The sequence below is a fragment of the Prunus avium genome, chromosome 8 (genome assembly GCF_965620075.1).
Source record: "Prunus avium chromosome 8, drPruAviu1.hap1.1, whole genome shotgun sequence".
In the NCBI taxonomy this organism is placed as follows: Eukaryota; Viridiplantae; Streptophyta; class Magnoliopsida; order Rosales; family Rosaceae; genus Prunus; species Prunus avium.
Window position 1 is genome coordinate 762,302 of NC_142291.1, and position 60,240 is coordinate 822,541.

Consider the following 60,240-nt stretch of genomic DNA (forward strand, 5'->3'; position numbering starts at 1 on the left):
AAAAATTAACATTAATGACATATTAAAAATTAAATAAAAACAACTTATTATTACCCGACGTCGCGCATCCATCCTATAGGAGAAGGGCCTGGAACCTGAATGATGGAGAAGAGCCTTCTTCTCCCTATTGCCCTTATTTGCTTTAGCCATCTTCTGTTATACAAAAATTAAAACGTATTATTTGAAATTGAAATGAAATATTAAAAAATGAAATAATCATTAGTAAGAAACGTGTAATAATTTTGAACTTAATATAAAAAATACCACATAATCAGCCTCCTGAAAATGACCACAGAGCCACTGCCAACTATCCTCCCGCCCCTCAAGCTCCTTCGGGCAACCCTCCTGAAGAGCAACCTGCGGATCATCAAATGCCTGAAAGTGGTGGTGCAGGTCGCTCTTCCACTGCTTGTACCTATCAGCGAAGAGTCTGTTGATGTACCCCAACAACTCATCGTTGACATTCTCTAAATTGTAATTCATCTACAATAAAATAATTACATACATTAAATATTTAAAATATATAAAATTGGAAGGAAAAACAATTAAAATGTAAGATACATACCGACAGGTGTCCATGCATCTCGTTATGCACCGCATCAGGCATGGCCTTCCAAGACTTCCATTTCATCGGATAATAGGTCCGAACGACTGCACCAACATCGTGCGCCAATGAGCTATGTTGGTCTGCCGTTGGGGCAGCCCGATGACGATCGTCGTATCTGATGTTGATACGAGAGTTGTTCACCCGGGTGACCTTCGATGTAGCCAACTGGCGACACGGTCCCCGGGTGTTCTTCTTGGCTGCAAAGAAATATGAAATTAATGTTAGTTAACAAATTTGACTAAAATATTGGTACGAAACATATGTAGTTGAAGGAAATCTTTACCTGGTCCGCTCGAAGTGGCGTCGGTGGTGCTGGAAAGGCGATGACGCCGCCTGGCGCTCATTGGTTGCGCCACTGATGACTCTGATGACACCGGCGCATGAGGGGCACTGGGACCCACTGGCAAGTCGGGCAACTGTGGTGGGCCAGAGGGAGGTGACATCATAGTCGGGGGAGGCAAACTACGTGAAGGTTGCACCGGCTTATGACTTCTGCTGATTAGGTTTGACATCTTGCAATAAAAACAAGCACCAAAGTTTAAAAAAAATATGGTTACTGTAATACAACAATCTAATAACAAATATAACATTTATTTCATTTCATTTAAAATAGAGTCAACGTCTAATAACAAATATAACAAATATAACAAATAAAACAAATAAAATATAACAAAAATATAAAACATTCTTCATTAATTATAAAACATAAAAATTATTCCAATTTAGGGTCATTATATAAACTAAGCTAACAAACATACAAATAAATCAAATTTACCAATATAAACTAAGCATATTTTAACAATATTACAAATTTAATTAACGCATATATGTTGGCGTACGGTTTGCGATTTCCGAGTATCCGGGACTCCAATCCACAATCCGTTGAATCATATACGATCCTAGACATACAAGGTACATCATACATGAGTTTGAGTTTCATCCAATGGTCCGAACAAATCAAACCGTTAAATCGCATAATAGGCGAAATCCATTCGAGGCTGAAACGGTATCCAAATTGGAAACCGAACACACCTACACGCTCATGACAACTAGTGGATCGCATTGGGACACAATGTGATTTTGCTACAGTTCCATAGCGCTGCCACACGCGGCAGCAGCGCATGTATGTGAAAAAGCGATAACGATCGCCGGAAAAATCTCAAAATGAAGGGCCAATCTTCCTACCCTAGGTTCAGGACATCGAATAGAGGCAGTTTTCTTCTCGGACCTAGGCCAAAAAATGGCCGGAAGTGGCCGGAATTTCATCCCGAAATCCGGCCAAAATCTTAGTTACAAAATTAGACAACGTACGCTACAAATTTAACAAATCCTATCCAACCATCAGCTAGACAATAAAAAATAGGGGGAAATGCATACCTCACTCGTCAGATTTGGAGGCCGGAGGAGGGAGAACGAAGCCGGAGATATTCGCCCAAAACCGGATAAATTCCCGCCGGTTTCTCGAACCCAATCGTCGCGGCGGCGGCTTGGAAAGGTCTGAGTCCGTTGGCGGTGATCGCCCGGTCGTTAATGTGGAAAGTTGAGGTGGTGGCCGGAGGAGAGAGAGAGAGAGAGAGAGAGAGAGAGAGAGAGAGAGAGAAGAGACAGCGGCGGCAAGAATGAACCAGAAGGTCCGAAACTGTCGAATTATTATCAGACCTTTGCGCGATGAAATATACAGTATTCGTCGCGCAAACCAGTAAAGTGTCTAAACGGTGCGTTTTGGATTAAAATTTTCGCGCAAAACTGAAAATATTAACTTTGCGCTACGAAATAAATTCCCATCGTCGCGCAAAGTCGTTGCAGTAGCGGCAATTGTACCGCCAAAAATTTCACGACCTTACGCGACGGGGACAAAATGTTCCGTCGCGTAAACATCATACCGTAAACCCTAAACCCTAAACCCTAAACCCTGAACCCTGAACTCTGAACCCTGATCACATAAAACCCTAAACGACATCATCCCATTGCGCGACGAATAAAGTTATGTTCGTCGCATCTACAGGTTTTGCGCGACGACAGTTACCCGTCACGCAATTTCTTTTATAAAATTTGAAACAAATTGTTTTCATAGCATACACATTCTACGAAACTAGTTTCAACGATCCAACCGTCAAACGTATTTGCTTATACTTAGAGATCGTATACACCAAAAATGGGGAAAAAAAAACGTGTAGAGATCAAGTAACGGGACAAAAGTTTTCGACGGTTATAATGGAAAAATCACGATTTAACGGTCAATTTTACTCTGATTTCGATAATTTTTTACGGATACAATCCTTCACCCAACTTGAATTCAATGACAGTATTTGATCTTCATTTCAAATTATTTACACTAGTGGATATCACAAAATCTTATGTTCTACTTAACAAGTTTATATATAAACTTTTAATAGTTAGTGACTATACTGTGTGAATCATATACGCATTATAGAAAACCTTTTTCATCGATCCAACCGTCACACTTGTTTGTTTCTACTTAGAGATCGTATACGCCGAAAATCGACAAAAAAAAGGTATGTAGATTGCGTAACGGGACAAAAGTTTTCAACGGTTATAAAGGAAAAATCACGATTTAACGGTCAATTTTACTCCGATTTCGAAGATTTTTTACGGATACACTCCTTCACCCTATATGTATCCAATGACAGAGTTTGATCTTCATTTCAAATTATTTATACTAGTGAATACTGAGTTAAAATTCCTAAGTGTCATGTATAGAAATATTTTTTTAAAAATTAAAGTGGTTTACGCGACGAAGTGAAATATTTCGCCTGTAAATAGTTTGCACGACAATGAGTTTTCGTCGCGCAAACATTTTTGTGTCGAGTTATTCGTCATATCGTCGCGCAAAGATCAGTTTTAAATTTTTTCCTGACACTTGTGTTTTTTTGGGAAAATTAACCTTGCGAGACGAAACATATCGTCGCGCAAGGGTTACTATAACGACGCTGGTGTTATCCGTCGCGCAAAAGACACTGCGAAACTATTCCCGGACACTTGTAAATTTTTTTGGACAATTATTCTTGCGAGACGGAGACAATCGTCGCGCAAAGGTGTTTGGGCGACGCCATTAGATTTTTTCGTCGCGCACAATTTTGTTTTATTTTTAAAAATTAAATTGATATTTAGTGTAAATATTTGTTGATACTATATTTGTATTTACTATATATGCAAAAGATGATCACAACTTGTTTTAGGGGACGTGATAAAGCATATATTTATATGGTTTGGATATCATATATTTATATGATAAAGCATATAATTGTCATACTATATTTATATTTTTTCATACTATATTTGTATTTTGTTATACCTTTATTCATTCGTCTTTTTACAAAACTCTATGCAAATCGTTCTCCTCCAATCGCTAATCACATATAATATTCCTATATACAAAGAAATTAATGGTGTTAGTATGAATTTACAGTAAAATTTTTACACTAACGATAAAAAATGCATACCTAATGACCGTATCAGAGGCAGAAGTAGCTCAACTCATAAACGAAATGAAAATGACGAATTTTGTGTGCCGAAACCTCTTGAGAAAGATGCAGCAACAGCAGAGGCAAACTGCAATTTTTTCTGCAGTTTGCCTCTGCCATGGACGTGCTAAGCTTAGTATAGACGACGAGTTTGCGCGACGGATAACTCTGTCGTCGCGCAAGATTCTTCCGTTTTGCGTGACGAATAATTAGTTCAACATATGTCGCGCAAACCACGTCACCGTCGCGCAAAGGTTATTTCCCAGTCGCGCAAGGTACTGTCGACATCGATTTTTTGCGCGACGATGTAGTTCTATCCGTCGCACAATAATTCGTCGCACAAACAACGTGCGACGAAAACTTTGTCGCGCAATCTGCTGTCGCGCAATTTTTTGGCGCGAAATGCTATCGACAGTAGTCCGTTCTTCGCGCCTTTTTTTTCGCGACGAAAGTTTTTACTTGTCGCGCAAAATACCTTCGCGCGACGAGAAATACTGTCGCGCAAAGTTCACCGCCAAATAAATTTTTCCGCGCGTTTTCCCAGCTACTTTATGCGACGCTCTTTGTTTTGGTCGCGCAAACAGTAATTTGCGCGACGATTAATTTTGTCGTACAATTTTGCGCAACTATTTATTTTACCCGTCGCGCAAAACGTCTATGTGGGACGAATTATGCTCCGTCGCGCAAGGGCTAAAATGTAGTAGTGTTTATCTATCTCATCATCTTCATCCATAAGCATCGCTCTTATGGACTTGCTTTTGACTTTCCTCTTACCTGTACATATGAACAATGAATTAAAATTATAAAATTTAGTGTTAATGAATTAAACATGTATTGTAACTTTCACTCCATGATTTATTTTCCATACTTACTTGAGGTTTCACCATCTTTTCTCTTACAGTCAAATTGAAAAAAAATTGAAAAAAAATTATACGGAACTTCAAATTACAGTTTATTACAGTCAAATTATACAAATATGATGCATGTACGTAAAAAAAAATGACTTACTTGCATTCGAAAGATGAAGAGAATTCTTGAAATTGATGGAGTTATCTGGTAAGGGTCTAAATTAGGGTTTTACATGTACTATACAATATATATATATAGTCCATGTGTTAATATATTAATTTAGAGAAAGGAAGGGAAAAAAAAAAGGTAAGTAGAAAAGCTACAGCGGGTTGGAGTTAGAAAAAAAAAAAAAAGAAAGTTATTCTTGCAATAAGTTTATTACAATAAAGGTAAGGAAAAAAAACTGAAACAGCGTTTTTTTTTTCAACACCAAGTGAATCGACGTCGTTTCACTTTAAGATTTTTTTTAAACCACTGCAATCAAAACGACGTCGTTTCATTACAATAAACCTATAAAAAAAAGCTGGTCGTCTTCCTCGCAGACGATTTGCAGAGTCGAAAATTTCTTCCGATTCAGAAGTTTCCAGATATGGTGCGCCTTGCAATGCCTCGCTTCGCCTAGCCACGCCTTGCAGCGCCTTCTCACGCCTTCCCAGCGCTAAACGTGCAACTAGCGAAATAGCCGACCGCCTCGGGCGTTTTCCTCCCTCCTCGCTCCGAAGCGCGCTCCGACGCGCGTGAAGGCATGCCTTTGAAAACACTGGTCTAAACGTACACATTACGTTAAAATCAAGAGTAGCATATCATAGGGTACCTTTGCACTTCTTCAATCATTCCATACCATCAGCCAAAGCAAAAGGAGTTTAAAATTCTAGCCCCACTTTGAAGACTGTACACGCCAGCTTTAGTTTGTTAAATCAAAAGGAGTTTGTGAAAACAAACTGAAACCTTCGGTGGGTGTTCGTGTAATTTTTGAGACATGAGGGGTTTTGTGAAAACACCAAAACTTCTGGGGGTGTTAGTGTAAATATATAGTCGATCCTAATTCTTGTATAAGTTTCAATTTTGATTAATACATTTCAAAAGATTAAGCATTGATTTTAATCCGTCGCTAAATGTCCACGATCCATCTTCACACATTTGGGTGCTAGAGCTCGATGATTACCCGTTTGGGTAGAGTAATCTTCACGCATTTGAGAAGGGGTGTATAAAGGGTGTATTCTATCGAATACTAGATCGGATTTAGATATATACAACTCTTAAGAAATTGTGCTTCACACTAACGAGGACTAATTTCCTAACATCAGTCGCTACACAAATGGGAGTCCTTCAACTATAGGAAACAGAAGACAAGACTAAACAGAAGACAACACAAAAGAGCTCGGCTTGCGTGAAGCACCACACATGCAATTAATTTATCAAATTACACAAGAAATGTATGATCCACATCGTGGTTCTGTATCTTCAGGCTTTGGCCCTCTTTTTTTTTTTTTTTATGGTTTCATACAGAATTTATTTCTCAAAAAAGGAAACCAAAAAATGAAAATGAACGTATTAATTAATTCATGAAATGAAGAAAATAGAAATATTCATCCACGATAAAAAATAAACAAACAAACCTCCTCCTAACCTTCACGCTTAATTTTTTCTTAAAAATTGTTTAGTATCTCATCAATCTTGTTGCAAGGAAGTGCCAACTACAATTGACCAAAAAAAAAAAGAAGGTGCCAACTATATGAAGTTTCAACGGCTAAGAGTTGTTTAAACTTCGGATTTTAAACTCCTCTGGAAGATGTCTCTGGAGACCACTAAAGTTTTCAAGTCATCAACTGTGAGAGCAAAGGCTTCTACTTTTTCAGTACATTGGACAGTTTTGAACGAAACAGGTTGGTCATAAAAAATTTTGGTTTTCGCTGCCCAATCCAGAAGTTGTCCTCCAAAAAACATACCTTTCTCAAGAGTTTCGAATGAGGTTGAGGGACGTGCCTCTCCAGCAGCCCTAATTGGCAGGTACGTCTGCATAGAGCCTGCTACAATATAGAGCATCACGTTAAGTGGTTGTCCCGCTTCAACAACCTGGGCATTCTGCTTGAACATCTTTGGCTTGAGATAGTCGCAGATCATTCCCAATGCTTGATCATTCATATTTCGAAGCTCCTTTACCTGTATATATATAATCCTCGTATAAGTTTCAATTTTGATTACTTCCTTATAAAAGATTAAACATTGATCTCTATCGTCTGGCTTTATATCCATCTCAGCATGTGTGTTCCACCTGAGTGTTTTTATTGATTTTTTGTCCTTCCCATAAATCCGTCATCTTAAAATATTTCGTTTGCTATAATCAAATTATTATAAAAGTAGAAATAGAAATGTATGTGGCATCATTTGTAACTAAATCATGGAGATTCTGTGGCATCATTTGTAACTAAATCAAAACACGTGGACACCTTTGATAGATCTTCATGGCATTTGATTCAAAAATTGAATTTTACTAAGAATTGGGTTAGTATTAGAGTTTTTGAGTTGAAGCCCCATAACTCTTCCATTCCCTTTCAATCACTATTTCTCTATCCTCAACTCTTTCATTTTTTTGTGCCTATGGACAATTCTCACGACACCAACCCTTTCGCAGACCTTTACAAGTCCTCCTCTTCTGACGTTATCCATCAGCCTTCCTTTCCTCCTGCTGCATAGTATGTTTCCTCACTCGCTCCTCTCAAATTGACTTATCATTAGCTTCTTCAATGAGTCTACCAACCATGCCTTTCAAACCTCTCCCTCTCCAAATCCTAACCAAGCTCTCTCCTTTCTCACAAACAACCAAACCATGCCCATTTTTAACTTCTCACTTCTACAAACCCTCTCTCCCAATAGTCACTTCTTCCGGCCAAACACTTTTTCCATGGCATTTGATTCAGAAATTGAATTTTAGTTAGAAGTTATAATGTAAGTGAGTTATTAAATAGAGCTTTCAAGTGGCAAGGATCTATTTTTATATGACTCTAATAATTTCTATATAGAGATTCATGAACATGCATCCGACCAAAAAAAGAGAGAGAGAGAGAGAGAGAGAGAGAGAGAGAGAGAGAGAGAAAGGAACCTACTTTTTTCAGCGTCTCCATGCAGAAATGGCATCGCATAATGCTTCTCCCACATTCGTCAAGAACAGAGAAGATATAATTCAAATCCACTTCAGCATCTATGTTTTCTTTCAATTTGTTTTGACTAAAACCATGCATAATATCTAAAGCCACATCATCAGAAATGCCATTTATTTCCATCCACAAAAATATCGCCTCTAGTTTCTCACGTATCTTCGGGTCAGCAGCAATTTTGAGAATGCCAACTGTTTCAAATTAGTGCCAACTACATGATCAAACAAAGCAAAAAAAAAAAAAAAAAAAAAAAGAAGAAGTGTCAAATATTTCAAGTTTCAAAAGGTAAGGATTGTCTAAACTTCACCTTTTGACTTCATCGGGAAGATGTCTCCGGAGAGCACTAAATTTTTTAAGTCATCAACTGTGAGAGCAAAGGCTTCTACTTTTTGGTAACATCGGATAGTTTTGAATGAGACAGGTTGGTCATCGAACGTTTTGGTTTTCGCTGCCCAATCCAGAAATTGTTCTCCAACAAACATACCTTTCTCAAGAGTTTCGAATGAGGTTGAGGGACGTGCGTCTCCAGCTTCTCCAGCATCCCTTATTGGCAGGTACGCCTGCATAGAGCCTGATATAATAATGAGCATCGTGTTAAGTGGCTCTCCCCCTTCAACAACCTGGGCATTCTCCTCGAACATCTTTGGCTTGAGATAGTCGCAGATCGTTCCCAATGCTTGATCGTTCATATTTTGAAGCTCCTTTACCTATATATATATATTAGAAAATTAGATTCTAAACCTCCTATAAGTTTCAAGAAGGAAGCTTTGTCGGTCGTGGGGAGGAGAGAGGGTTGTCGCCGGCGGGTTGGGGTTTCTGACTAGATTGGGTGGGTGGAAGTTTTGGTGGTTGTTGGTTGTTTTGATTTTCTTCAATTATTAGTTTTTATTATTTTTAATTTTATTAGAATCTAACACTTTAGGGTTCAGTGAGGGGACACATGTCAAAAAGTTAGATAGGAGACAAGGAGGGGAGAGACAAAATGGGGACATAAAATCTGGAGTGCCTTCCATTTTTTTGCTTTGTTTTTCCTTCCTAGTAAATAGGTTTATAGATTAATATATTATATAGTTATGAATTCCACCACAAAATCAAGTTGCAATGGGAGAAGTAGCCCAACTCCACAAAATCAAGTTGCAATGGTCCGTTAACATTTCAATATGAGACAAATATTCTCAACAAGACCATGATAACTAAATAGTTGCTAGTTAAAATTCATTAATTGTGTACGCTTTTTAATATTTCCAGTTATGTTTCGGAGCAAAGAATGACATCACTAGTAAATATTAGTAAAGGTTTTGCGTCTTCTAAATGACATGGCTGATTTCTTAAAATAAGTATCTAACCAAACTACATTAAGAAAATTAGTGAGGTTACAATTGATAAAGTAATACATTCGCGAGACACCCAACAGCCCAAGGAAAAAGAGCAAACTATTCAAGACACCCAGCAGCTGTGCACTACACCTCATTTAAAGACTAAAGAGCCAGCTAACTCCATGCTAACGTTGAGAGGATATGGATGAATATAGCATATTCCATTTCTATATACTTATTCTAGAGACTTCTTGTATAGGACAAATATACACACATTATAAATGTACACAATATTTAAAGAAATAGATTGAGAAAATGAATATAACAAAAAATTTATATTCAAAATTCTAGCTGAGCAATCTTCTTCCTTTTTCTGAAAACGTATGTCCTTCTTTCTTGTCTCCATAAATGAATATATCCCTTCTAGTGTAATTTCCTACAACAATCTAATTTAGGTCCATAAGGTAACTTACAGGATTTAGTTGGTCAATAAGGTAAAAATTAATTTCCATGAGCTAGAGGAGGTTTGGAGGGAGTATTTGAACTAACAAGAATATTGTAGCCTATATTTTATTATGGAAGTAGAAATAGAAATGTGATCATCGAGGTATTATTATTGCATTGCTTAAAATCATGGATGGTTGTGGAAAAGGGGTAAGCAATTAGAGGGGAGATTAAGTGGCATCATTTGTGAATGAGTTATTTACAGTAACTACTCTTGAGACTGTTTGTGTTTTTACAAAACCCTCAAAGGTCCTAGAAATTACACAAACATCCCTCAAATTTCAAAATGATTGCACGTAACTTTATAAATCCAAAAAAACAAAACAAAACCTGGATGTAACAAGACTTCCGCAAATACTGAAATACCGTTCATGATATTAGAATACTTCGAATATCCCCTTAATTCTTGTCCATTTCATATAATAAAATTTAAAATTTAAAATTCAAAACCCTACTATCACACTTACACCAAGAAAAGAGAGAGAGGAAAGAGAACCTACTTTTTTCAGCGTTTCCCTGCAGAAATGGCGCCGCATAATGCTTTTCCCATATTCATCAAGAACATAGAAGATATAATTCACATCCACTTCAGCATCTATGTTTTCTTCCAATTTGTTTTGACTAATACCATGCATAATATCTAGCGCCGCATCATCAGAAATGCCATTTATTGCCATCCACAAAAATATCACCTCTAATTTCTCACTTATCTTCGGCTGAGCAGCAATTTTGAGAAGTCTAACTGTTTCAAATTAGTGCCAACTATATGATCAAAAAGATAAAGAAAGAAATATGAAAAAAGAAGAAGTGCCAACTATTTCAACGGCTAAGGACTCTCTAAACTTCACCTTTAAACTTCATCGGGAAGATGTCTCCGGAGAGCGCTAAAGTTTTCAAGTCATCAACTGTGAGAGCAAAGGCTTCTACTTTTTTGGTACATCGGATAGTTTTGAACGAAGCAGGTTGGTCATCAAAAGCTTTGGTTTTCATTGCCCAATACAAAAGTTGTTCCCCAACAAACATACCTTTCTCAAGAGTTTCAAATTAATGAAATACAGACTACCGTAGGGCAAAAAATAAAAAAAATAAAAACATACCTTTCTCAGGAGTATCGAATGAGGTTGATGGAGCTGCTTCTCCAGCATCCGTAATTGGCAGGTACGCCTGCATAGAGCCTGCTATAATATAGAGCATCGCGTTAAGTGGCTCTCCCACTTCAACAACCTTGGCATTCTCCTCGAACACCTTTGGCTTGAGATAGTCGCAGATCTTTCCCAATGCACGATCATTCATATGTTGAAGCTCCTTTACCTATATATGTATATCAGAAAATCAGATTCTAATCGTTGTCTAAGTTTCAATTTTGATTAATTCCTTATAAGAGATTCAAGATTGATCTTTATCCTTGGTCTATATATATCCATTATCCATCTCAGCATGACAGCATGCGTATGTTCCATTTGAGCGTGTTTTTATTGATTTTTTTTTCCTTCCCATAATACCATCGTCTTCTTATCAAATTGCTGACATCTTCACCAAGAGCTTACCTAAAGCCCAATTTCAACACTTGAGTTCCAAGTTTATCATTGTCTCACCACAACTCCGCTTGAGAGGTATGTTAAGAAACAAAACAATAACGGCTAGAAAAAGAAGAAGAAAAATACTTAAGGCACTCAACAAACTTGAACCTGAACCAGCAAGTAGCCAGCTCACACAGTACCTACGTGGAAGGGATATGGATGAGCCAAGGCTTATTCTTCCTTGTATTCTTTTGTTCTAATTCTATAGACTTCTTGTATAGGAAAATATATACGTTTTTCCTTTGCGTAAATGAATGACAGTGAGAGAGATATTATTCTTGTAATAAATCCTAGCAGCAAACAAACATCTGAATATAGAAAACAAGGGTCAGCAATTAAAAGAGAGATCCAATGGCATCATTTGTAGCGCTTTCAAAAGTTCAATTTTAGTTAAAGTTGTAATATTATATTTGGAGCTTTCAACTTGTAAGGATCTATTTTTATATGACTCTAAAGAGTCTCTATATGGAGATCTAGGAGCATACTTTTGATAATAATAAAAAGAGAGAAAAAGGAACCTACTTTTTTTAGCATTTTCATGAAGAAATGGCGGCGCATAATGTCTTTCCTATGTTGGCCAAGAACAGAGAAGATATAATTCACATCCACTTCAACATGAATGTTTTCTTTCAATTTATCTCGACTAATATGACGCATAGTAACTAGCGCCAGATCATCAGAAATGCCATTTAGTGTCATCCACAAAAATATTGCCTCCAATTTCTCTCGTATCTTCGGGTTTGCAGCAATTTTAAGAATGCCAACTGTTTCAAATTAGTGCCAACTACATTATAACAATAATATAAAATTAATAAAGAAATTTATAAAAAAAGAAGAAGCGCCAACTCTTTCAAGTTTCAACGGCTAAGGATTGTCTAAACTTCACCTTTTGACTTCATCGAGAAGATGTCTTCGGAGCGCACTAAAGTTTTCAAGTCATCAACGGTAAGAGCAAAGGCTTCTACTTTTTTGGAACATCGGACAGTTTTGAATGAAACAGGTTGGTCCTCGAAAGTTTTGGTTTTCGCTACCCAATCCAGAAGTTGTTCTCCAACAAACATACCTTTGTCAAGAGTTTCAAATGAGGTTGAGGGACACGCCTCTCCAGCAACCCTAATTGGCTGGTACGCCTGCATAGAGCCTGCTATAATAATGACCATCGCGTTAAGTGGCTGTCCCGCTTCAACCACCATCTCATTCTCCTTGAAGATCTTTGGCTTGAGATAGGCGCAGATCATTTCCAACGCTTCATTGTTCAAATTTTGAAGTTCCTTTACCTGTGTATATATACCAGAAAATTTAATCCTAATCCTCATACAAATTTCAATTTTGATTAATTCCTTATATAAGATTAAACATTGCTATAATCCAATTCAGTTATTAAGGCCTTTTCTTTCCCTGCATTTATGATAGTTTGTGAGAGAATTTCTATAGATGAAACCATACAAACTAACACCAACTATCTTTTGGTTTTAGTGGTATTTGTCCCTACTTGGTTGTAGGATTTCAAGTTTGATTTGTTGAGAGTGTTTGTCATGGGACCTAGGTAGCTTGGGTTCCTAATTAGTTAGGCTACTCCCCTATTAGAAATATGTCCTTAAAGTCAACTAATTATGTAATAGTTAGAGTTAAGGACATCTTTGATAAAAGACATATTATATTATCAATGGACAAGAAAGATTGTTTTATACATTAAATTATCATATATTATCTTTTAATATGTAGAACAATCATAGTCCAAGGAATACACAAGTGGATATGAGAGCTATGTAATGAGATTGCATACATGGAGACTTCTCATCATCCCTAAATTCTGAATATATTTCTGGTCATAGGAATATTGATTGGGCATCAATATTCTGCAAATACCAGTACACACAGTATTGTCTCTATATGTAGGGAATGTCAAGGTCTCAAGTCATTAAGTGTGAAGACACATCGATATGTGTGTAGGTGCGTGTAGAAGGACAAGTACACTGAACGCGATTCAACACATGAGTTACAGCATGGAAGTCTTTACTCACTGTCAAGCTGGAATTCATAAATTACAATGGTGCAAACTAATCCTTAGACTTAAGGCATCATAGATATTTTGTGGCTATGTTGTTAATCTTTGCTGGGATTATTTTGTTGTCAGCTAGATTATCCTTTAATTTTGCCCCTTACACCTAAGTACCAATTTCAATAATCTAATTACCTCAAAATCAAGAATGGGATCAACTAGGGGAGAGTAGTTGACCCAATTCTAATTCCTTGATTACCCTATCTAAGTTCTACGATTTATGACTTTCTTCATTCCTAATAAGCAAGCAAGACCTAAATAGAGATTCCTGAACATACTTCTAAAAATAATAAAATGAAATAAAAGACAAAAGAAAAAAAGGAACCTACTTTTTTCAGCATCTCCCAGCAAATACTGTTGCGCATAATTCCTCTCCAAAACCCGTCAACAACAGAGATGATATAAATCCCATTCACTTCACCATCTATGTTTTTATCCAATTCCTTTTTTTTAATATTACCCAAATAAAATCTAACAGATACATCTGACATGCCATGCATTTTCATGCACATTTGTATCTCCTTTTCTTTCTCACGTCCTAACTCCTCCTTAGCCAATGATCTTGTGAGTGCTTGTTGCATATATACCTGTTTCATAACAAACAAGAAGCCAGTTCGTCATATTAAATATGCATAAACAAAACATCCGTGTAGTGTTTGTGAGTTTAAACTGTTATTGTATCTCTCAATAGTAAAAAATTTCTATAACAAAAAGAAAGCAGAAACATAGCATCACAGATAAACGAATAAAACAATATATTATAAAAAAAGATAAATAGTCATTCACTGAAGAGTAAAACAATATATGTAATTGAATACATACTATGGACAAAATTTGAAAAATACAGTCAAGCTCGAGGCACTAATGTGAAATGTACTAGAGTTGAATTATTTTGCGTACAAACTCTTCAAAACTAGCATTTTTGTCTAGGTAAATAATTCAGGGTTAAATACATTTTGAGTAATGCTATTTAGACACACAACATTGACCACTTTAGCTGACCACCTTATGTACCAATTGATGTGTCATGTCAAATCAATTAATGAATGTCGCCATGTCAATTAAAAAACCCTAGCGTTCCTAGTAAGTGGCCTCATGGCAACATTCATTAATTGACATGGCATGCACATCAGTTGCCACACAGGGCCAGCCCTTGGCCAGGGCAACCAGGGCCACCGCCCGGGGCCCACGATTGAGAAGGGCACAAAAAATTTTATATTAGCTTATATATATGTATATGATCAGACAAAAAAATATATATGTATATGCAAAACATAATTAAAAGTGCTCATAAAAAAATAAAATAACTAAAAGTAATGGGTATGGCATTGGAGTGGCATGCATAAGAATTCTCTCTCTTTCTCTCTCTCTCTCCCACCCCAAGCACGCATCTCCTCCCTGGGTTTCTCTAAACAAGGATTTGCTTATCAGGCTTTTGGGTTTTTGTCTCAAATTGTGAGGAGGGCTATTTCAATCGATTCTCATACTTGCAAATTGCAATACACTAGTTAATGAGTTTTGTCAAATTGGGTCGGTAATTATGTAGAATGGTTTATGGATAATTTGGTTTGATGGGGATTAGGTGTCTTGAGAGCTAGCTGGGGAGGTGGGTGCTGTTAGGCTTGTGCTAGATGGTGGTTGCTAGATGGCTGGTGGTGTTTGGGTGGTGGCTTGTTGGGTGCGGCCTGGGAAGGAAGTGATGAAGTTTTTAATTTTTTTTAATATTTTAAAATAAGTTTTTTAAATTGTTAACATCCCGGCTGGATTAACACTTCAGATAAGTTTAGTTTCTAGCTTTTTTTTAAGATGAGTTACATAAGTTCTTATAAGTCATTTTACAAAAAGATAAACTTGTCTTTAAAATTTTAAAGATATGATAGATGGAAAAATAGCAACACTCATTAATTATTTGATAAAAAAAAAATTTATGAATAAGGGCACACTCTTAGAGTTTTGCCCTGGGCCTTCAATCACCCAGGGCCGGCCCTGTTGCCACATAAGGTGGTCAACTAAGGTAGTCAATGTTGTGTGTCTAAATAGCATTACTCATACATTTTTTGTCATTGCGTCTATTCCAAAAATCTAAATTAATATCTGAGTTTTTAATTTCATTAATTTGGTTATTGAGTTGGCAAACGTTAACATTATAAGCCACTTTGTTAGTTTTATGTTAAAAATTATTAAAATATTCATTAAAATAAAAAATGAAGTTGGGTCAGTCATCACCCTAAGGCCTTCTCCAATCCATGAGGGGCTAAACCCAAATTTTCCCCCTCCAAAAAGGTAACTATTTGGGTTTTGCCCGGACTCAAATCGTTTTTTCTCCCAACCCTCCAGACTCAAATTTTAAGTCCGCAACTTTATTAAATTGTTTAAGAATGGTTTAAGTCTAATTTTTATTTATTTATAACTTTTTTTCATTTAATCTTTTTAAATAACTTCATAATTTAATTTTTTTGAACAATTTGACCTAAAAAAATTGAAATTCTACAAATATAATGTTTTGGTAGATTATTTGAGAAATGAGTGGGTATTTATAGAGTTTGGGGTAAGTTTTGGGGTTGGATCTAATTTAGATTAAGTTAAAATATTATTTTGATCTTTGGATTTAAATTTCAACTGTTGAATCCCTTTTTTTATCGTTAAAATAGCTTTGATTTAATATATATCGTTGATTTAAGTTAATATTATAATTTAAAAAAATAAACAAATAAACAAATAACATCACTACAAGACAAAGGCAACATCTTCCACATGGGCTATTGGCGGGCCACAGTGATGAAAGCTTTCACATGGGCTGTTGATGCAGCAGGTGAGCTCCACAAATTTTTTTTAGATCCAGGCAATACTTGGACTGCTATTTGGGTCCAAGTTTGGGTTTTCCTAAATTTTGGCCCCTTCATTTTCTTGAGTTGGGAGAGATTTTGGGCAATAATTTGGGATTTTTTGGGTTTGGCCTCATGGGTTGAAGATGGTCTGACTACCGAACCTCGTCCAAAAAAAACCACATTTTTCCTTTCCCATAATTTTATTGTCTCTGTTGTTTATGCATGGATTTATTTTTCTTGGTGTTTGAGATTTTGGTTTTGGTGTCTATGGATTTCAAGTGGTGACTGGGTGTGGGGTTTCTGGTTTCTTTATTCGGATAGCTGCGGCTGGAAGCAGATCGGATTGGTGGTGAGTTGGGTGTGTATTTGTGGTGGCGGGTATGGCTAGGGGCGAAGGGGGCAGGTGAGGTGGGACTGTTCTCAAAGTTGTGGGGTGTGCGATCAGATTTGGACGTGGAGGAGGATAAATCAGGGTGGCGATATGCGTAGGAAATGGTGGCCACGGGTTGGGGGTGGCAGTTGGCGATGGGGGAAGGGTTGGGTTGTGGTGGGAGTGGGGGTGGTGGGAGGAGTGGTGCTGGGGGTTATCAAGTTCTGGTTTTGGGGGCTGTTTTTTTTTTTCTCGTAATAATCTTATTTTATTATTAAAATTTAACATAGGTTTATGTATATTTATTAAATTTAAACTAACTAATTAATATTTCAATTTTTTCATAAATAAAATAATGAAAGAAAAGATTAAGATGGTACATTTGACAAGTCAGTGACCAAATTGATGAAAATCCTTTCACACGAATAACTGAATAATAATTTAAAAAATTTATTAATAGCAAGAGATTCATCATGATTTCTAATGAAATATTTCAGTCTTTTCCACAAAAAAAGAAGATAATCATCATGATTCAACACCAGCGTACCTGTAGGTTTCCAAGGAGATATAAAAATAATAGCAGGCCAATCAAAGAAACGATAATTGCAAAGCAGTTTTCCCACACATAGCTACTTGTTTGCATATTCGTACCAAAGTTACTGCAAGAACCAATTAAGTATTTAACATATAGAATATGTTTTGATATGAAATATTTAGGATATATAGAGAGTTTTAATTAACTGATTCCTCAAATAAGCTTCCACTCTTGTGAGACCCATTTCATATTGTATCTGCATGATTCAAACCCTTTATTTTTTGGATATTTCTTCAAAGATTATCCTTACAAAAAAATTACTTGAATCAGAATCCATTTTACCACTCAATAAAATGGTTGTCATTTTAATATTTTTTTTGAAGTACCATATTTGTCAATGATGATTTATGAATCAAGATGTGAAAAATAAATAATTTGGATTGTTAAAATAAAATTTGTAGTGGACCCAACAAGCTGTCTTTCAGACAAAGTGTCTCTTGTGCGCTATCCATGTAACCACAAATAGGAAAATAAAGGTGCCAATGAGAAGAAAACTACACAACTATTTTCTCAACTCTCTCTTTTCTTACTAGAGAAATTTTAGGGATTTCGAAAATAAATCATGTTCCATAAATTCCGGATTTTTGAAATGCTAGGAATTAGGGATTATTTGAGGAAAAAAAAAATGCTTCTAACCAAAATGACATATATATGGTTTTGTAAATAAATGATAATACCTAAACCACTTTTATCCTACAGAGCATCCATTTTAAAAGTTCTGTTTTAGTTAGAAGTGGAAAAGCATATGAAATTCGTCTAGCATACCTTAGATTTCTGACGCCCCACCATATGCAGTAGAAGAACTTGGTTGGAAAATGCATTGATCTTGTGGTTCCATATTGAATGGCATCAAGAAATATTCCAAAATTAAATACGGTAGCATTTGGTGGATTTGACGGGCATAACTCATTTAGGAAGGTGATATTTCGTGAAGAAGTACTGCCACTGCAATAATCAGTAGCTCCACAACTTATAGCATTTTTACAGGATTGATGCAAGCATGATATCTCTCTTTGAATAGAAAAGAAATACCAAAAACCTCCAAATACCTAATAACAAAATGTTTATTTATGATTAGATCATCTTCAAAAAAGTTAGTCAAGTTTTGGTTAAATTTAACTTAGCTATTTATTTAATTCAAAAGAAAACTTAGGGCTCGTTTGAGAATGATTATATGAAGAAGCAAGTGGAAAGAAGTGGCAGAGCCACTCCTAGGCCTGAAGTGGCACTAGGCCCCCCAAATTTTGATCTCTCCTCTATTATATTATATATAACATATAGAATTTGTAATAAACAAGTTATAATTTAAGTTAACATTCCCTCTAAAACAAATTAGACATGACTAAATTAGAAATATTTAGCTCTAAACATGTAACTATGCTTAGGTGTTTCATATACTTGTATTTTCTACTTCGATCCCTCCAACTTTACGATTCTAGCTCCGCCCTTGGTGGAAGGTGTTTTTCCCTATAAATGATTATGGTCCTAAACGAGCCCTTAGACAAGTAGTAGTTACAAAACTAAAGATAAGACATAAAATTGTGATTTATGAGTTATGGCAATGAAGATAGAACTTACATGACTAGCAAGGACGTAGAAGAAAAAATTGAATGCAGCTTGAACCCGTGGTTTGGTTTTGTACTTGAGATAATCACTGAATCTGTAGATTAGGAAAACCCTGGACAGATAATGCATAACAAGGAACACGTTCACGATGGTAACTGTTTGGCTGAAATGTCCTCCTGACTTGAAAAAGAAAACTACTATTGCCAACTGGGAAAAAAAACAGCTGGTTAGAGACCAGAGTCAATAAGCAAAATCTAACTATGTGCATAAGACAAGGTTGACCTAAATATAAACCTTGACTGATTTTCCTATCATCGTAATAGCTATTGTGGGCAAATAAGGATATGATAAAAATAAACCTTGACTAAATGCCACACATAAGTAGGACTCATTATTAGTACTTCTACCTAATTCGATGGATTTTTCAAGAATATGATAAAAATTTCAAGTACAACTTTGCAGACGAAGGTAAAACAACATCTTATAAGTGGTCTAGTTTGGTTCCGCTTAAACCTCAAACTACATACCAAATTCATGTAGCGACACAATTTAGATTGATTTGATTTAGGTCTCAAACTAGTAGCACAAACGAATCAAACCAATCCATTTGGTGACCAGCTTGATTCGGAAATTTTCCTTCATAAACAATTAAACAAATATTCTATATTATCTCACATATATCAAGGTGGCATTCATATTATAAAGTAGGAAAAAAGGGTTTTGCATAGTGATTTATTTTTATTTTTAATATAAGCGATAGTCTAAACAAGAAAAGAGGGAGTTTCTCGCACACTACTATGGAGATTCGAATCTAAAACCACTAGTCTACAAGTCAAGCCCTTTTTCACTGGACTAGATCTGTTGGCTGTCTTTTGAAACTAAAGAGCATTAGACACACATGCGTCTCTCTCTCTCTCTCTCTCTCTCTCTCTCTCTCTCTCTCTGTATTTTCAGTCTCTCTGTCTCCCTCTATATCCCTTCTTCTCCCCTTCTTTTTCTCTCAGTCTTCCTTTTTTATGGCTCTCCAGATAGCACGAGATCTGTCTTCGCCAGCAAGCTCCAGCTTCAAGGTATTCACTGCTCTCTCTCACGATGGCATCACCTGAAACCGACGACCTGTAACTGAAACAGGCAGAAACTAAAACAGTCGGCAACCAACCGTAGGCAGTTCGGCGGCGGTTTCGTTTTGGCCATATTGACAACCTCTCGTTTGTACTCAATTTTGTCGTTTCGATTCGATTACCGAACGGAAACCACCCCTATTCTCGAGTATTTTCAGGGTAAAAGTAAATAAAGCCGTTGTGCACTAAGCCGATATCACCTCCTAAACTCTTTAACACTCCATCGAACAATGACAATAACATTATGTACGAGGTGGGAATTGTTGTGAATTAGAAACCAATTCACTCCCCTTTAGACCTTGTTGTTGATGGACTTTGGACAAGACTCAAAGATGGATGAGTCTTACACACACACAGAGAAAATAACCAAGCACAAATGACACAAGTGTTTATAGAGGTTCAGCAAATTTTGCCTACATCCTCTTGGTGATCCCCTTGAGAAATTTCATTAATGAAGATAGGTTACAACTTTGGTTTACAACTGAAAACCCCCTTAGAACACTGCCCTCACAATCTGTTTCTCTCACACCCTTGCTCAACCCCTTGATACAATTGAGAACTCTCTCTTCTACTTGACTCACTAGTTCCAGCTACTTTGCCTCTCACTTTACTGTCTTGCTTCCTCCTCTCTCAAATACACAACCCCTTGGACTTGAGAAAAGCCTCATCACATCTTCCCACGTTCTGCCCATGTTTTACTGAAATATATCACACCTTGGGCAGGCAAAGGGCTAGATAATGACAGCTACAAGTTCAGCTACCCTATAAAGGACCATAGGGTAGGAACACCTTGAAACAAGCCAACATCTTTCCTTAATTTGCTCTCCTTGCTTCCCAGCAACTTGCCACCTTTCATTTAAGTCAGAAGTGACTTAAAATATCCTTGCAAGTGGGTAGAAAACGATAGCACACTAAAGAAACTGTTGAGAAACAGTGAAGATTCGAAACAGCACGTGTTGGGCGACCGGTCGCAGGTCATTTGCGACCGGTTGCTTTTGCACAGAGTCTCCAGACTTCGAATTGTCTTCCTGCGACCGGTGGGCGACCGGTCGCTTGCTACTTGCGACCGGTCACAAATAGCTGGCGACCGGTCGCTCGTCGACTTAGCTCCAGACTTCGAATCTGTGTAGAAACGACCGGTCGCAAATGTCCTGCAACCGGTCGCTGGTCCAAAATTTAGTATCCTTTATGCGAGCCAATTTTCCAACAGGAATAACGGTACGTTGTATGTATTCTATGTGCTAAGTTTTTCACCTTTATTGTAGGTATGCTATATGTTATATGTGTACCTAATAAAGGAGAATACGATTTATGAGTTTTATGCATGTGTTGGTATATTAATTTTTGTCTTCCTATTGGTTTTCTTCACTGCATACTAATAAAGGAGAACACGATTTGTGAGTTTTAAAATCAATTTTCTGCTCATGCATTTTTTTCATTTACACACGTGATCTTCATTTTGACCTTTTGTTTAGGTAGATTATGTGTATCTTATAATATTAATACCTACCTCATCAGCAAATTACCTACACCTCTCAGCACACCCATTCAAGGGTCATATAGCCGTTGGTAACAAGATTGCTCAATACACCCAGATAGCTCCAACAGTTGATGTGGCATGGACAGCTTGCAATGAACATGGATATTATGCTTTAGGAATATTCTTTTATTTTCTTCGATACCTCTCTAGAACCTTTGTGTAAAAATCCTAGTATATATTTATACTCGCTCATGTAATTATATCTCTTGGTTATCTCTTCCTTCCTCTCAGAAGTTTGAAACTTTCCCTTTCATCTTATGTGTATTATACATATAGGGAGCTGATTTTCCCACTCCCTTTTTCTCCACTTACACTCCCTTTTGTTTTTTAATACTTTTTAATTAATTTTGCTATTTTTTGTTCTACCTCTTTTCTATTTTATCCTTGATGACGTGGCAAGTGAGCACTTTGGAGAGATGCTATGTGTGAAAAATAATAATAAAGAATTCCTTAAAAATAATTTTTTTAAACCAAAAAAATATATCCCAAACCCACCCACCCTCTGGTTATCTTCTCTCCTACACACCCACCCTTCCGTCTTCTCTCTCCCCATCTCTGTTTCCCCTCTTTCTTCGACCAAAAAAACCAAGCCCAGCAAATCAACTGTTTATTGCCCTGTGATTCATGAAGGTCTAAAAAGCCAACACAGAAGCTCCAATGGCAAAGGTTCGAAGGACCTTTTTTATTTCCTTCCTCACTTTTTGTTAGCTTCTCCTCCAGAAACATAACCAAAATCCAATAACATCAATCATCTATATACTGGTAGCTATAGCTAAGATCTTTATACCTTTTATATCCCTCTCTTTCTCTGTTTCTCTCTTTCCCCCTCTTTCTTCAACCACCAAATCTAGATCCGGGGTTTTTTTAAAAAGAGTTTTGGGGTTTGAGTGTGGCTTGGCTATCGGGCGTTTGGGGCTGTAAGGTCGTTTGTGGTTATGGGTGCGTTGGGGCAGCGATGGCTATCGGTGGGTGGGTGGCTGTGTGGGGTTGGGTTGAGATGGGAGGAGTAGGGGGTTGACGAAGAGAGGGGTAGAGAGAGGGGGCTGTTGCTGGGGAAAATATTTTGTTTGTTTTTAAAATAATAATTTTAAAGAATTCATCCATCCATTGAAAATGGGGTGTAAGTAAATTAAGTTTTAAAAGATAATAATAATATAAAAGTGAAGTAAAAATAAATTAATGTTAGTAAGGGTATAATAGGAATGAGAAAAAACTAAAAAAACAAAATTGATTAAAAAATATTTTAAAACAAAAGGGAGTGTAAGTGGAGAAAATGGGAGTGGGAAAATCAGCTCCCATATATATATATTTTTTAAATTTGGTGTATATGTTTTTAATGTTTTTAATAGCTGCATTTACCGGAAAAAAAAAATTATAGCCATAAATGTTCAAAAGTTAAATTCAAAATTTAAGAGTAATAATGCCTTAAATCAAGGGCAAAATAATAGTCGTAAACTATTAAATGGAAATTGGGTCTCCATTGAATAAGTGTAATACAAGGGTTTTTTTAAAAACATTTTTAGCATGAAATAGGTATATCTCCTAATTAAAAGCTTATTTAGGAACTCAAACGTTTGCATGTATCAAAATAAAAACTCAAACGTTTGCATTATTTAAGCAACAAAAGTTGAGATTTCAATCTCTTACCTGTGGGATGGGAAGGATAAGGAAAGCGCCAATTAAGCTCATCGTGAAGCTGACGAAAAGTATTCGAAAAAAGTAGAATACATCACATGTTCTTATTATCGATGACTGGAACGTAAACACATGATTTATAGTATGCAGTGCGAAAGCGGCATCAGGAAGTGCTCGCAACCAAAGAGCTGCAGTCTTCAACTTTTTATCTATTCCAAGGCACTTGTTCTCCTCATCGATGACTGGAATGTAAAAGAACAAAGGATCTATTGACACTGCAATACATGATATTATAAATGCATATTTCCTTGTTAATGAAGAGAAGAAGATGCAACAAAGAATTCCCTTCTCTTCCCTTGCACGATGGTAGTAAGAGTCGCCGAAATCAAAATACCATCTGATAAGAAACGATGTCAGAAGGGAAAAGAAAAACGAATCATATGTACGGACGAACATATTCTGAAATTTAATTTTTATTTATTTATATAATAGAATAGATCTATTAATATGAGAGGCAATTACAAAATTACATAGGAAGAACACTACCCAAGAGGAGGGTTCTTGCAAACAAGAAAACGTTTTTTTGGGGGGGAGGCCCGATAAGCCGAAAGGAGATGATTCCAGGGCGTTCCCCTAGAATCAAAGAAGTTATTAGCGATGGATTCAAGGGGTTTAGGGTTTAGGAGAGGAAGGAGAGGAAGAAGAGGTTTATGGAATAAGGGGAAAAGTTGCATTATTGATTTGACACGAGTTCACTATACCCCAAAGGTAACATGGAGTATTGTTTTAGAGAATGACCGAATTGCATTGCAATCGCAACTGACTAGGTTCTCCAATGAATTCTATTTGGCTTGGGTAGTCATGACATTGTGCTAGGTGCCAACAATAAGGAGAATTGTATGGAGGAATACAGTTCATATTCGATTTAGAAGAAATCGGACTTACCCATTGCCTCACTAATTAGAACTTATAAGATCCCACACTGAAAGGAGTGGATTGAGAATTAGACAAGAGAAAGAGATTTTGTGGCTTGGTCAAAGTCAAAGGTCAAACGTTAACCCGACACTTGACATAGTCAACAAGGGTTGACTGGGACCAATACTTGTAAGACAAGTTAGTGACTAGATTAATTAAGTAATTAAACAAATTAAACAAATTAAAATAGTTTAATTTAATCAATTAAAGTTGTTGAACATTAATTGGATCCCACATGACTTAAGGAATAAATAATTGGACCATAAGACTTTAGATACATGTGACACATTAAAGTATAAATGTGTAGGACCAAGAAGGCCCAAAATTAGGCCACAAAGTGTGAGGTGCGGTACACATGTGGACCACATGTGTCACAAATGTGGGTCTATAATTAGAAGCCATGGCACCATTTCATTTTTGGGTTTCAGGTTGGAAATTTTAGAAGAGAGCAAATATCACTCTTAGCATGTTAAAGGGATTGAGTTCATGGAATTATCGTATATGCATAATTTAATTTATTTACTTTGATTAACTATAATAACTGACCTTAAGGGGTTTGACGATACCTTATTGAGCATTAGAATGCTCATACCCAAATTAAAACAATACCATCAATGTTCTTTTTTCTAAAAATCAAAATGAAAGGATAATAATGATATTTCACACATGGTTCAAATTTAAAAAAAATATTACAGCTTACTCTTTTTTAGTTTTTTTTTTTCTTCAATTTATAGGTTTTAGGATTTATATATAAATTCAATATAAGAAATGAGTTTTATTATAAATTTCTTTAAATTAATTAACATATATAAGAAAACAATAATGAATAATGTGAACCAATAAACCTAAATCATAATAAAAAGACTAGCAAGCTAAGTACTAGCTCGAAATAAATGTAACTAGTATCTGGCTACACTATAAGGGTGGTCATCTGGAAGGCCCAAAAGGTACGTATATATATACATATACTAACCTCACGACTTTGGGCACAAATGCAAGAACGTCCACAATAATCTGAACGAGTTGAACATGTATTTTGGGCACAAATACATATACTAACCTGAAATATAAACAACTGCAGGTTAGTTGTCCTTTTGATTTCTTGTATTTACTTACTTCAATATAGGCATAAATTAATTAACATATATAAGAAAACAATAATGAATAATAAGAACCAATAAACCTTTCGACCAAAAGTTATATGTATATACTAACCACATGATATCGGCCACACGTGCCCGAACATGAATAATAATCTCAGCGATAGTCCTGAAATATAAACAATTGCATTAGTAAGTGGGTTTCCTACTTATTTCTTCAACAAAAGTCATCTTAAAATAACTATTTCTTATTACCCTTTTTGGTTTGGGAGATTCACTATTATACCCAATATAGGAGTCCAAATTATAATTAAAAAAACCATGTATGAAATGGACTTTAGAAACCCATTTACAACATAATAAAAAGGATTTTAACTTCTTTTAAATTACAAAACTGCCATTAATTTCTTAAAACAAACTCAACCCCAAAACCTCATAAAAAAAGCCCAAAACACTAAATATGGGCATTAAAGTAATTTAATAATCAAAATTAAATTCAATAGTGTCAGCTATCATTTTTTGGGTTTGTTTATAGAAATTAAATAGTGTAGGGTTTATTTATAGTTTTAGTGCTAAGAATGGGTATATGATCAAATATCTCTTTTGGTTTTCATATAAACCAACCTGAACTAATCAGGAAATAAAAGACAAATGCAAATACAAAACAATATATCACAAGATAATAATTCTTGATGTAACTAATGGTGATCTCATTTGATAGTTCAATTGAATCCAACAAATCAAATACAATTAAAACTTAGGATCCGGTTTAATACTTCGGGTTTTTATTTATTTATTTATAACATAATGTGTACAAGAGAGTAGCTTGAGATTTTTTTTAGGGGTCTTTAAATCCAAGCCCAAAAGGTTAGATTTGACCCATGTCTTTTCTTTTTCTGATCTAGACCCATTAGGATTTAGATCTCACTTTTTATGCCCATTTGTCCTTTGAAATAAATATAGTAAGAAACTCAAAACTCTGATTTTATGCATTTTTCAAATTTCGGCTTTATTGCCAAAATTTGAAAATTAAAGAGGAAAACTCGACTAGGCTTGTCCTGTTCTGCAGATTTCCCGCACAGTGAAACCAATCCAGTGTTTAGTAAGGACCAGTAACGAAAACAAACACACATACATATACAAACCCAAACCCATGAATGGAGGAATTCGTACATGTACCTTGGTCACCTTGAGAGTTTTATTAAAATGACGGGAGAACACATCTAATATTATCTTGGTTGTAAGCTTAAAATGCTACTTTTAATTACATAATGCAACAAATTTTGATTCTTATTTATTAATGGATAAACTAAAAGAGAAAATGGAAAAGGAAAAAGAAAAGGTATTTCGTCGCTTTCATTTTTAAGAATTTTCAAACACTAGAATAAAAGTTTGAGATATTTATTCAAAAATCCATTTTAGCATGACAAATTATACAAAAAACTCATATAGGGGATACTTGAAGAGAAAAACTCAAAACTACCACTTGTCAATTTCTAATTTGTTACAAGTGGCAATTTTGAGTTTTTCTCTCCAAATAGACCCCATATATATTATAATATGTCATGTTAAAATGAGCATATCTGTAGAAAGCCCTAAAACTTTTTCATTTTCATGTGCTTGCAATAGGCAATACAATTTCATTTTGAAAGAACCTATTATGCGAACCAAACGAGCGTAGTGCTACAGCCTACGTGGCTTCCCCCATATTCGCGAATAAAGCTGTAATATATATATGCATTAGAAAAACAAATGAAGACTTACCTGGAAGGGATGGTTACCCCTCCCTCTTCCAGGGATGGCTCCATGGAAACAGAGGATGTGTGTGAAGCGAAGAAGACCCAACGAAAAAAATCTGGAGAGAAAAATTGATTTTTATATGTCTGTATATGAATGAACAATCGCATAACTGCCTTTTATACAGGACAATAACAAAACTTGATGAGCTGGACAGTTAACTATAGTCCAGAGAACAGGTCGGTGATGCTATATTATCATGGATGTGGGGTTTGAGTGGATTAGCTTTAAAGTTTATTTTGAGCTGTTAAAAGATAAAAAAGTAAAGGTCCATGCTAGGAAGACCAACTTTAGTGTACCAACTCTCTACTAGAGGTGGAGCCCACCAATATAATGGGTTTCATGCTCTATTAGAGAGTTGGTACACAAGTTGGTATCTAAAGTTGGTCTCCCTAGTATTTTCCAAAAGTAAATGAAGCAACTATTGTACCTTTTGGATATTGAGTAGTAACTTCTGAAAGGTGTTAAACTTCGATCACTTCTGAAATATCGGGTCTCAAAATACATAAATTTTGATATTGGTGAAGATTCAATAAAGAACTATGAAAATTGTTATACAAATATGTAAATTTTTAACGAAACTTTGAGACATGCTTATTTAACCAGTAATATACTAATTCAACAAAATAAATTGATAAAACTTAATGACATGGTGGACTCATATGATTGAGATTACATATCATTTTTGCACTCATAAACTATGTTACTTACAAAATATGCTCACTAATTCATAAGATTTGATTGTATACACACCAATTTCATTTAAGTTTAGTTATTTTTTTTTAAATGAAAATGAACAACCTTTGTAAGATACGCTAAATTACAAGCGATAATCACTACTAGAAAATTAACAATTGAATTAATAAATAATTGATTTGCGTGGTCTTTGTTTATTAATTCAATTGTTAATTTTCTAGTAATTGTTGACGAAAGGTTTTTGCGTGGTCTTTGTTTATATATATTATATAGGCACCTTCTTTGTGTCGTGTGCGATCTTCCAGCTCGGCGTTCACACTTATCCATCGAGTCCAACCAACATTAATTTTTTGCTTGTTGCTAATTGACTATACTTAAGCCCAAACGTGGTTAATCAGCAATTGAATATATTAATTTTTTGCTAGTTGCTAATTGACTATACTAATCTAATTTTTTTTTTGTCAAATCTGAACTTTATTATTCTATCTAAATACACATGACGTTACCCATTATTGAGTTAATTACACACGGTTAGGTGGTTAGGTGTATTATATATCGTATGTTGCTAATTTACCATAATTAAGCCCAAAGGAGGTTAATCTTTTGCTTGTTTTTTTTTTTTTTTGGTCAAGAATCTTTTGCTTGTTAGTATCTTCTTGTACACTTGTAGCTCTGGGGTCACCTTTTTTTATTCTTTTGAAAAGGAATTCTGTTTTTTTTTTTTTCTTTTTCTGGCCTGTGAAGAAAATTACAATACAATTTATCCCTATTTAAAGAACCGGAGAAGAGTTATGGAAAGATTTTTATGCAATAAATCAACTTTGGATTTCTTAATAATTTGTTAACTGTAACATCCCGACCCAAAAATGTGACTGTTCTTAAATTTATTTAAATATGAATTTAGAATTTTGCCCTCGAAACACTTTTTAATCCAGAAGGATTTTGGGGCAGTGAGTGGTATTTTTATGTAGATCGTACCGAGATGAGTCCGTAGACACGTAGTGGGCTCGAATCGAAGTTATAACGAAAAAGATACGATTAAAATAGACTTAGTGGCAAAATCGTAAACCCTCTTCCGGTTATCAAATAGACTTAGTGGCAAAATCGTAAACCCTCTTCCAGTTATCAAATAGACTTAGTGGCAAAATCGTAAACCGTAAACCGTAAACCCTCACAGCAGTAGTTCTCCAAGCCGTCACCGCCGCCACACGCAGCCATTCTTAGCTGCACCAGTCCCAAAAAGACCGCCTCACTTCCCTCTTCCAGTCCCAGCCTATCCCATCTTCGATCCACCATCGTGGTCGTCGGAAACCGCCACGAAATAGGCTGATTTTGATAGATTTTCTCAAGCTTCGTTCGAACAATTTCGGGCACCAAATCTTGCGACCCATGTATGTTTTCTCATCTTCTCGAGGTATTCTAGCTGCTGGTTGTGATATTTAGGAGAAATTTCTATGTTTTGGGAGTTAAATAAGCGATACGAGTTTGGCCGGTTTTCGGCCTGCGATTTCGGCCACTTCCGTCAACTTTTTGGGGTAGGTCCAAGAAAAAAAGTTGCTCCACTCTATGTGGTGATCATGTAGGTATAAGTCTTGATCGGCGGTTTGGAGATTTTCTGATCGCTGGAATCGCTTTGGACACCCTCGTGCTGCCGGTGTGTGGGCCACTTTTTGGCTGGTCCTTGAGTCCTAAAATAATCCTCATGTCGCCCAACTCCTGTTACGGATAAATCCATAGGGTATTAGGGTGTTTATAAGGGGTTTTGTAATTCTTTCTTGATTGTGGGTTGCCATATCGTTTTTCGGAGGGAGGGTTTGGGGGGCTTGAAGATTTTAGGGAACCTGGCTTCAACATATCACTCGAGATTTCTGTGGTGGGTTTCTTGTTTAGTTTGTTGACCTTTTCTCGCTTTCATTGTGCTCTTTATTCTTACTTAATATTATTCGCAACTGGGTTTATGGAGGCCAAAACCCAAACATAGTAGGAGTGCAAAGAAGTCATCATCACATACAAATTGCCACCGAATGGTCAAAATCACCAAGACCGTCCGCTACGTGGTTTTTACTTTTTTAATTTCCTATTTTTCCAATTGTTATTTTTTTTAATAATAATAGAATCCAATACTAATTATTTCTCCTCATCAACTGAGAAGAGCTCTTCTAGGTTGTATGGCACTACAGACGAAGGGGGCCCATTCCAGAGAGCCTTTGCAAGCTGCTCATGGATCCTCTCAGTGGGATGAGAAAAACATTGAGTATAGTTGGGCGGCTATACTAATTTTTATAATAAAAACCGTACGGCTATACTATTTTTAATATATAAAAAAACCCGCGTATAGCCTCTATTTATAGAAATAAATAAATTAATTAATTAAAAAGGACCTGCCTGGTGGTTAGCGCCAAAAAATAGTATAGCCGCGCGGATATACTCTTGATTAAAAAAGATCTTGAGTATAGCCACGCGGATAAACTCTTTTTATTAAAAAAGATCCTAAGTATAATTTTTTTAAAAAGGACCACTGCCTGGCGCCTAGAACCACGAGTCAAAAATAGTATATCCGAGCGGCTATACTAATTTTATAATAAAAACCGTAGCACAGCCGGGCGGCTATACTATTTTTATTTTTTTTTAAACCCCGAGTATCGCCGTGCGGCTATACTATTTAAAAAAAAAAAAAAGAGGATCAGCTTGGCGCCCAGCGCCCGCTTTGCCACGTGTCAAAAACAGTATAGCCGCTCGGCAATACTATTTTTTATAATAACACCAATAGTAGAGCCGCGCGTCTATACTATTTTTATTTTTGAAAAACCCCATGTATAGCCGCGCGGCTATACTATTTATTTATAAAAAAAATGAGGATCCACCTCTCAAACACCTCATGGGGGAGGATCGACTGGCAATGCTTGGCCTCTAGCAGCCCGATGTGCAATCCAGATTGGGGCACCAGATGCTTCTGATGTTCTCTTCAAGCTTGAAGCCCACATAGTGGCGAAACTAGAATTTTTTATAGAGGGGGCACTTCATATATTGAAATTTATTTTTCTTTATGGTGACATTTTAATTAATTTTTTACTTGATACAAATTCATAAATTTAATTACTATATTGTATTACTTTACATATCACATTAACTATTTACTCACCATTGATACCAGCAAAAGATATTGCATGTACTAAGTTAAATATACACACTAACAAAATTCAAATGGTAGTTTATTACTACAATCAAAGTTAAAATAAAATAAAAAGAGAGTATGGGTAGTAATAATAGTGGAAAAGGGAGAGAAGAAAAACATGAAAGGCACTTTGAAGTTTGATAAAAGATGTGTGATTCTGTTAAGAAACCCAACGTCTCAAGAACATTGAGAGGGGCATAGGACCCCCCTGGGCCTTAGATCCCTTTGCCCCTACCTGGAATGACGTCGAAATTCATGGCTGCCCTTATGTCTCCACCGAAAGAGAAGATAAAGCCAAATCATACATCAATTGAATTTGTACTTGCATGCCATGACAATATATTGCAAAATCACCATCATACATCAAAATGGTGATTTTGCAATATATTTGCCAACAAAAACAAGAATTATAGTTAGTAAGAGGTCGTAGTATTCTTCATGTAAAGTGTTTGTTTGAAAAGTGAAGCAATTACTAAAACCACTCCAACTCATCATGTCATTCGCTACGACAAAAAAATGTGTGCAGTAACATAATTTAATAGCACTCGAGAGAACGAGATAGATCAAAGGCAAACATTCCCACGAAAAATATAAATTCAAAAATTGAACTCTTAGATTGATTTACTACGAAATTTCTCTCTCTTCAATATTTGCTTTCAATCTGTTGAAACTAGCCAATTAATAACTATAAAGTATAAACTAATGGAAGTAGGCCACAAAATTTCAAAATTGCTAGAGTACCCATCTTTGCAAACTCTCAAACTAGAAAGCTTATGTTTTGCTTCCAGCTCAAAATAATATATTTAAAATATTTAAAGGGTATAGCTGCGCGGCTATACTCCTTTTTTTATTTTATAATAATTCGTATAGCCGCTTGGCTATACTCGTTTTTCATTTTTTTCTTTTAAATAAAGAAGTTATTAGTCACAATGAATATATAAGGGTCAGAAAACAAAGAGTTGGGCACGGTCTGGATTGGATCTGTTTCACCTCAAAACTACGAGTATCAATTTTTTAGTGTTATAAACTAATGGTTGTGCTAGCGGTTTGGATTGGACAGTTTTTGGTATTATGTTGACCAATTTAAGAAGTATTCTGTTGTCAAAATTTAAAAAAAAAATACAAGCGATAATTTAAACTATAAAAAGAGGATGTTTTCTCAAACACACTACCAAGATGTCATAAAATTTAAACCACCATTAATTTGCAAATTAAAAAGAATATCTCGTTGACTAGGTTGTCAATTTGTAGTTGAGCTGAGTGTCATTTGTTTCCACATGTCCTGTTGAGGGCATCTTTGGCAGTGACAAGTGTTCCATAATTATAGCCCCCACGTCCCAAATGATCTAGAAACGAGCAATTTTTTATATACTTTTTTATTACAAGAAATAAGCAAATTCATTCCTTTGGATGTGTTTTCCCCTTTTACCAGCCACTTTAGTCGCGTGATCTAGTAAGTGCTCAAAGCTTGCCACGACTTCACCTAATGCATGCAAATTATATCCCTTCTCCTGCCACATGTCACTGCATAACGGGATTTAAAAGTCACCACCCCAACCTTGGATAAAAAAATCAATTGAATATCAGAAACACAAACAAAACTTTTTCTTCTTCAACTGCTATAAATATGCCTCCATCAACTTCATTGGTCCAAAATATCATTCACAAAATCTCTCCCTCGAACCAATTTGGAGTTCTAAATAGCAATGGAATGGTCTCCTCAAGATGCCTTGAAAGCTTACTTACACACTCTTCATCTGGTAATTTTCTATACACATTAAATATACATTGGTGGTGTGGAATTATTTTTCCAAATATATAATCCAATTTTGTAATTTTCTCCTTTATGTATCTTGCTAATTGATTCACTTAAATTAATGCAGTGTAAGGTTGACAAAGATGAAGACTTGAGCCTTGGAAATCACACAAACACTACCAGTATTATCGTAGAGCCAAAATGCATGGAATTTATATCAGCTTTGGCAGCTGGAAAGCGAGCAAGATTAATCCTGCAAATCACCTCTCAAGGCATAACGCCGATGACAGTTTCACTGGCTGTGGCTGCAAAGCAAAGCGGAGGCCGGCTAATTGTGTGGATCAACAGTGAAGATGTGGATCGTGAGGAGAAAATTAGCAAAACCCTGTTTGTCGAAAACGGTCTTGACGAGGTCATTGAATATGTTTATGGCACTGATCCTTGTATGCTGGTGAAGCAGTTGAAGAACATAGATTTTGGGGTTGTTGACTTCAGGCTAAAAGATCACTTGAAATTGTTGAAGATTATGAACTTTAACCCAAATGGGTGCGTAGTTGTAGGAACCAACGTTGATGACCCTAAGACTAAGAGGGATTTTGGAGGTCCAGTGATTCTTGATCGAGTGTTTAAGGAGAAGAAAGGGTTTCGTTATGTGACTCTACCTTTAGGAGAAGGAATGGAGTTGACAAGATTTAGAGCCGTTGGCAATGGTGGCAAGTGCCATTGCCAGAGCAAGAGATATAGAAGATATAGAAGATTTCATGTAACATTTGAAAATTGAAGCTCTTGTTTGTAGTTTTTATTTTTATTATATATGTATATACATATAGGGAGAACCTAATTTTTATGGTCACTTTCAAATTCAAAATATTATATTATCGATCGAGGTCTTTTTTCTTTTTTAAGCACACTATTTTGTTGGATTCACCTTAATCTGAAAGGAAAAAAAAAAAACTCCACCGTTTGCAATGCCAATCCCCTTTAAGTGATGGCGTGGCACACTTGCGACCCACCTTTGTTTCTTATATGGCATTCAATAATAATAAAATTTTAAAATTCAATTTCTAAAATAAGAAATAATATTAAAATCTTTGAAAAAAAAAAAAAAAAAGCTCTCTTGGCAGCCCCGCCCCCCTCCACACCCTCCCACCGCCAACACAAACTCCTTGACAATTTCCAGCCCACCTCACCAGTGGTGGATCCACTAAAGGGAGAGTGAAGATTATTGCCTCTGCTCATCCTTCTTCCCACCCATGAAGTTCTCAGAACCTCCATTAAAGCTCTCAGCGGTTCACGTTTACCACATACACAGTGGATAATAAACATGTACTATTATCAACTCATAATCAATATGAATCTTACAACTATTCTCACAAGAGGTAAACACCTGCCGAGCTCAAACAGCTCCTACTGGGATGAAGTTACTGTTATTGATTTGCATAAATTGATCAAATAATTTCTAACTTTTTGTCTTCTTTTTTATACAAGAACAAATCCATACCCTATTGAACGCCCAAAAGCACAAAATGAGTTCTCCAATCAAAGAGCTAAACACTAACTGAGCATTAAAATGGTCTGGCAGAGACAAGTTTATCCATCTCTAGAATGAACAAATCCACAGGAACCAGTAATGTAATAAAAACAGTTGCAATAAACTATTTAAAGAATAGATCCTGATAACGTAATAAAAGAGAGATTCTATTGCAGGTTCATTTTTCACAAATTGTGGCTACAAAACTAATCATGTAAAGTTTATCAAATAAAATAAAACTACCAAGAAAAAGTTACCACATCAAATTCTTAAAACTTCTTTAGGATCATAGCTTATCATCATTGTTCCAGGAAACAGAATCAATGAAGACCAAAAGATGCTCACTTATCCGAGGAAATTCATAATCACCAAGTGCAGCACCAAGTTGCAGAGAACAAAATCTGCAAAAGCCCGTTCTGGTGGTAAATCCTGCAGTTTCACACACAAACACTGATCAGGATGAGGATGGAAGAGGATAGGTCAAGGTGGGCAAAACAACATTACCAACTTTGTCAATTCCTTAATACATGATGAAGAAAAGCCGTTGAAAACGAAAAAACTGGTTTAGAGTGCACAAAATTGCCACAATTCAAAATTTGTGAATCAGACAGAAGGACAAGAAAGAAACAGAGTTTACCTTAAATTCTTTGTTTTCTTTGTTCACTTGAATACGGAGACAAACTGCAAAAGAAGTAATCAGTTTCTGAGTTAACCTTCTCATGTCTAATACGAACTTTCAACCAACAAAGAAAAAAACTACATCGTCCCCTTACCAGCGAGGACTGCTGTCCCTGTACAAGAAAGTACTCCTGAGAGAAATGAGTTAAATGGGAATGATCCGACGAGAGCCATGTAAACTACCTGTTCATCAACAAAGTAGATAACCATATCAAAGATTAAAGAAACCATATCAAGTTGCAAGAAAGCTAGCTTCCACCATTCATGGGTTGTTATTGTAGTAGTTAATGCATCATGGCACCATTAGAAATAGGTAGAAGATTATGCCGCAGTGGGAGTGGAAAAAAGAGTAGACATGGTGATCAACAATGACAAAACATGGTAGCCAGACCGACCAGACATGTAATTACAGAAAGAGAGGGTAAAGGCATTGATCCACGATATGTACCCCAACAAGGAGTCTTATATACCTTAACCCATGAAGAATGGACACTCCAAGGTGTCCGTGTGTGTGTCAGACAAGTGTAGACACCAACACTAGAACATCAAGCCTTTAAACACCTAATTATTAATATTTCTCCCTATTAGATTCTTCAAATCCGTTGTTATACTAAACCAAATGGAGCTTCAGAAACCTCTTAAAGGCACTTTGTTGAGTAAATGCAGATTCCATAAACCATGTATTAAGAGTTTCAGAAACCTCTCAAAGGCAATTCTGTTAACAACATTTACCAAATAGATGCATGCACAATGGTGCCATGTGGAATGCAAAACTATGTACACAATCAAACTGGAAGGTATACAAACTAATGGTAGAAAAGACTGACGCTCGATAACAAACCACATAACTCTACATTTATATTTTAAAAAAAGATAAGATTTTACTGATCCTAGCTATTCATATTGATCTAACTAAATAATAAGGGGTTGAAATGGAAAGGCAGGTCAAATTGCGGTCAAATTGCAAGCCTATCCAAGACTCCAAGATGCTTTCCCTTCTCCTCCTTTGGTTTTGTTTTTTACTTTTTCTTTTTAAACCACAATTACCAAAGTAAATATTAAAACAAAAGCCATTTTATTCTGTTTAAATGAAAATCTTTTTGTCTGTCAACCGAGAGACTATCAACTTACGTGATTTCAGATCAAACCAAGAGGAGATAAAATAAAGATCCATTTGCTTAAGATTAAATCAAAATGGGGCATTTCAATTCTGCACCTTTGACAATTACCCAAAGTTTCTGGGCACCCGAATATAGCAAATTAGTATATATATTAAAACGGAGACAGGAAAATTGAGATCATGCAGTACCTGGATGAGAGCTGTGAACACAGCAAAACCAACATAGAGATCAATGATCTGCAAATTTATAAAAGAAAAGACAAATTGGGTTAAGCATTTCTTCTCTTTATTTTGTGAATTCTTAGAGAGAGAAAGAGAGAGAAGAGAGAGACCTTGAGAGTGGTGGGAGTTGCAGAGTAAGCTGAGCGAAGAGAATTGAAGAGGGCAAGCGCGTCCTTGGTCGTTGACGATGTCGATGCTTTCCCCATTTTTCTCTTCCTCTATACTTCACTCTTCTTCTTCTTCGTTTGTTGCTTTCTTTCAGGATTAGATCGATCTAATACTTGACCACTCTGGTCGACCAGACCTAAATAGTTAAGGGCATTATAGTCATTTCGGAGAAACAAAAATTTTTTTTTCTCGCCGTTCTCATCGTTCGCAATCTTGAGTGGCAGAAGCCTGAAGCTCTCTTGCTCCCTCTCTCTCCATCTCTCTTTGTCCCTCTCTCTCGTCAGTAATTTTTAGGGCTGGGCATCTGGTGACTGCCCTCGCCACCTCCTCTGGTCGCCGCGACTCCATCAGTCGAATTCTCGACGTCACACGCCACCGCACAGACGCACAACATTGGCTTATCTCCGATCTCTGCAATCGGGTAATTTTTACCATTGGAATAGAGCTATTGAACTTGAAATGAAAAGGGTATATCTAATTGTTATATATAAAGGTATATCTAATTTGAGTTTCATGTCAATGTCTGCTTCTATATGGCTGCACATGTAGACTGATATAAGAATAAGAACTATTGGGATGTGGGGATTTGAGTACTTTTTTATTTCAAGCTTTCTGTTGAGTGATAAGTGCATCAGATTCGTACCTAGAAATTGTTACAACTTTCTATCCTCAATCCCAATATGTGTTTCTCAACAGTTTGAATAAGAATGCTATTGCCTTTACTGTTATTGAATCTAAAAAATGAGTCGGTTGGATTTAGTTAGCTCAGTGATTAGATTGTTAGGAGTGAAGAAGAAACATTTTCGGAAGAACTAGAAATGGGATGGCACAAGCAGTAGGTTGTTAATTAAGCCCTCTCAAGCTATAAGCATGGTATGGGACTCGAGATACTGACATTGAAATGGAAAAATGATAAAGAAGGCATGTCAGTACTCTAATACTACTAGGTTGCTTCTATATGGCTTCACATGTTATAACACTTATAATGTGCAACAAACGTGAGATAAGAGTAGGATGATCTTCAACAAGTTAAAAACTTGAGCTATATTTAAGTGCTTCTGTTAATCTGCTTCTCTTGTAAATTTTCACTAAAATTCAGTTTTGTTTGCATAAATAGTATCGTTTGTCTTCCACACCAAGAAAGTTGATAAATTTTTAGTTGTCTTGCTGACCAAGAAAGCAAAAGATTGTATTCTATATGCAATACTCTGAGTAATTCTTCCTTTTTTGTTGCCTTCTTTATACTTTGTCATGAGTTTCTTATTCTTCAGTTAAAACCTTATTTTTGAACTATCAGTCAAACTAATGCCAGATACATTTTGCTCTGTCAAGGAATTTATCAAATTGAACTCGCTTACTGACTTTATATTCTACTCTGCCCTAGTTGGATAGGAATTGCTTTCTTTTCAGTATCATTTCAATCATGTTGGAAATCAGGAAAAAAAAAAAAAAGATAGAAAGGATAGGGTGGGAATGTTAATATTAAATTCTTATGCCTCAAAATGGTTTGGTGGTCTTTTCTTGTTCCTATATATTTATAACAATGCATGCTGGCTCAATAGTTTGCTTAATTAATAGGAAAAATACGAAGAAAAGAAAAGAAAAAAAATCAGCAACGAAAGTGGCATCCAATGCAAAATTTTCATGTCCAATTTTTGCACTTTTGTTGCCTGCAGACTGTGAATGAATGTTAAATGCATGAGCTTGGCGATATGAACCTCACAACAATTTTTGCACTTTGGTTGTCTGCAGATTGTGAATGAATGGTTCTCTTGTAGCCTATATCCTCTTGCACTCTGTAGATTAGGAATGAATGTTAACAGCAAAGAAGATTCCTCTTGCACTCTGCAGTGTGTGTTCTAATTCGCACGACATTACAACAACACATGCATGGGTGTGACTGCAGGCTCTGTGCTAAACCGTCTTCTTTGTGACAAAGGCCATCTAACCAAACCCTCAAATCCCACCACCGTCAAAGCCATCACCAGCACAATCCTCACTCATCTCGACTCTGGTCGTCTCCCGAAAGCCGTTTCAATCCTCTCTGCATCTCCATTTCCCTTCCAATTTTCTCTCTACGCCCGTCTCTTCCAGCTCTGTTCCTCCAATCGAGCCATTCTTGAGGCCCGAAAGGTTGAGTCACATTTGGTCACCTTCTCGCCCACCCCGCCCATTTTTCTACTGAATCGTGCCATTGAGGCTTATGCGAAATGTGGGTCTTTGGGAGATGCGAGGGAGCTGTTCGAGGAAATGCCTCAAAGAGATGGTGGGTCTTGGAATGCATTGATAACGGCGTACTCGCAAACTGGGAATCCTGAGGATGCCCTTGGCTTGTTTGTAAAGATGAACAGGTTGGGTTTTTTGCCGAATGAGATTACATTTGCTAGTGTTCTTGGGTCATGTGCTGCAGTTTTGGCGCTTTGGCTTTCGAGGCAAATTCATGCGGTTATTTTCAAGTATGGTTTCGATGGGAATGTGATTTTAGGGAGTTCTCTTGTTGACATATATGGGAAATGTGGGGTTATGAGGGATGCCCGTGGAATATTTGATGAGATCCAGAATCCAAATGACATATCTTGGAATATAATTGTGAGGCGGAATCTCGAGATGGGTGAAGGAAAGGAGGCAATAATGATGTTTTTCCAGATGTTTGTGGCAGCTGTAAGGCCATTGAATTTCACCTTTTCTAGTGCTCTTGTTGCTTGTTCGAGTATTACTGCACTTGAAGAGGGAATGCAGATTCATGGAGCTGCAATTAAAATGGGTTTCGAAAATGATGAGGTTGTTTTGAGCTCCCTTATCGATATGTACGCCAAGTGTGGGGAACTAGAGAATGCTTGTGCAATTTTTGACCAGCCCAAGTCAAAAAATTTGATTTCTGGCACTTCAATTGTTTCAGGATATGCAATGAGTGGACAGACATGGAAGGCAAGAGAGTTCTTCAATGAAATGCCTGAACGCAATGTGGTAACTTGGAATGCAATGTTGGCAGGGTACACTCATTACTTCCAGTGGGAAGAGGCTTTGAATTTTATATTCCTGATGGTGAAAACAACAAAAAATATAGACCAAGTCACTCTTGGGTTAATCCTCAAGGTGTGTGCTGGCCTTTCGGATGTTGAAATGGGAAAACAGGTTCATGGATTCATTTACCGATATGGTTTCTGTTCCAATATCTTTGTTGGAAATGGCCTTCTTGACATGTATGGTAAATGTGGGAACATGAAAAGTGCCAAAACAGTCTGGTTTCACCAAATTAGTCAATGCCGGGATAGAATTTCTTGGAATGCTTTGTTGAGTAGCTATGCTCGTCATGGCCGGAGTGAACTAGCTATGACAATATTTTGTGAGATGCAATTGGAGGAAACACCCGATGAGTATACGTTTGCAATTCTCCTGGCAGCTTGTGCCAATATTTTTGCACTTGAGCAAGGAAAACAAATTCACGGTTTCATGATCAGAAATGGTTACACAATGGATAGTGTGGTCAGAGGGGCATTAGTTGACATGTATTCCAAGTGTCGTTCTATTGAGTATGCTATCATGGTTTTCAAAGAGAGGGCTTTAAGAGATGTAATTCTGTGGAACTCCATGATTTTGGGATGCTGTCACAACTATAAGGGGAGAGAAGTACTTAAATGTTTTGGTTTGATGGAGGATGAAGGTATTAAGCCAGACCATGTAACATTTCGAGGTGTTTTACATGCTTGTACATATGAAGGTTTTGTTGAGTTGGGCAGGCAATACTTTGATTCGATGACCAATGAGTACGGTATTATACCTAGGTTAGAGCACTATGAGTGCATGATTGAACTCTACAGCCAATGGGGGTACATGGATGAGCTTGAAAATTTTGTAAAGAATATGCCGTTTGATCCTACAGTCCCAATGTTGACAAGAGTCCTTGATGCTTGTAGAAGACATGGCTGCTTGAGATTGGGACAATGGGCTGCTCAAAGACTTAATGAGTAATCCTTCTAGTTCATAAGAGTTTCAGATTATGGACAGAGCCAGGTAGTGATTGCCAGCGTTGCAGATTTGGAAGCTTAAACCACTACCTTGTCGTAATCGTTCTACATTGAATGAAATTTGTTTGATGTAATGGATGAAGGAGTACTCTAGAAAATTGAAGCAACAAAATTTGTTGGTCATGCAGAAATGATTTCTTTTTCCTCAACGTGTTCCTACATGCACAACGACAACAGCAGGTAATAAATGCTGATGATAGCCGATCGGGCAGACACCCTTTCCCCAACTCTGATGTGCCAATTTTCTGTGCCTGCAAGTTGGAAAGACACCGTTTTATTTGTCTTAGCAAATCAGGGTTCAGGATACACCGTGTTCCTCTTATTGTTATATATTCTTCTATTTAATTTTTCTACTTCAATAATTTTTTTTAAATGATGCAGGAAGAGGAAAAGGAGAATCACAAAGGCTTTTCGAGCAGCCATATTCAAATAGTTTTCTTCAATTGAAGTACTGTTTTATCTATCTGTTGAAAATATTTTACGATGAACATTTGTAAGGATACAAGTATAAACAACATTTGTTATGGGGTAAGCTGAAATGAACTCTTATTTCTGTTGCTTATTATTTCTGATGGTTTAGTAGGGAAGTTGCTTCCTCATATCCTCATAGGATTATGTAAAGCATTGAGAGTGACTGCTCATACTACTTTTTTTTAATTTTTTATCTCATCTCATTTTGTCTCTAATGATGGTGGTTTATCTTAATTATGGGTGATTAGATCGAGATAAAGCTACAATAGAAAGGATAGTTACTTGATGCACGTCAGTTGACCATGGTTAAATGATAAAATGGCACTTATACCCACACAAAAGAAATATTCCATTTCCGTTGAAAACTAGACTCAGCTTCATACACTCTTCTTGACTTGAGGTGCAGCAGAGAAGAGAAGCAATTACCAAGCAACCACAACGTTCAAAGGACCAACCAAGCAGATTTCCAGGTGTGATTATTTACAGTAGAGTTAATATTGTTGATATGCCTTGTAATTATCTTCATTCTATAAATTATATATATATATATATATATATATGTTGTGCTTAGATGAAAGAAGTTAGAATTATGAATTTGGATTTGAGTTTGTACATGTGCATTTTATTAACCATAAAAAAGTTTAATATTTCTAAAATTTAATTAAGCAGATGCACGTTAAGGGTAAGTGTTGATCAGTCCACAACAATCCTAGTGCATGTATATGTGCTCAAGGGTAAGGTTAGTTTCTTCATGCATATTGTACTGGCATGTTTTTCTAATATTCTAATTTGATCATATAGCTTTTTGAATCTTCTGCTAAGTAGTGGAATCTTTCTCTTGCTAATGCTTGAAGAAAATATTAAGAGTTTTTGCATTTTTGGTCTAACTGTGTGGCAGTCATCCAATACTATCTAAGGGTTGCTTATCTTGCTGCTTGAGCTTATTATACTATTCAGCAAAATAGATAGTTGTTCTCTTTCTTTTCCATATTCAAAATTATAAGCCAAAAATTCCTGCTCCAATTCCTTGATGATAAGCCCTCTTGCCCCTTTCTCAGGTTGTCACGAGTAATTTTAATGTTACAAAATTTATCCAAAAAACGCATTCTGCTTCTTTACTAGTAATGCTTGAGTAGGATATGGTTCACATTTCTTCAACTGGAATTCCATTATGACAGTAAGTTTGTGCTGATTATGCTTGTCTAGTCATACCCTGTAATGGTGAACCACTTTATCCACAACTAAGTGCTATTGTAATCATACAGCAGACAAGTGATCCAAACAAGGGAAAAGAACTTTCAACAGATAAACTATATAAATAAGGAAAAGATAAGGTAATTAATCAGACCTTAAAAAGGAAAAGATAAGATAACACAGTGACAACATGTGCAATTATAGTATTATACAAACAAGGAAAAGATAAGGTAAGAGAATAAGCCAAGAAAAGTACAGTAAATGACAAAGGGGTCTCAGAGCTGTGGACATGCAGGTTAGTGGTATGTGTTTCGATTCTCCATGGCACGGTGTGTGTGAGAATACCCCCTCTTCCTTTATACACACACGCACACTCCTAGAGACACAGAGCATGCAAACCATGGATTTCCTGCAGTGTACTTCCATATCATCAGCTGTTTCAACCTATTTGTTTTCCTTCCCTCTCTACATTATCATTGCATTGGCTACATCAATCGGTGCATATTTTTTTCATCCATTTACATGACCTAAGAACTGGAAGAATTCTCCACCAGGACCTGTTGGATGGCCCATACTTGGTCGCCTTCCTCGCCTCCTCAACAATCGCCTTCATGAGGACTTGTTTCATCTCTCCAGAATCCATGGCCCACTCCTTAGCCTGAAACTAGGTTTAAAGCCTGGTGTCGTGATATTGTCGCCGAAGATGGCATGGAAGACCCTTAAGCAACAGGAGGATGTTTTCTCCAGTCATACCATCACGGAGGCCATCTGGATCATTACATATGATACGGCCTCTGTTGTATATATGCTCCCATGGCTAGTGCACGTTGGAGAGTAATTAGAAGAATCTTGATGGAACAGATCTTCTCTGCCAGGCCTTTGAGGCTTTTGAAACAGTTCACAAGCAACAGGTTTTGTTAATTTTTTCAGGTAAAAACATGTCTTCGTCTGTTAAAGAAATTGTTGATCAATATACAACATATGTAAAGAGAAAAATGAGCAGTCTTAATTGTTTGTTTCACTTGCTTGTAGATTCATGGGTTGCTCAAGCAGCTCTACTTAGCTTCGATGACGAAAAATTCAGTGAACATTGCAGAGTTGGCCTTCATGGCCTCAGGCAACATTGTGAGTAACAGAGAATATTACTGATCTAATCCCAGTATTCAAGCCATTTGATCCTCAATGCCTGAAACAGAGAATATTGAAGATCTTTTGGAGATTGTATGCGTTTTATGAAAATATCATGAAGGAGAGGTTGGAAGAAAGGAAAATCAGAATCGGCAAATTTGGACTTGTTAGATGTGTTATTGGATTATAGAAATGACAGAGATGATGAATTAAAAAGCTTATCCAGAAAGAATATCAAAGGCATGCTCGCGGTAAGTTATCTAGATATTATTATCTAAACTTTGTACTTCCACACTTCCGTTAAATATACTCTCAATGTTGGAAGAGATTCCAAGTTCAAATCCCCCATACAGTAAAATTCTCAAAACATACACCCAATTTAACATGTAGATCAGTTCAAGAAACAAACTATAATTGAGTCCAATTAAAACTAAGAACAATGTTTTAATTTTGGGTTTTTGCAGGAAATGTTTGTCGCAGGCACAGAGACTACGTCAAGCACTTTTGAGTGGGGTATGGCAGAGATCCTAAGAAAACCTGATGCATACAAGAAAATAGTTATGGAGTTGGACCAAGTGGTTGGGAAGGATCAGTTTGTTGAAGAAAGTGACATCTCCAATCTACCCTACCTTCCAGCAGCAGTGAAAGAAGTTTTCTGGCTCCACCCTGCCATCCCACTGCTCGTTCCTCGTAGCACGAATGAGGCATGTGAGGTTTCCGGTTACCATATTCGTAAGGGCTGCATTGTGTTGGTGAATGTTTGGGGGATGGCTAGGGATCCCAGTGTTTGGGAAGACCCTTATGAGTTTAAACCCGAAAGGTTTCTTGGGTCAAACATAGATGTGAAAGGCCATGATTTTAACCTCATTCCATTTGGGAGTGGGAATAGGTCTCGCATCGGATTGCCCCTTGGCCATCACATGGTGCACTTTTACTTAGCAGCCCTGATTCATGCTTTTGAATGGGAATTCCCTGATGACATTTTGGACAATGTAGAAGAGAGAATGGGGCTTACAATTCAAAAAGGAAAGACTCTCGTTGGCCTTCCTAAACCTAGATTGTCAGATTCTGCTTACCTCCACTGATCTCTTCTGTGCAAATATGTAAAAATACGTAATATTGGTAATAATAATGCAATTAGAAATATACTATGAGTAATAATAATGCAATTAGTTTCACACGAACATAGACAAACTGCAAATAAGTTATCAGTTTCAGAAGCAATCTCAATTACTGCCAATAAACAAAGACAAACACATCAAAGTTATGTAGTTTATGCCTTACTGATGTCTATATAATAGCCAATAACATTTGAATGCAGACTTATAGCCAGCTGATTGTTGGAATACTTTGTTGGCCATCTCTACATGACCAAATTGAACTGAACTTAAAAGGTGGATGTTCAGATCAATTTGCTCTGCGTCTAAGAACAACAAGAAAAACAACTGCCTTCGCTCAACCATGGAGTGCTGCTCTTCAAGTTTTTTACGAAACAAGTCAAAGTGCTCGTCCGCAATTTCGTCTCCGAATTGCAGCTTGAAGAGGCCCTCCAGGCTAGCTCTGATTTGAGATGCAAGTAGTTGAGGACTTTTATAGACTGGCTGGGCTCTAACGAGGACTCCTAAATGAGGACACTATGTGAGGATCAATTTCAGCCATCCAATCTAATCTCAACGGCTGTAGAGAAAAAACAAGCTTACTATGTAAGTGTGTACGCTACAATTTCCCTCCTTTGGCATTCGCGCCTTTTCTTCTTCCTTCATTTCTGCATTTAATTGTTTTGTGAATTATGACTACAAACCCCAAAATCTGAAAACCCAAATACCCAGAAGCTCATAACGCCACCCAAAATCTAGATTAAAGAAAAAATTGTTTTCATTTGTGCAAAATCTTACAACCCAAAATCTCATTCCGTTTTCCATCTGGATTTTGAGGCAAGGGTAGTAGAATAGAAAGCAAAAACAGCACGTTGGTCATCCACATCACGCGTTTTAGATACACCAAAACACACACACTCTCTCTCTCTCTCTCTCTCAGACAGAAACCAGAAAGACGCTTTTTTATTTGGGTGAAAACCCTAACTGGAAAGTCCATCACTCTTGAGGTTGAGACCATCGACAACGTGAAAGGCAAGATCCAGAGGTACTGTTTCTCTCTCTTCCTCTTTGTCTTCCTCACTCTTTGCTGTAGAAGATACTTTGTATCGAGAAACTTGAAAGATAGCCATTCACGTTGCTGCCCCAATTTGATTAGGATGAAAGTAAGGATGATTCTGATGTTGCTGATGATGATATCTTTAGTATTTAATTGTTTTTGGTTGTATAGAAAACAAAGACGAAAAATTTGATTTTGAATGATTTAGGTGATTATTTCATAGGGGTAAATGCTAAGTGATTATCTTTTAGTCTTGAATATGGGTGATCTGACAAGACATATTGAATTTCTATCGGAGTTAGATTATGTATCTGAATATGTTAATAATAACGTGTGTAGTATGGGTATGGGTGTCTGTTTTGTATCTTGCAAATAAGTGGGTAATATGGATTTGGGTATCTTATTATGTATCTTTTTTTTAAGAAAGAGGTATTCGATTGTGTATCTGAATGTCTTGATAACAGTGTGAATAATATGGATTTGGGTATCATATGAGTATATTTTTTAGAAAGATGCAGTAGGAAACTATTACAATGGCTAGGATAATGTCATTTATGTTTAATGGAAAGAATACTCTTAAGTCTGAACTGGCCACATAAACAATCCAGTCTTCCTTTATCATCGATAATAGTGTGGATGTGTATCAGAACCAACACGATAATACTGTGAGTAGTTTGGATATCAGTATCATATGAGTTTCTTAATGTGTTCATTATAGTGTATGGATACTGGTATCATTGTCTGTATCTGAATGTGTTGATTATATGTCATTCGTATGGATTTAGGTATCCTTTTTGTATTATAATGTGTTTATTGTAATGTGAGTAGTATAAATATGAGTATATATTAAGTTGGGTAAATGGTGTATGTTGCAGGTCAAAAATGGAATCTGGGTTTGAGCTTTGTTTTCCTGAATCAGAGGTGTATTCGGCGAGGGTGAATAATCTATGTGTGCCGAGTACAGTACTCTCTAATTTTGCATTGAAGTTTAATGATGAACAAATGAGAAGATTTAGAGAGACCTGCTTTGGGCACTTGATGGAGCTGGATAATATTTCATTTAGTGGTCAAATGGTGCATGGTCTGGCCCTTCGGCGCGTGGCTGGACTTGGTGTGAAGGACATACACGGGCTTAGTTATGCAATAGGGTCCAATGTGGTGCAGTTCAGTGCAAAAGTATTTTGTCTAGTTAGTGGTCTGAAATTTGGAGTAGAGCCTCACATAACGGCTGAGGATGAAGGTGTAAATCGGCTACTTGATGCGCATATTAGCAATAAGAATCACATTACATTACAAGAAATAGAAAATGCATTCTTAAGCGCCAAATTTGGAAGTGAGGACGTGTTCAAATTGGGAATGCTATGCTTTATAGAGTTTGTGATATTGGGGAAAGCCCCCAATGTTAGGATAAACGAGGAGTATTTACACTTGGTACATAATATGGAGGAATTAAACAACTTTCCGTGGGGTTCGATATCATTTGAGCAGCTCCAGGATTCTTTGTTGTTTAGTCCTGGAAAAAGAGAGAGTGATATGAATGATGATGAGAAAGAGAAACGACAGAGAAAAGGAAAAGAAGAGGTGAAAAGGACGAAGAAGTTGGAGGATAAAAAGCGTAAAAGAATTAACAGACCGGCGTGGACTATAAAGGGATTGAGCTTTGCTTTCCAGGTAATGTTTAATTCATAATTTCTGCTTTGTAAAGTTGAGTTCATAATTTCTGTTTTGTAAAGTCATGTTCATAAATAATTATTGACTTTGAAATTAACTTGGAGCAGGTTTGGGCGTATGAATTGATTCCTGAATTGGAAATGGCGCCTCTGAGATATTGTAAGAAGAAGGACAAAACTGAATTAGTTCCTCGTATTTGCCGGTGGGAATCTACTGATAAAACCCCTGAGTTTAGAAAGTTGAATGCGTATATTTTTCAAAGCAAACAGGTATTCAGTAAATAATATGTTTATTTCATGACTCAAGTTGTTAAGTGTATTGTATATGACATGTGAACTGTGTTTTTGTGACAGCATGCTTCGTTACGCCTCCTACGACCAAGTGCACTCGAGCTGAGGCAAAAGTACTGGACTTGGGGAACTAATTTTCATGAAGAGGATGCACCTAGTATGGGTCCTGGAGTATGTACGGACCTTGTTGAAGTAAGCTCTCTTGTGCAGCGATTGGGGGATGAGATTGAAATTTTGCATTGTGAAAAGAGTGAGCAATGGGCAAATTTTGTAGATTTCAAGAACGCAACCAATCATGGGATGGAAGTTATGAGGTTAGAATTGACTGCATTGAGAAAAATGATAGGTCATGGAGGTGGAACTGTGGTTGTGCCATCTGTTGTAAAGGTGAAACGAGTACAAAGGGAAGAGAGTGTATGTGAGGCACAGGTTGAAGACAGTGAAATGAAAGATGAAAAGCTGGATGACGAAGAGGAGAGAGAGGATGAAGATGAGAAGGGTGGAGAGAAGGTACATGACAGTGAAATGAAAGATGAAAAGCTGGATGACAAAGAGGAGAGAGAGGATGAAGATGAGAAGGGTGGAGAGAAGGTACATGACGTAGACTTGTTGCAGGGATGCTACAATATATAGCTGTATGATTATGGCTGAATGTTTAACTGCCTTAGTTTTGAACTTGAGAGGTATTACCAACCGTGTGAACACACATGCAACACTATTTTGTTTTGATTACGGTGATGTGAATATATTAGCAATTCACTCTGAACACAGAGGTGCATGTTGTTTAATTAGAAAGGTTTTTTTTTTTTAACTTCAGAAGCCGAAGAAAATATGTACATACAATAATCGTGATACAATATGAGAAGGGTGGATAATGTTATGCCATATTGTCATACAATAACCGTGAAAGCACTTCCCAATGTACATATGTGAAAACAAAATGTAGTAGTCGTTTGGGTTTTGCCCCTTACTAGTTGATCAGTTTACAAACAGAACATTGAAAGCGATTCCCCATGTATCCCAGTGGTGGGTTTGGGGTTGGTTTCGGTTTCTTTATCCTTGGTTTCGGTTTCTTTGTCCTTTAATCGTGAGACTCAAGACGACAGGGTTGATTTCAACATATCTTCTTGTTGCTTTGGTTTATTTTTTTGTCCTTGCTTTTTGACTAGTTTTGTCCTCTTGGTGGTTTTTTGTCCTCTTGTTGCTTTGGTTTAACCACATATAGTATTAGCATTAACTTGGTTTTTGCCACATATAGTATTAGCATTAACTTGGTTTTTGAAGATGGCACATGCATAATATCATTTAATACCCATCCCAAAGTTATTATTTGTTGATAGCATAAAAACATACCCATCCCAAGAAATTATTTAGTACCTAAATTCCTCAACAGAGGTGTTGAGCAGAAGACATGCCATAATCATTATGTTGAGAAGAAGACATGACATAATCATTATAGCAGTCAACACAATATTATATTCTTATGCATGTACATGGTGCTGGACAAACGGTGCTGGACAAACGGTAGTGTGGTATGGGACCAAGACAAATGCATGTGGTCGTGTCTAGTGCAGAGATTAGTGATAGGATATTTTATTCTTAAAGTCTCTACCTACTTGTATATAAATATATTCAGCAGCTTGTAAACAAATGTAAGGAATAATAAATCAGTTTCTTCAAGAGGAATGCTATTTAGTACCTTCTCTCGGTCGCCACTCTCTTTATTTTTTTATTTATTCTTTTCTCTCTCTCTCTCTTTTTCTTCTCCTTCTCACATCCTTAGCCTCGTCCTCCTCTGTTTTTTCCCTTGTTTTATCATCTGGGTAGCTCTAGTTTTTAGTTTTTAGTTTTTAGTTTTCTTATTCATTCATTACTGGTTTTGGGTTCAAATTTGCTTTTTATTTTTCGTGACTCCTCTTTGTTATGCTCATGTTCATAAAGTGGTCACCTTTGGTGTTTGAAATCTGTGCCTTTTGTGTGTTATGGATCGGTTTGTGTATTTTGGTATGTCAATGGGCATTTTTTTATGAATAAGAAGAAATAAGGAGGAGATAAGAGACGGAGGGCGATGGAAAATTTATAGAGATGGAAAGAAGATAAGGAACGAGAGAGAGAGAGAAACTGATGGAGAAAAAAGAATTAAAAAAGAGAAAGAGAGAGCCAATTGAGAGAAGAAAGAGAAAATATTTTAAACTAAGAGAGACAGATATATATATATATATATATATATATATATATATATATATATATATATATATATATATGCAAAATCGAGAAAGTGCAAATGGAATGATCCTGCATTGGTTTGTGTGACCCTTTTTAACTTTCTTAAAAAACCCTGTCGAAAATGGAAAGTGCAAATGGAAGAGGGTGATGCCGATGATGATAATGATGTTGTTCATGCTATAGGTGTGAGTAAGGTCCAGAAAAAGCGGGGTCGAGCAAAGAGTATAATTGCTGAGCCTTCCATGAAGCGGCTAAGATCTGTGGGAAGGGAGACTTCTTGGCAAAGACAGGAGATTCCAAATATTGGGGAGGAGATAAGTAAGTTCTCCCTGCGTTGGTACTTAATGGAATTCAAATGACTGTATTATGACCATGTATTGAATAAGCATGACTGTATCAAAAAAGTTGGTGAAGTAATGCGTTCGGTTTCTTTACCCATTTCCCATTGAGCACTTTACAAACAAAATGCTTTTACGTATGCAAAAAGAGGAAATTTGGGAAAGAAAAAAAAATCATATTCTCATACAATAACCATGACAGCACTTCCCAGTCGCTTGGGTTTTACCCCTTACTGGTTGATCAGTTTACAAACAGAATATTGAAACCAAAAGATTCCTATTACAAAATGGAAACTTTAAAAGATATTCATATTACAAGGAAGTCAAAACAGTGATTACATTTTCATGTAATTCACAGCTAAATTCACAATGGATACAACTAACAGCACTACAAACATATCTTGAATGGCTTTTAGTATTTGGATTATGTCAGCAGATGTTTTCAGTTCCTTGGCATTAGGCATAGCGGTAGGCTGCTGAAGGTGAGATTCACTTGGCATGTTGGCTGTAGTCACCCAATCATATCCACTACACCTAGTAGCTCCCTACAAAATAACCGAATATAATACATTACAATTTTTAGATTGGGAAGAAAATATTTGTGGAAACTAAACACTTACATATGAGGTGAAGCACTTCCAATATGACTTGCCTATTAGAGAACATGTTATCCACCAATCCACCAACTCATTATCCACCACTATCTTAGCTTTATGTTATTAATCTTTGTATCCATCATGTACCACTTTGTATTGTCTCTTAGTTTATTATTATCTATCTTGTATAAATACCTCCTATATGGAGATGAATCAATCAAGCAAAACATCATTCAATCATCAAATCTTTCATTGCCCAGATTCCTTTCGGATTTGGAAATGAACATGACCATCTCAGCACTGCAGTGTGGACACCTCTTTCGTTGAGTGTTGGCTGAGGAAGTCGACATTGCATAAAATGAAATGCGTGGATGTCTTGACTATATTCATAGAACACTGAGCAAATAAAATAAAATAAAATAAAATTTTAAACATAAACAAAATCAGAATACAACATAGGACAACGTGTGCCCTCGAAAAGGAAACTTGTCATTGGGTGATGGTGCACGTGTTCATTGACTGGTAAACATGAAAGAGAATCCGTACGTATCTCAGTGGTGGGTTTGGAGTTGGTTTCGGTTTCTTTATCCTTTAAGCGTGATACTCAAGATGACAGGTTTGATCAACAAATTGTTGCTTTGGTATTTTTCCTGTTTCATGTTGTTTGACTGGCTTTGTCCTGTTTGTGGTTCTTTGACCTCTCTTTGGTCTTTATTTATAAAAGTTCATTTGTACAAAAAAAAAAGGAAAATATATCTTCACAAACATAATCGCAAGAGGCAAATACATTACCTTGGTTTTTGAACACAGCATGTAGAATATCATTTTAATACCAAGCCCAAGTTATTGTTTGTTGATAGCACTCATCTCAAGTTATTCTTTAGTACCCTAATTCCTGACCAAAGGAATGCTATTCAGAATCCCATTACTTGGTAGACATGTGGATACGCAAACGATTGTTGTCTCTCTGTCTCTCCCTTCTCTCGATTGTTGTCTCTCTTATGCTCTTTTTCATAAGTGGTCAGCTTTGGTTTTGGTTAATTTCATGTTATAATCGCTAACAATATAGTCCGTATACTTTTATTTCAATTTTCTAAATAGACGGTATTCAGATCAAGACCCTATTTCCTTTTAGTCTTAAATCTTGCCATACATCTAAACTACAAACTCCTTATAATGATCCAATGAAAAAGAAATAGTTTAATGATCCTAAACCCTAAACCCTAACTCTTAACCCCAAACCCCTACAACCTAAACCCTAAACCCTAACTCTTAACCCCAAACCCCTAAACCCTAAACCCTAAACCCTAAACCCCTACAACCTAAACCCTAAACCCTAACTCTTAACCCCAAACCTCTAAACCCTAACCCCTACAACCTCGGATATATACCCTAACTCTTAACCCCAAACCTCTAAAACCTAACCCCTTTAATACCAAACCTATACCCTAACTCTTAACTCCAAACCTCTAAACCCTAACCCCTACAACCTAAAACCTAAACCCTAACTCTTAACCCCAAACCTCTAAAACCTAAATAAATTTTGAAGTACAATTTGGGGGACAACCATAAATGTGAATTATGCAAAGCAAATGATAACATAACCACAATTGTGTAAACCCTAAGCTATTGTTTGTTTGATCACATAAGGACGGGATCAAAATTTGATGACAATGACGAGATTTGAAGTATGTGATCGAAGGAAATGTCGTACCAATCCCGACAAATAGAATTTGGGCATTTTTTTAATTATGATCGATTTTTGAATAAGTTCTAAGTAAAATGAAATAATTCATTGCATAGGAAAAATACAATAACACAACAATATATACGTACTTGTCACAACAATACATACATCGTATTCCCAGTCTAATTGGTAAATAATAATTAGAAACTCTCTTTTTAAAATACTTCCCCCAAGGCATCGTAAAGTTATCAGAAACAGTGATTTAATCCCTTAGGAGTTGAAACAACATCGGGGTTGGCCCTCCACTTAACACCCAGCCGAAGTGGATATACAATATAAATTAGTTTTTGTTGGAAACTACATATAATATTGAGCATTTAACATAGAGGGGAACAAAAAAATTAAATAGCAGCAAAATCGAGAAAATGTTTTTTTATTTTATTGTTGCACTACAAAATCCTTACCCTGCATGCATGTGTTCTTGGTTTTGGAATAGGAACTCCCCCATTGACAACGTTTGGCAAACCTTTACAATGTTGACGAGTTCATGAAATAATCTGCATACACCATCTATACTGTAAAGTTGTTATGATTTGTCCTTCATATAGCAGCAAGTTACAAGAATGCAGTGATGGAGGATAACGGTGCAATGGTGTAATTAAACAAAAGTTTCATCGTCAGAACAATCCGTAAATATAACATACGGATATGGCGCCCTTTTTCATGTGTATCCACCTCATTCAAAGGCTACCATACATACATAGATTAGGCATAGATTGGGATATATACACCTTAAATAAATGTACCATATATCTGATTAAGATGTACTTGAAGGAGATTGAGTGGATGAAGTAGTTTATAATATTCGACAATCTGAAAGAGATCCATATCCATCAGTAGTAATAGGACGTTCATTTTGGCGGGAAAAAAGTGACGACTGAGGATATTTATACCCCCTCCCACAGCAAGCAATTACTACAAAATTCCCAACACTGATAATGTCTTCTTCACCTACCAAAGTTCCCATAATATACTTATAAATACTCCACCACAAAAATGTACGGAAGCATTGTCACGAAGGAAGAATGAAGCTGAAGATGATGTTCAACGTGTTGCCAAGTGCCAGCGTTTTTCTTATGACATTGAGGATGCAACTGGTATCGGGCAATCTAGGTATGAGGCGTTGATGCTGGCCATCAAACGCCAACAGCTACGTCTAAATTGGCATCAAGAAACCTTGACATCGGAGAAAAAAAAAAGCGAAATTCTACCTAGGCACCGTAAAAACACTGAAAGTAAGGGTTAGGCTTGCGAAAGAGAATGGTTTTAAAAAGTTTTGTGCTTCCAATGAGGCAATGCAGATGAGGGAAGCTAAAGCACGTAAAGGTTTTGATCTATTCCGCAAGTATGCAAAAAGGGTTGTGCCGGAGTATAATTGGGATGCCATTACCATGAACTAAATCCAAAATTGTAATATGTTTTGCTTTATTTTAATATCTTTGTTTTGCAATGTACAAATGGTTGGTTTGGAGTCACTATAAAGTCGTACGTGTGTCAGTGATGTCAGATCTGAATATGGTTTTAGTTGTATAATGTGTATGATAATGTTAACTACCCATGTCTAAATATATCATAAATGTTTCTGAATGGGGTCATTAACAGGAGGGGATGCTTCTCAGAAAGGAAAATTATAGTTGCTTTCATCTTACAAAATGAGTGACGTTTGGTAAACTTGTAATTAAGCTCACAAAATTTCAATTAATATAGGGTCAAATGGTAAAACAACACTTACACTAGACCGGGTGTAGTTTTAAAAAAAAATTACTCTAATATGTTTTCATGTTTAAGTTGGGTGTCGTGTCTCCATTCGCTTTGGGTGTCTCAAAATCTTGGGAACATGAGATTTACAATCTGGCTATTTATAATTGTAATCAACAAGCTTAAAAACAGAGACTTTGTGTGCAGAAAACTCTTCGTTTCCATTTTGAATATCCATGGCTAGTTCGAGTGGACATGCGACCGAGTGGGACTCTGTGGGTCCTTCGATCATGTCCCCAAATTTCCAAAGTCTCCTCCACCACCACTTCCATTTCCAACTTCCTCAGCAAGCGAGGGGGACTCCGATGATCCCGCTGTGAAAATAAATGATATAAACAACAAATTGGCCCACAATTCCTCAATGGTCCATTATTGGACAGAAAAGTGTGTCAGAGCTGAGCGAAAGTTAGCTTATGTGACTAGGCAAGTTAACAAGGCTCATTACAGAAGAGAGAAGCAGACTTCGAGCTCAAAGAAGAAAGTGGTTAGCTAAGGATTTGCAGATGACAGAGGAGGATCTCATGTTTGAAACCACAACCATCCACAAAGGAGGCAACATGCATCGTCAGGCCATGCATGCGGCTTTCAAAGAAGGTTTCGAAAAATTTAGAAGCATCGCTGCTGATGCTCACAAAGATATTGACTGGGACGTCATAACAGTATCTGCTGCCCAAGAATTCACCTATGGCAGTGTGGACCCAACCCAACACAGCCACCAACCAAGTGGTGAATACACATCTTTAACAGCGAATGAGAATGCATGAGTAGTGATCTCTTTATGAATCCTTGATTAAATGTATTCAGTCGTTTTTCTATTCAGTACTTTTCTACTAATACGAGTGGGGGTATCCTGGGGTCATGCTTTTGTACTGCTGAATTTTTTGTTCATGTCTTGGAAAAGGTGTTATGTGCATTTCCAAGGGGTTGGGCTCCTAAATTTTGAACATTCACTTTCATAAAACTTCTGCAGAAAAATGATGCATGCAAAATATTTCACCCCAACATGAACATCACCTTTTTGGAGTTTATTGAAATAGAATGGCTTGGCTTCCACTCACATAATGTCACAAATCAATAAATCTATGGTATCATTAGCGATAATGTTCAACAACAAAGGAAAAAATGCTTTGGTATTAGACATGAACCTATTACAAGAGTATCAAAAACGCTTGTCGTGCATTTAAAACCAACATATATATGTATCACTAGATACTCAAAATCGGGGTCCGTGCATTAAATCAAACTCCATGCTAAATTATTGTCTAAAGTGCCTCAAAATCGGGGTCCGTGCATTGAGCTTCGTGAGAGAAAATTGAGCTAAGTGAGAGTACAGTATCAAAGCACTTGTGTGTGCCATAAATCCGTTGAAACAGCAATTCTGGGAGACCGATCGCAAGCATTGAGATACCGATCGCAAGCATTGAGATACCGATCAGATAAGTGTCATAAATACTTGCCGAGCATTCACAGGAAACGTAAATACGTATCACTACATACTCAAACTCAAGGTTCGCAAAAACAAAACCAATCAGACATGAACCGATTACATAAGTGATGAGCACATAAACTATCACATTTATTATCCCTAAATATATTTGTTAGTAATTGATTTTCTTACAATTTTAGTTAATTAGGTTTGTTTTTCACTTTTGCACTTGCTTACATACCCATTACATAAAGATGAGTTAATTGGAAACTAAAAATGAGTAAAGAAATGTAAAAGAAATGAAACAACACAAGAAACCAAAGAAAAACAGAAACAACACTTTCTATCACCCTTTTATCACCTATTTACCACCTGTGAACATACATCAAGGATAGATTAATTTGGTGAATTGGAATTCATCAACAATATCTAGAAATTCATACACTCAAGCATCAAAACAATAAGGTTTTCATGTTTAGGGCTTCAACCTAAGCCCTAGCTAAATAAGAAGTTACATTGAAACTAAGAAATTACAAGAAACAAATAAAATGAAAGAAACTAAGAACAAAGAGGAGAAAGAGAATGCATCTTCAACCCCTTGGATCCTTGCCTCAAGGCTCCCCAAGGTTCTCTCTAATTGTTATGCCATTCTTCCCTCCCCTTAGTTGCTCCTTGCTCTCCTCCTTCTTGCTCTCTAGCTCTCAAAATCTCTGCAAAGTTTGGAATGATAGAATGATTTCAATGGCTGATGCTCTTTGCACTCCTCTCTCCTCCTTTCTAGCTTTTCCAAAATATTTTTAATATAAAACAATTACTTTTGTTAAAGCCTTAAGCCTTGTCTCCTTGCCATGATGGCTCTTTTGTTATTGTCTTCACCGATCAGTTGGATAGGCTAAACTTGTCCAATGGAGCTCAAATTTGGATATGTTGTAGTTAACATCCATTGGAACAAGTTTCATGAAGATCTTCACCTCATTCGAGCATTGGAGCATGCTGATCCAAGGCCAAGAAGTTGACCTACGAAAATGAACAAAATCAGAATTTATAACCAATAATGCACTTTTAGCTCATTTTCATTCTAACCAAGGTAAAATCTAAGAAAACACAAAAAGGAAGTAAAAAGCTATAAAATGTCAAGAACTAACTCAAAATAATAGGTGAATAATGTTGTGCGCAGCGGAAGCGGATTGCACTGGGTGGACAATATGGAACCGTTGAAACAAACAAGACAAATATGAAAATAGCAAAATCCAAGAGACACAAGGATTTATACTGGTTCGGCCCGTGTGTAGCCTACGTCCAGTTCAAAGATGGCAAGAACTTCCACTAGTATCCCAAAGGAGATTACAAACAAATGAGATTAAACACTCTCACCTAGTCTAGGAATTATAGAGTTTAACTCTCACAACCCAAATCCCAAATACACCCAAGTCACTCACACACAAAAGGTGCAGCAGCAAAGACACAATGGTGCATACGGCTTGCCCCTGTGACAAGAACACTCTCTCACCTATTGTGCTTACCAAAACTGCCCACACTTTGTCTCTCTGCCAAGCCTTCATTATATAACCAAGAACTTGGTCCAACAGCTGCATGAGTACCTTCAAAGTCCTCCACAGAACAAGGGACATTAATGCACTGGAACAACTCAACCACCAGCATTGGAAAAGAAACCAGCCGCTCCTCTTTGCTGCCAACGAAGTCCCTAATGAAGCATAGCTCTGGTTGGCTTCTCAAGGAACCCAAGAGCCAAAAGTAGTAGCAATAATGAAAAGATTATTCTACTTTTCTCTTTTCTCTCTCTAAAGCTCACGGCTGCCACTCCCTATTTTGCAATCAATATGCAACTAGTCAAACTTGCTTTTTCCATTTTCCAGCTTGCTTCACATGCCTTTTGTTCCCTCCTTTATGACAAAGGCCAACATTCCCTTCCCTTGATAGCTTGCCCACGTGCTACATGTCTTCCTTTTGTACTTTTGTTAATGTGAAAGTCTATCAACAAAAAACACTTCCTTTGCTTTCGGCAAATGCACGAGAAAGGAAATAAACAATCTCTTCCTTTCTCCAAGTGGACGACATGCAACACAGCAAAGATAGTAGACAAAATAATATTTGAGCCAATATTCAACAAATAACATGAAAAATCATGTGTAAAAATGAACCGAACAATAACTTCATCCCATTTGGCATCAAATTCTTCTCTGCTGTCTATATCCCATATGCAATTGCACAATTCTGAAAAACACTCTCTAATGCCCACTTTCTCTGTCAATTTATTCATTATATGCCATATGCAATATCTATGGAATGTTGTCGGGAAGCTTATCGCAATCGTCTTTGCAATAGCTGCATCTTGATCTGTAATGATCATTTTGGGTGCCCCATGTGGCATGGCTTTCTTAAATTCCTCAAACAACCAAACAAATGCTTCTATGGGATGTTAACTTAAACCCAATATTTTCCAATCCCCTGCTAGCACCTCAAGAAGGCTTACTTGTTGATGTACTGAGATGTTAACTTCGGAAAGATGTGCATTATACACCTTTGTAGAATCTGTAAGTTTACGATGAGATCTCAACAAATGGACTTTATCGTATGCTGTCATTTCATGGTTGTGTTCCTCCTTGAACTTTACAACAGTGTACTTATTCTTTTCATATGGCTTCAAAATTGCAAGTTTAGCCATGCAACCAGTTCGAACACATCCTCGCCTTCTTTTCTTCCGACCAACCTTGCTCTCCGTATGCCCTTGTTTACAACATACAAATTCTTTCCTTACTACCTCCCCTGTGACTCTGGAAGTTTTGGTTGTATAACACCGAACGCCAAATCCTGCTTTTTTTGCATACACATTATACATTTTTAACACATCCTCAAGGGAATCAAATTCAAGTCCCACTTGTGGTTTGAACTCCACACTTACTTCCGGAGTCACCTCCAATTCAGACTCCATTTCAGAATTCTTTCAATTTAATCATGGATATCACATAAACATCATAATAATGTCGGCATATGCTCCCAACCAACATTCAAATATATATTAACTACATAATTATATGCATAATAAATATAAACATGCGGTTATATTTTCACGAGACACAGTTATGAATTTGTCATGTATGGCAAATGAAACCTGAACACAAATTCTTGCTAGCATAGTTTATTCTTAATATGTGAAAAACATTTATGAACCTCTGCTGTATGGCAAATGATACCTGCCAGATAGACTCTTTTTAGCATAGTTTATTCTTAATCTGTGAAAACCATTTTTCAACTTGTGATGTATTGCAAATCAACCAATTAACACAGCTTTTTGCTACCATAGTTTATTCTTAATCTGTGAAAGAGTTCTGAACTACTGATGTGTGGTATTCTTCTGAATTGATTGTACTAATCAACAATACTATAGTCTCTTCATAATCTGTTTTTTCTGGTCAATCTTAATTAGTTCAAACACCGTGCTACCCCCCTCCCCCCCTTAGGAAGCCTTTCTGAGTCTCTAGTGAAACAATGAAACAGCTAACATTCAAAGTAGTGTAACTATTCAACCAAAACAAAAGTTGCGTAACTAATGGCCATATACTTGGTCAAATACTCAATTTCACAAATATAGGATATCTCTTACCTTAGAATTCGGAGCTTCCTGTAGAAATATGACAATGGAGCAACAATCTAGCTCGATTTCAACCCCAAATATTTCTAGATTCCTCAAATATCACAATGGAGCAACAACACAGCTTCTACAAATATGGATTCCAACTCAGAGATTTTAAAACCAACAGTATAGAACCAGAGCCAAGTACTCATTTTGTGGTCTCCAATCATCAAGTAATGAACTCAAGGAAAAAAAATATTACACATGTAGATGAAACTTGCTTTGTATGGTATGGTATGAATCACCAAACTAGACAAATGAAAAGAGAGAAATAAATTACAGAGGTAGATGAAACTTGCTTTGTAGGTATGAATGACCAAACAAGAAAAGAGAATTAGAGGGGTAGACCGTAGGGAGGGAGGGAGGAGAATATCAAACCAGAAGAGGAAAAAAAAATTGTGTTCTTCAACAGAGCTTCTGTTTTTGGAGGGAGTGAGGAGAGAGCATGCGCAAGAAGAAAAAAAGAAAGAGAATTACAGTGGTAGATCGTAGGGAGGGAGGGAAGAGAATACCAAACCAGAAAAGAAATTGTGTTGTTCAAGAGAGTATTGTTTTTGGAGGGAGGGATATTTTTGGAGGGAGAGAGGAGAGAGCATGCGCATAACAGGGAGTGTTCCAGTGCAATATTCACAGCTAGAATTGCTTTTCAGAGAACCGTTGGATATAATCCAACGGTGTTCTCATATTAAGTCCTCATTTAGAGGTTCTTGCTAGAGCCTTGCCCTTTATAGACACTGTCTTTTGCATAGAAATGATCCAAAGATTCCCCAAAGGCCTGAAAAAATGGCCCAACCAGATGGGCTAGCCAAAACTCGACCCTACTTTTTGGACTATGAACTAGCCCAGCTCGGTACTATGAGTGGACTTTAGCTCAGCCCGTTGTGTAATTGGTAGAGCCTAGGCCACGATTTCTAGGCCGATGGGCACCAGGCCCTGCCTGATACATAAGTTAATAAATAATATTTTTATAAACTAAACTAATATTAATTATGCTTGTATTTAATTAAAAAAAATTGAAATAAAATAATTACCCATTAAATATTAACATTGATTATCATTGCATTTAATATTTTTATAAAAATAAACTAGTATTAATGATCAACTGCATTTAATTAATTCATTAT

At 36.6% G+C, this 60,240-nt stretch overlaps 6 protein-coding genes across 6 annotated transcripts; 4 read left to right on the forward strand and 2 right to left on the reverse strand.

Moving 5' to 3' along the window:
- Positions 1-6,538: 6,538 nt before the first annotated feature.
- On the reverse strand, positions 6,539-27,164 carry LOC110755572 (uncharacterized). The gene is made up of 16 exons (XM_021956804.2): positions 27,056-27,164; positions 25,407-25,460; positions 25,165-25,251; positions 23,229-23,613; positions 18,933-19,127; positions 18,120-18,403; positions 17,307-17,418; positions 13,891-14,148; positions 12,386-12,776; positions 12,022-12,263; positions 11,017-11,230; positions 10,768-10,944; positions 10,420-10,661; positions 8,407-8,806; positions 8,049-8,290; positions 6,539-7,104 (listed from the first exon to the last, which is right to left on the reverse strand). Exons 1-16 carry the CDS (start codon positions 27,097-27,099, stop codon positions 6,703-6,705), a joined length of 3,729 nt encoding a protein of 1,242 aa, XP_021812496.2. The 5' UTR covers positions 27,100-27,164; the 3' UTR covers positions 6,539-6,702.
- Positions 27,165-32,581: 5,417 nt separating this feature from the next.
- On the forward strand, positions 32,582-33,595 carry LOC110770648 (uncharacterized). The gene is made up of 2 exons (XM_021974845.2): positions 32,582-32,719; positions 32,843-33,595. Exons 1-2 carry the CDS (start codon positions 32,666-32,668, stop codon positions 33,494-33,496), a joined length of 708 nt encoding a protein of 235 aa, XP_021830537.2. The 5' UTR covers positions 32,582-32,665; the 3' UTR covers positions 33,497-33,595.
- A 797-nt stretch (positions 33,596-34,392) lies between these two features.
- LOC110770649 (dolichyl-diphosphooligosaccharide--protein glycosyltransferase subunit DAD1) lies at positions 34,393-36,539 on the reverse strand. The gene is made up of 5 exons (XM_021974846.2): positions 36,377-36,539; positions 36,234-36,281; positions 35,020-35,107; positions 34,884-34,927; positions 34,393-34,675 (listed from the first exon to the last, which is right to left on the reverse strand). Exons 1-5 carry the CDS (start codon positions 36,470-36,472, stop codon positions 34,592-34,594), a joined length of 360 nt encoding a protein of 119 aa, XP_021830538.1. The 5' UTR covers positions 36,473-36,539; the 3' UTR covers positions 34,393-34,591.
- Positions 36,540-36,615: 76 nt separating this feature from the next.
- On the forward strand, positions 36,616-41,022 carry LOC148291081 (Tetratricopeptide repeat (TPR)-like superfamily protein). The gene is made up of 2 exons (XM_088245138.1): positions 36,616-36,855; positions 38,187-41,022. The coding sequence occupies exon 2, from the start codon at positions 38,325-38,327 to the stop codon at positions 40,404-40,406; it is 2,082 nt and encodes a 693-aa protein (XP_088101264.1). The 5' UTR covers positions 36,616-36,855; positions 38,187-38,324; the 3' UTR covers positions 40,407-41,022.
- Positions 41,023-41,678: 656 nt separating this feature from the next.
- Positions 41,679-44,401, forward strand: LOC110770647 (iridoid oxidase). Its single transcript, XM_088245140.1, is given in 5 exon segments — positions 41,679-43,057; positions 43,160-43,252; positions 43,323-43,411; positions 43,413-43,506; positions 43,720-44,401. Coding segments are annotated over 4 exon segments (861 nt in total). The 5' UTR covers positions 41,679-43,057; positions 43,160-43,195; the 3' UTR covers positions 44,341-44,401.
- Positions 44,402-44,593: 192 nt separating this feature from the next.
- LOC110762785 (uncharacterized) lies at positions 44,594-48,357 on the forward strand. Its single transcript, XM_088245139.1, has 4 exons — positions 44,594-45,397; positions 46,285-47,080; positions 47,188-47,349; positions 47,434-48,357. Exons 2-4 carry the CDS (start codon positions 46,292-46,294, stop codon positions 48,001-48,003), a joined length of 1,521 nt encoding a protein of 506 aa, XP_088101265.1. The 5' UTR covers positions 44,594-45,397; positions 46,285-46,291; the 3' UTR covers positions 48,004-48,357.
- Positions 48,358-60,240: the final 11,883 nt, after the last annotated feature.

What these genes read in the sequence shown, in the direction of transcription:
- LOC110762785 (XM_088245139.1), top strand. Translation starts at nt 46,292, where the DNA reads ATGGAATCTGGGTTTGAGCTTTGTTTTCCTGAATCAGAGGTGTATTCG. An exon ending in GATTGAGCTTTGCTTTCCAG is followed by an intron (nt 47,081 to 47,187) that starts GTAATGTTTAAT and finishes AACTTGGAGCAG; the next exon opens with GTTTGGGCGTATGAATTGAT. An exon ending in ATATTTTTCAAAGCAAACAG is followed by an intron (nt 47,350 to 47,433) that starts GTATTCAGTAAA and finishes TTTTTGTGACAG; the next exon opens with CATGCTTCGTTACGCCTCCT.
- LOC110755572 (XM_021956804.2), bottom strand. Translation starts at nt 27,099, where the DNA reads ATGGAGCCATCCCTGGAAGAGGGAGGGGTAACCATCCCTTCCAG. An exon ending in GCAGGGAAACGCTGAAAAAA is followed by an intron (nt 8,807 to 10,419) that starts GTAGGTTCTCTT and finishes ATATATATATAG; the next exon opens with GTAAAGGAGCTTCAAAATAT. An exon ending in GCATGGAGACGCTGAAAAAA is followed by an intron (nt 7,105 to 8,048) that starts GTAGGTTCCTTT and finishes ATATATATACAG; the next exon opens with GTAAAGGAGCTTCGAAATAT.
- LOC110770648 (XM_021974845.2), top strand. Translation starts at nt 32,666, where the DNA reads ATGGAATGGTCTCCTCAAGATGCCTTGAAAGCTTACTTACACACTCTT. An exon ending in ACTTACACACTCTTCATCTG is followed by an intron (nt 32,720 to 32,842) that starts GTAATTTTCTAT and finishes AAATTAATGCAG; the next exon opens with TGTAAGGTTGACAAAGATGA.
- LOC110770649 (XM_021974846.2), bottom strand. Translation starts at nt 36,472, where the DNA reads ATGGGGAAAGCATCGACATCGTCAACGACCAAGGACGCGCTTGCCCTC. An exon ending in AGGGACAGCAGTCCTCGCTG is followed by an intron (nt 34,928 to 35,019) that starts GTAAGGGGACGA and finishes CTTCTTTTGCAG; the next exon opens with TTTGTCTCCGTATTCAAGTG. An exon ending in AAGAAAACAAAGAATTTAAG is followed by an intron (nt 34,676 to 34,883) that starts GTAAACTCTGTT and finishes GTGAAACTGCAG; the next exon opens with GATTTACCACCAGAACGGGC.
- LOC148291081 (XM_088245138.1), top strand. Translation starts at nt 38,325, where the DNA reads ATGGGTGTGACTGCAGGCTCTGTGCTAAACCGTCTTCTTTGTGACAAA.